This window comes from Dipodomys merriami, unplaced genomic scaffold (genome assembly GCF_024711535.1).
Source record: "Dipodomys merriami isolate MVZ:Mamm:240054 unplaced genomic scaffold, mDipMer1.0.p SCAF_356, whole genome shotgun sequence".
Classification (NCBI taxonomy): domain Eukaryota; kingdom Metazoa; phylum Chordata; class Mammalia; order Rodentia; family Heteromyidae; genus Dipodomys; species Dipodomys merriami.
Window position 1 is genome coordinate 155,142 of NW_027205115.1, and position 72,089 is coordinate 227,230.

The window sequence follows — 72,089 nt, forward strand, 5'->3', positions numbered from 1 at the left end:
GAGTTGAGAAAAGCAGTGAATAAGAAACTCAGTCTGAAGGGCAAAGCGCACCAAAAATTCTTATTCCCATTACAGCATGTCTCTGTGAATTAAGAATTCTAAACATAAGAATTCTAAACCTAGGAAGCCCAAGAAAATTGGAGCTAAGAATGCTCCATCAGACATTCTTAATATTGTCGTCTTTTAGGGAGAATGTGGAGAAAGATATGAAAATATGCGTTAAGCCTGATTTTTATTTTTGTGATCTAATTTTAATGTGCGTTTGGTAAACTGAATCCTCTATATGCCTGTTTATGTGTAAATATCTTCAGAAGGATCTGTTACAGACATTCAGTAATTAACCGACTTAGTAGCAAAAGGCTATTGAAATTTGTTTATTTACAATGTTCCAGCTCTAAAAAGTTCTTTTTATGACTATTGATAAAAAAAAAACTTCATATAGGATTATTTTCCTGAATATTTTATTTAAAAGGATGTTATTTAAGTTTGAAGGTTTTAAAGACCAGCAAATAGGGGAAACATAGGAATGATGAGTACATGCTTTTGGAATAGTTATGTAATAATAGTTATGTAATAAACAATCTTATATAAACAATATAAGATTGTTTCAAGGGCTGGGAAGGTAGCTCAGTGGTAGTGTTTGCCATGCATACATAAGGTCCTGGGTCCGATTCCTCAACACCACATAAGCAGAAAAAGCAGAAATGGTGTTGTGGCTCAAGTGGTAGAGTGCTAATCTTGAGCTGAAGGGCTGAGGGGTAGTGACCAGGCCCAGAATTCAGGCCCCACGACTGAAAAAAAATGTTTCAAACAGCCTTGGGTGAGGAATGCGGGTGGTGGGAGGGATGATTTACCATCTAAGCAATTGTGTAAAGCCAACAAAAATTTTAATGGGAGAGCTGATGTCATATTTTATCAAGCATGACTGTCAAACTTAGAGAGCGAGAAAAGTTCAGCCTGGACATGTGAGAACCTTCCTTTTGATAAAGATAAACTCTCTGTTTATACCCTGGATCTTCCAGGGTAATTGAAGAGGTGAGAACCACATGACCTCAGTTGACCCAGTCCCACAACTTAATCAGGGAGCTCAAAACCACCAACTATTATGAGCAATGTTTGTTCATTAAAGGACAAATAGAATCCAAAAGCAACTTTATTATTTAAGTCCTAGAAAGATGCCTGGTATTGCAGAGGATTAGTGTTGAAGACATTACTGGCCAACTGGGTTGGAAACTGCATTTTGGTTCAACGTACACCCATTGCATTCAAGCTGTTTGGGCTGGCCAGGTTAATAAAATCCTAACACCAGGTAAGGAGAAAGATCTTATCCCCAGAGGGTTTCCAATCCTCATATTTACATAGATGCTATTGGGGTCTTCCAAAGAGTTCCTAATCATAACCTGCTATTTGATTTCTAGCTTTAAATTGGTAATACCTATAAAATGTAGGTTTTGTTACACATAAATAGATTGGATTCGATTTCTTATCACCAGAGACTTGATAATTATACATAATCAAGGCAATAACAGAACAACTAAATGCCACTAGTAGGATGGCATGGAAAGGCTAGATCTAGGTATATTAGCTGGAAAGGGAATTGTGTCTGTGGTGATTAGAAACCAATACTGCGCAAAGGTCTTACAAAGATTGAAGACTGGCAATAGGTAAAACAATTACTAGCTTGTTGATTAATACTTTGAAAGACAAAGGAATCCTGCAGTCCATATTTGCCTCTAGTACTTGTTTTCATAGTAATGCCTGTGTTTGTTTTGTAAACTGCCCTCATTCATACAGCAAACAACACCCATTTCTTAAATATTCTCCCTTTGGATACTGCTGAATCGGAATGTCTATTAAAGCTGACCAGGTTTGAAGAAAAGATAAAAGAAGGGAGAACTGTAGGAGTTAGAATCTGCCAAAGTGCTTGACATATTCACTGCCTTTTAAAGGATAGCTGCTCTCTTACAAGAAGTTAAGATTGCTTTTCTGACAAACGTTGGCCAGATATACTGGTTTTGTCTAGTTTGAAAGTTTGAGCAAGAAAGATTATGATCCCGAGGTTGTGAGAGCCAATGGTTGACTGCCTACTCAACATGCTTGTTTGGCTTCCAGCCAGTAGCACATTCTTCTGCAGAAGTAACTTATGCCTTGCTGGGTTCCTTTCGAGTTGGGATATGAGATGTCATATAGGAGAAGAAAACACCAAGATATTTCCAACAACTGCTCTGATGCATTTAACTCCTTATTTGGGATAGCTTTGGAAAAGCACAAGCTAATAATATACAAAGTGTACTTTTAAAACAGAATTTGTTCACTCTTCCCATTCTTTATGGCCACTCTCACACTTTATATAATGCATTTCAATCATCTTCATCTCCATCACTTTCACTTTTCCTGTTCTCCATCTAGCTGCTTCTTGCTCCAGAGTGTACTTGTTTGCCTTTTTCTTTTGCATAAATGATCGTAAGCAAAATACGTACACAAAATAGAATATAGACTGTGCTAACAAGGTTCAAAAGTCTTAAAAAGCAAGAAGCACGATGTTAACTCAGTGCCTATCTTCTAACTTTTCTGTTTTCATTCTTTTTCATGATGGGCCTGCTTTTAATTCTCAAGTGTTTTTGTTTTTGTTTTTGTTTTTTAATTTTCTGTTTAAGCATTGAATCATAAGCATCTCCCATTACTTATTCTGAAAATGTAGGCACCCATTCGTGGTGAGCCTGCTGGTTAGTGAGCAAGGGCAGGATTTTTTTGTTTGTTTGTTTGTTTTTGGTTTATTTTGGTCAGTGGTGGGGCTTGAACTCTGGGCCTGGGCGATGTCCTTCAGTTCTTCATCTCAAGGCTAAAACTCTATCACTTGAGTCACAGAACTACTTTTGGTTTTCTTGTGGTTTTTTTTATTGGAGATAAGGAAGGGTCGGTCTCATGGAGTTTCCTGCCTTGGCTGGTTTTGAACCCGATCCTCAAAATCTCAGCCTCCTGAGTAACTAGGATTACCCATGTGAGCCACCAGTACTCAGAGGTAGTTTTTATTTCATTGGAGCTTTCGTTCAGGTTATCAGCTTTTTATCTGATTCTCCCTCTGCAATCTGCTTTTCCCTCTGCAATCCTTTCTGGAATACAGCTAAGCAGTGGCAGAGAAAATAGTCAAATGCCATGTACGCTCAGTCAGGCAGACGGATTTGCTGCACTTAACCTCTTTGCTGCACTTAATTCTGGCTCAAATCCTAGCCTATTTCTTAGCTTGGTGTGCTTAATCCCAGCTACTCAGGAGCTGGACCTCTGCTTCTGGACCTCTGCTTCTGGACCTCTGCCTTTAGTTCAAGAAACCATGCACTGGCCATGGTCAGCCCTGCCAGTGTATTGGCAAAGGTGACTTCGCCAAGATTTGTCGTAGGCCTGTCCAGTCCTTATGTCAGAGGTCTACATAAGCACATATTTCCCACTATTTACTTTTTTTACTTTGATCTCTGTTTTGTTTTGCTTTGTGCCACTGCAGGAGCTTGAACTCAGAGCACAGTCCTTTCCCTTTCTCCTAAAAGCCAGTACTTTACTATTGAACCACAGCTTCACTTCAGGCCTTTTGGTAGTTCATGGAGGTAAGTGTCTCATGAACTATCCTAATGGTGATCCTAAGCTCTCCTACCCCACCCGTGAAGAGCTAAAATGACAGGTAAAAGCCCCTGGGGCCAGGCGCTGGTGGTTCACACCTGTAATCCTAGCTACTCAGGAGGCTGAGTTCTGAGGATCGCAGTTCAAAGCCAGCCTGGACAAGAAAGTCTGCGGGATTCTCATCTCCAGGTAACTACCAGAAAACCGGAAGTGGCTCAAGTGGTTGAGCACTAGCCTGGAGCTGAAGAGCTGAGAGACAGCACCCAGGCCCAGAGTTCAAGCCTCATGACCGACAAAAAAGATAAAAAAGCCCCTGGGCCTGGCTATCTTTTCTATGTTCATCAATATGTCTGTCTCTTCACATAACCATTAACCCAGGTAACTTTCAAATTCATCTTTACAAATTTCATTTCATAAATATTTGGTAGAATCCATCAAGAAGTCAAATGTGTGCCACACTTCTTCTGTTTTTAAAAGGATGTCATGCATTATTAATTAAAGCCACCCAGATGTTCTGAAATTTCTGAAGTCAGTTTTTGTAACCTCTAGATATTTTTCCATGGTGTTTAATATTTGGAGCTATTGGTGTTGTTTGTAGGATACTCAATGATGGTATGTCGTTCTTCATTCCCATTCTTCGTACTAGTTTTTCTTAATCTCTTTCGCGTTTTTGATAATGAGCTTATCTTAGGCCTTGCTAACTATTTACACCACCTTTCGATCCCTACCACCTGCCTAACTAGGGCTTGAACTTATGACCTGAGTGCTGTCCCTCAGCTTCTTCATTCAAGGATAACACTCTACCACTTGGTCCAGAGCTCCACTTCAAGCTTTCTGTGGTTAATTAGATATGAGTCTCATTGATTTTCCTGCTCAGTCTGGTGTCAAACATGTCATATCTTAGCCTCCTGAGTATCTAGGATTGCAGGCACGAGCCACTGCCGCCCAGCTACAAAGTCCTATTTATGACAGTGCCCATATAGAGATGTTGTTTAAACAACTGCAGATGGGAGACTTTAAGTCTGAAACTTCAGGTGTTCATTGGGTATCATCCCTCATGCAGTGGGCATAGGGGTCTAGCCCTACTCATTGCCTCAAATCCCAGACCCAATGGGCAGCGAGAGGCTTGGGAGGTTACCACTGAAGTCACAAGTGTCTGTGTGAGAGGCCCTATGTATTCCTGGTTTGTGCAGTTCCTGAGGTGTGAAGGGGAAGTAGACCCAGAATGTGGAAAGTAGTTGACCGTGCTGTGACCAGGCATGTGTTCCTAGGATGGACACAGGATCAGTAGGTCCAGCAGACACAACCTGAATGTCCTTAGCATGGCTGATGTGCTTGGTCTGTGGTACTCAACTGACAGCTGACAGCACTGTCCCCTCAGAAGGGTGGCCCAAGGAAGACAACACAAGAAGAGTGGGGATGGAATGCAGCTATTTCCAAGAAACCAGGTGGTATCTTGGAGGCTGAGGTGTGTCCACTCAGCTGCACACAGGCATGCCTTAGAAAAGCACTTGCCACTATCCCTCCCACCACTATTACTTCCTCTTTCCCTTTCCCATTTGAAGGTGTTATACCCAAGTCCCAGAGACCCTCTGACGACTACCGAGAGACCAGGCAACCCGAACTGCAAAATGCAAGGTTTATTCAACAAGCCAAGGCTCAGGCCTCGTCCTGTACCCCCGGACGCAGCAGAGGAAGGGAGGGGGGCCCGAGCAACAGTACAGCTGGGCCTATAAAGGCAAAAACCACAAAATTACAGCAATGCTATGGTTTAGGGACAAGTTCGATTCTGATTGGTCAGGACCAGGTGTCTGCTTGAGCCGTCAAGGCAGACAACTCTTGTGGTTAATCTTCTGCTGACTGGGTCATAAAACCATCCTGTTCTCGGGTGTTCTGTAATCTTTAAATAACAGTTCTCAAAAATTTTGCGCAAACATGTTATTGTTCATCTCATTTTTGCAACCTTTGCAACATTAACTTGGAACAGGAATTAAAGACTGACACAAGTCAACTTTTGAAGCTATCACAATATGGCTTTAGTTTGGTTCTGATATTCCCCCCTTGAGTTTTGACACAGTTATCAATCTTGATGAAATTACATCTCAGTTTCAACATCAGATATGTTTACAGGACTATAGGTGTGTTGTACCATTAATTCTACAGTCTCCAAACTTTCCCTTATATATTGTAACAATCTGTTTAGCAAGCAAGGCCCAACAGTATGCAATAGCAGTAATATAAGCAAGGGTCCAATTAACATAGAAATTAAGGTAGTTGTCCAAGGAGAAAAATTAAACTATCTCTGTCCAGACTCTCATTTTTTCTTTCGTTCTTCTAATCCTTCCTTAACTTTTGTTATGTTATTTTTCACTACCCCTGAGTGATTTACATAAAACAGCATTCTTCTCCCAATGCAGCTCATAGTCCACCTTGTTGTAAAAATAGAAGTCTAGTCCTCTTCTGTGCTGTAAGGCCACCTCTGTTAAAGAAGTTAAGGAATCTTGCAAGTGGGAAATCGAGCTTTCTATTCTTTTAATATCTTCATCTATTGATTCCCTCAAGGCTGAATAATGCTGTTCATGTCTTGTTAAAGCCGCTATTCCTGTTCCTAACCCTCCAATGCTTGCACCTAACAGCAGGCTAATTGTAAGAGCTGTGAAAGGCTCTCTTTTATATCTATCTTTCTTAAATTTTGGAGCTTCATATAAATATTAAAATTCCTCATTACATTATAATTTTTATATGCACACAACTAGTTAGTCCAGATTGATTACACACCCACCATATATTGCTAGGAGGAATCAAATATTTCATCTGTTCAGTCCCCTTCTCAGGCAGTTTTATGGTTTTGTTGCAAATCTAATTCATATCCTGAGGTACTTCACCTATGCAGATCCCTTGACCTGTAACTCGGCCCATTGTTAATCCAACTTGACTAGTCCATCTGCACTCCTTTTGGTTCACAGTCCTGGTTACATTACCTACCACTGCTATCCCCTCATAATAAGGTGGTACAGTGTCATAGCATAGCCAACAAGAGATAGTTAATTCTGAGTTAGAGGCATTTAATAATGCAAAGGAACCTATAACCAATTCTATTAGTGGATTTTTAGGCAATGCTAGTACTAGGTTCACTGGTTCTACTTTTCTGGGGGTTGCTGCCCTAATAATGTAGGGTGTTACTCTGTAACTATAGGGCTAGTTAGTTTTCTGGTTGGGGTGGTACAGGTGGGGCTTTCTTGGGCCAAATAGGCTGAATAACCTGGTTAGGGCCCACCGGGGCTATTCTAATGACTTCTTGTCTAAGGTTTATTCTGAAAATTAATCTATGGTCATAATCATCCTTATGTAACCTCAGTCCCCATGTCCTCCATTGGGCCCAAACAGGAAATTGTTTCCCTTTCTCAGTAAACATAATAGTTAGAGGATTACACCGGAATTTTTTGCACGGTCCATCTAGAATTGCTCCACAAATTTTTTCACCCTGATAGGTCCATTTTCTAGCCATAGTAATAAGGTCCCAGTTAGAGGATGGCTTCCAATGTCCATCTCCTGTGGTTTCACAACCCCATTCTTTGCAAAAATAGTCTCATTCATAACCGCACCTTTTGCAAGATCTGGGCTCCTCCCATCCCTAGGACACACATAGATAGGCCATCTCCCTAAGTAATATCTTCTGGCTTGGGTGGCACATCCTCCTGGCCTATTGTCTAGCCCATGTGAGTTACAATGTCTTTTTGTTGCTGTACAAGTTGTTTGGCCATTGTATTCATGCAGTTTGCTAGGGTCATAATGGTGGGAATATCCCAACTCCCAATTGCTAAATCACATAAGTCTATTGTTAAGTCTGGCCACCAGGTATTAAGTGGGGCTTCTGTTGTTGCCACAGGGATAGGTTTGCCCCATTTAGGAGTCACCAGCCGAGTTAGTTGGTAAGGGGCATGAGGGTTAATTCCCTTTACCACAGTACTTATCAATAGTAGAAACAGTCCTTGGACAATCTTCTGATCTTGTTGTTGGGTGATCTGATCTTGTTGTTGGTTGTTTGGGTGAGGCACACCCTCCCATGCTGACACTGAAGATGCTTCTGGCTCCTCCTCCTCAGGATTGAAGAGATCAGGTGGCTTGGTGTGGGTGTGGTGGATCCACGCAGTTACTCCATGCACCTTTAAAGCTGTGGGAGTGGTCAGAATCACCATATATGGCCCTTTCAACCTAGAATCCAGTGCCTTGGGTGATGCCTTCTGACCAGGACCCAAGTCTCCAGGCCTGAAAGAGTGAGGATTGGGTATAGAAGCAGATTCGTAAATGGCTTTTATCTTAGGCCAGATTTCTCCATGCACCTTCTGCAAGAATGGAACAGTTGTTATTAAGTCTCCATCACCCAGCTCCTCCAATAATTCCGATTGGAGGCTAAGGATCATTGGGGGTGGATTGCCATACATGATCTCAAAGGGAGTCAATCCTAACTGGTAAGGAGAGTTCCTAACTCGGAAGAGGGCCAAGGGGAGAAGGGTCACCCAGTCTGGGCCAGTCTCCAAGGCTAATTTAGTCAAGGTGTCTTTTAGTGTCTGATTCATTCTTTCAACCTGTCCTGAACCCTGGGGTCTACAAGCACAGTGCAATTCCATTCTGTCCCCAGTGCAGTGGCTATTCCCTGACTTACCTTGGATACAAAGGCTGGCCCATTGTCCAACCCTATTACTGCAGGAAACCCATATCTTGGGAGAATTTCCTGTATAATCTTCTTGGCCACTATTCCCAAAGTCTCTTGCTTGGTTGGGAAAACCTCAGTTCATCCTGAAAAGATGTCTACAAACACTAGTAAATACTTGTCACCAAACTTTCCTTTCTTAAGTTCAGTGAAAGCCTCCTCCCAGTACGTTCCTGGCCTAGTCACCCTTATTCGACTTCCATTAACTTTTTTTCCCCTTCTGGCATTAGTTAGCTGGCATGCTCTACATTTTTTAACAATGTCTTCTATTAGTTCATTTCCTTCTCTTATCTTGATCTTCGAGCCTCTTAGCAAGTCCTGCATCCTCCTGGTTCCCATGTGTGAGGCACGGTGAATTCTTTTTAACATCTGTAGTCCTAGAACTCAGGGAATTAAATTTTTTGAGTTAGCTAGGCACCATCATCCATCTAGTTTTTGGGCCATAGGAAGTTTTGATTCCCATTCCTCTTCTTCTTTAGTGTAGTCTGCCTGTACTGGTAGCATTCTAGGTCCAGAATGTATGTGTCTGGCCACCAAGGCGATTAATTTTCCTGCTGCTGCTTGTCTAGCAGTCTGATCGGCCAATCTGTTGCCTTTCACTGTCTTGGTGTCCCCTTTTTGATGCCCTGTACAGTGCATGATGGCCAACCGTGCCGGGTCCCACACAACTCTAAGCAGTCCCAAAAATCTGTTCCTTATTTTTAATAGTTTTCCCTCTGCTGTTAGCAGGACTCTTTCTTCATATATAGCTTCATGTTTATGGGCTGTTGCAAAAGGGTACCTACTGTCTGTATAGACATTCATTCTTTTCCCTCCAGCCATGTTTAAGGCTTTTGTTAATGCCACTAGCTCCACTCACTGGGCTGAGGTCCCTCTGGGCAATGCTTCTGCCCAAACTGCCTGATCTTCCTGGTCACTGCAGCTCCCACATACCTGTGTCCATCCCTGATGAAACTTCTTCCATTGTTGTACAGTGTCAGATCAGGATTCTGCAGTGGTTGGTCTTGCAGGTCTGCTCTGGTCCCATGGACATGAGCTAGTATTTCCTGACATTGATGTAGCAGCTTCTCATAGTCAGGATCTGACAGAAGAGTAGCTGGGTTGAGGGAAGTTGGCATGCAAAAGGTTACGTGTCCTGGGTTGAGCTGGAGAGTCTGATAATGGGTCATCCTGGCATTGCTCATCCATCTATCAGGTGGTTGCTTAAGAACTCCTTCCAGAGCATGGGGAGTGGCCACAGTCAAGGGCTCTCTCAGCGTTATCTTAGTGGCATCTTTAACCAGGAGAGCCACTGCTGTTATTATTCATAAGCACAGTGGCCATCCGGTTGCCACAGAGTCCAGCCTTTTTGATAAATAGGCTACAGGCCTTTTCCATGGTCCTAGCTTCTGGGTTAGCACCCCCTTAGCCACTCCCTCCTCATCCACAAAAAAGGGTAAAAGGTTTAGATACACCTGGAAAGTCCAATGCTGGAGCCTGCAAGAGGAGTCACTACAGAAGTTCAAAGGCCTGCTGTTGTGTTAGTTTTGTGGCCTCATACAGGGGAGGGGCTATTTCTGCAAAGCCTGGTATCCACACTCTGCAGAATCCTGCAGTCCCCAGAAACTCCTTCACTTGCTTTGGAATTTTTGTAGTTGGTATCTTTAACACAGTCTCTTTTCTTGCCTCAGTCAGCCACCTCTGCCCATCTCTGAGGATATATCCCAAATACTGTACTTCTGGTTTACAAAGCTGGGCCTTCTTGGCCGATGCCTGATACCCAAGCTCTCCCAGAGTTTGTAACAGATTGGCAATTCCTTCTCTGCATTCTAATTCGGTCTTAGTGGCTATCAGTAGATCATCAACATACTGCAACAGACTCACACCTGGGTTCATTTCCTGATACTCACGTAGGTCTTCGTGAAGTGTTTCATCAAACAGAGTAGGGAAATTTTTGAATCTCTGGAGAAGTCTAGTCCATGTTAGCTGTCTGCTGACGCCTCCCTCAGGATCATACCACTCAAATGCAAACAATACCTGACTTTTAAGGGCCAGGGGAAAGCTGAAAAAAGCATCTTTTAAGTCCAAGACTGAATACCATTTCCTGTCCAGAGGTAAGGAACTCAACAAAGCATAAGGGGTTGGCACGGTTGAATGAATGTCCATTACTCTTTTATTTACTTCTCTCAGATCCTGAACTGGCCTATAATCAAAGCTGTTGGGCTTCTGAATGCGCAGTAAAGGTGTTCCATGCTGATTGAGTCTGTATGAGGAGTCCTTTTATCAACCTCCGTATATGTGGAATTATGCCTTTTCAGGTATCAATGGACATAGGATATTGTTTTATTTAAACTGCATCTGCTCCTGATTTCAGCTCCACAAAGATAGGAGGCATATGCTGTGCCCACCCCATTCCTGCTGTTTCTGTCCTGGCTTTCAGGTATTCTCTCAACCATAATTCAACCTCAGACTCAATTTTCTTGGGGGATTCAGTCTGATGAAATCTATATTCCTCTGGGCACAAGTCACTAACACTTTCATTGGTTCTCCTGCTTCATTTAGATCCTTCATTCCTCCTCCAGTAAATTGGATTTGGGCTGTCATTTTTGACAAGAGGTCTTTTCCTAGAAGAGGATATGGGCACTCTGAGATAACTAGGAAGGAATGTGTCACTTGGCCATTTCCTAAGTCCACTGTCCTGTTTGTAGTCCAATCATAAGTTTTGATACCAGTGGCACCTTATATTATAGCTTTCTTATTTTTTATTTTTCCCTTGTTGGCCCTTAATACTGAGTTTTATGCCCTGTATCAACCAGGAACGTCACAAGTTTCCCTTCCACTCTTAAGGTTATCCTAGGCTCAGGGAAGGGTTCCAAGCCCCGTCCCCCTTAGTCACTGTCTTAGTCTAATTCTCTGGCTGCTAGGACTTGGGGACTTTTGGGTGGAAAGGACTTTCCGTTCCTGGTTTTCTTGTCTTCTTCTTTCTTAAAGGGACACTCATGGGCCCTTATTCCTTACAATATGCACACTGGTTTCGCCCCAGTCTCAGCCTGGGTTTTTGGAAATCATTTCCATTCCTTCTGGGTCTCCAGGGTCCCCTATCCCCGACATGAGTCACAGCCAGAATCTCCTTCAATTCCTTCCTATGTAATGCCTGTTGTTGCTGCAGGACCCAGGTCAGATTCTTTTCTTGTTCATTTTCTCTCTCTTTTCTTTCCACTTCTCTTTCCCTTTCTTCCTTTCCTCTTTCTGCTCTGAAGTTTCTCTCTTATTGTACACCTTCTCTGCCATGTCAACTAATTCCCTCACATTTCTTTCTCCTAATCTCTGTAATGACTGTAATTTTCTCGTTATGTCCAGGGCAGCCTGATTTATGTATGAAAACATAAGCATTTGAGTAGATTCGGGAGTGTTCAAATCATAAGGGTTATATTGTGAAAAAGCTCCCTGTAATTTCTCTGGGTATGCCGCCGGACTTTCTTCTAGTCCTTATCTTAACATCATAGACTTTAGCCATATTAGTAGGTCGGTGTGCAGCCGCCTTGAGACCTGCAAACAGAACCTGGTGATAGACTAGGAGACGCTCCCTACCTTTGGCTACATTAAAGAAAAACTAACAGAAGTATAACCTCAGGGAATAAAATAGCTCAATATCCAGTTCAAAAATACATACTATGTTGTCCTCCACCAGCTATTGAAATAACCAAACTTCTGCTATTACTAACCACTAGCACTTGTACAGTTTATAAAGTCATAGAATGAGATGCTTTCAGAGATGGAAGGGAATTTTTTGTTTGCTTTTGTTTTGGATATGTGTTCATGAGATAACTTACTAGGGGCAACAATAAACACGTATCCTCAGAAGAAAAGTTATTATAGCTGTTAGTCTCTGAATCTACCCCATGCATCTACCTTCACCTCTTCCTCTTCTTCCCTGAAATATCTGAGTACTGTTCTAGACACTGGCCATACAAGTGATGAAAGTAGGCAAAGTCTTGACATTTTGGTGGAAAGTTAGGCAAATATAAAGAAGAAATTTGCTGTTTGGGGTGTGCACTTCCTGTCATGTGCACTCAATCTGAGCCCACGCTACTAGTTCCCTTTTCAAAGAAACCACAACAAAAGCTCCCCTAATTGGTCTGGATTTACTTTTTCCATCCAGACTATGAGTTTCTAGAGGGCAGAAATATTGCAAAGATTTCTGCAATGCTTATCAGGCTATATAACCGCAGGAGAAAGCACAAAATCTCTAAGGCTCATGGCTACTTGTTTGGTCCTGAAACTCCTATTATCATCAAAAGCCATTCTGCAGGTATGTTTGATGATATAAACATTAGTTAATTGATATGCAGGAAAAACTTGTTGCAGGGTGGGTATGAAATAGTAAATGTCTATAATCCCAATCAGCAGAAAGTCATGAGTTCAAGGCCACTCGGGACTCCTTAGAAGTCAAACTTGGCTTATACAGGGAGACCTTATGCTCAAGAACACAAAGGAAAGAAAAAATAGAATAAAACAAGAGCAATTGCAAATGGGCTTTCTTGGGGAAAGAACAGTCACACAAATAGAATTTGGAGCCAGACATTTGAGATCAATGGGAGGATAAAGAAGATTGTTAATAACAGAGTACAAGAGGGTAGAGTCAATGCCTGACTTCATTTTTAAAAATGTTTAGACCTCAGGTATGACACAGACTAAAAGGCCCTTTCAACTTGACAACTCAATGATTAAAAGATTGACCATTTGATTAATAGGACTTGAGTGATTTATGGCAATCCTTCAACAAATAACTGAAGACCCTACTAAATATCGGGCACTCTGAGGGACTCTGTATAACATCTGGATGAGGACTAAATATAGAACTCATTTGAGCAAACCTGTTCTGATTCTGAAGGTTTCCAGAGGTCAGACAACAGATGAATGCACGCCATTATGAATATCCGTGTTAACCCCATTATCATTGGACTGCAAATATAATATCCAGTGCCTCAGGCAAATAGAAATCTCTTGGAGGAGTGGTCAGTTGGAGCCTCCTATTTTCCCCCCAAAACTCATCAGTTTGGTCATCCGAACATGTGAGAATAAATGTGCTTGTTTATTGTACAATTGGATCTGAAATAGCTATTACCTGCCAGAATCCAGAAGTAGAAAACTGGGACTCCATTCCTGGTTCCTCCTCCTTGCCTCCATGACATGAATCTCTTCTTGTGTAAAACTGCCTCTCTGTGCCTGTATGGAAATTGGAGATTGCAAGGGTTTATGTATAAAACCTAAAAGGGTGAAAGGATCCAAGAGTTGTCATATAAAACACAATTGTTAGGCATTGGTGGCTAACATCTGTAATCCTAGCTATGCAGGAGGCAGAGATATTGAGGGTCATGGTTCAAAGCCAGTCTAAGCCAAAAATTAGAGAGAATCTTATCTCCAATGCACCAACACAAAGATAGAAGTAGAGGTCTGGCTTAAGTGGTAGAACACCAGCTTTGAGCAAAAGACCTAAAGGACAGCAAGCAGACCCTGAGTTCAAGCTCCAGGATCAGCAAAAAAAACAAAGGTTGAAAATTTTCATAATAAAAAAAAACTTGGAGAAAAAAAAGAAGAAAAACCATTCCACACCTGCTCCGTAACTTAGGGGAGTTGTACCCCAAACCATGCTGACAATTGATTCTGAAGCATGAATAAAACCAAGATCTCAGAGTAGATAAGGAAGCCTGAGGTTGCTGAGACTCTAGCATTTCCTTCCTTCTGTCTTTTTTTTTTTTTGTCAGTCGTGGGGTTTCAACTCTGAACCTAGGCGCTGTCCCTCAGCTTTTCAGCTCAAGGCAAGCACTCTACCACTTGAGCCACAGCACCACTTCTGGTTTTCTGAGTAGTTTATTGGAGATAAAAGCCTCAAGGACTTTCCTGCCTGGGCTGCTTTGAACTGAGATCCTCAGATCTCAACCACCTGAGTAGCTAGGATTACAGGCATGAGCCACCAGCGCTGGGCTTAGCATTTATTTCCAATTGGAATACGAAAGCAGAGATAGCCACATTTTCTCAGCAAGATATGAGAAATTGTTTTCTGCAGAACCCAAACATCTCACGGAGAAACGACCTCAAGAAGAAAATACCCCTCAGAATTCTCCTAAGTCATCACAACCAATCTTCTTAAAATGCAAACATACATGCACAGAAAAAGCTCTGGATGAACCCTATCAGTGGTATCCATGCTTAAATATAAGCAGATAACCAAAGAAGATTGATGTATGAGAAAAGACTTGAACAACAACAGAAAAAGACAAGACAGGAAAAATATACTTTGGAGGGGTCAGAGGTGAGAGGAGACAGGAACATACACTATTCAGGAAGATGAAAAACTGAAAGAGAAAAACAAAATTTGTCCTTAGTAGCCTGTGAGAGAGAGCAGCCAGAGACCCTGAATCCATAAAGTTAAAATATGATTCTATTAAAGGAGTCATAACAAAACTGAAAGAACTCTTGGAAAATAAGGATGTGATTGGAGAAATAAAAACCTAAGGATTAGGGGATGGTAGGGGGAAAAAAAAAACCTAAGGATCATAAGACAGAGTAGAAGATAATCTAGCAAATATAAATACATAAAAGAGTAAACAATGGATAACAAGGAAGAAAATACTAGAAAGACAGGTAATCCATCCAGAAATTCCAGCACCTGTGTAATAGGAAGTCTGATACAGAAATGGGGGAAGAATAGAAAGGCAGTAATCACAGAATACTTTCTAATTCTTTCCTACCTAAGTTTCCACAGTGAGAGGCTCAGCCCAAGCTGAGTTGTAATTACATGCTCACACCTGTAATCCTAGGTACTCAGGAGGCTGAGATGTGAGGATCATTGTTCAAAGCCAACCTGGTCAGCAAAGTCCCTGTGAGCCTCTTATCTCTAAAACTCAAAAACTCAGAAGTGGTGCCGTGGCTCAAGTGGTAGAGCAGTAGCTGTGAGCATAAAAACGTTCTGGGACAGTGTCCAGGCCCTGAGCTCAAGCCCCACAACAGACAACAACAACAAAAAGATCAGTACAGGATAAAACAGACATAAGTCAAGGCTAGTGCTCAACAATCAATGACCAAAGAAATTTCCGATTTCTCCAGATGAAGAGCAAAATATACAAATGTTGTTTTTGGTGGTGATGGTATTTTTGATTTTTTCTTCTTCTGTGAGATGAGTAAAGAAAGGGCCCAGAAAGGGAGGAAGGGAGAATAAACAAATGAACTCATGTTATTCAGCAGACACTATGTGGAAAATGACTTACATAACTTGTGGGCAGGGATGGGAAGGGGAAACAGAGAAAGTAAAGGAAGGGGTGAGACTTTCCAAAAGAAGAAATGTACTCATTACTTGACTTATGAAATGGTAGGCCCTCTGTACAACACATTAAAATTATATTAAAATATATTAACAATAAATTACATTAAAATTATATTTAGATTTTTAATTAAAATTTAAATTATATTAATATTAAAATAATAGTTAAAAAGCTAAAAATTCCCTTATAGAAAAAAAAACCACGTGAATACATACCAATGCTGACTCAATAGAACTTCATGAAACTTTAAAAATGAAACCAGGCCTTTTAAATGAGAAGAGAAAATAATTTCTAACCCAGAGTCCTCTTCCCAAGTCAAAGGTCAATGAAGTGCAGAGATTAAACCAGTAAAATTTCAGAAAACAATTTTCTTTACAATGTTTGTTCCTGTGTGTCTATTCTTAGAAAACTCCCCAAAGAAGCTCTTCACTATGGTCAATAGACACATGAAGAAATGCTCAATTTCTCTAGCCATAAAAGAAGAGCTAATCAAAACAACATTGAGATTCCACCTCACCCCACTTAGAATGGCTAGAATCAAGAAAGCTAATAACAACAGATGCTGGAGGGGATGTGGACAGAAGGGAAGCCTACTGCATTATTGGTGAGAGTGGAAACTTGTTCAACCACTTTTGGAAAGTAATATGGAGGTTCCTCAAAAGACTCCACATAGAGCTCCCCTATTACCCAGCAATCCCACTTTTGGGGCCCAAATGATCACAAACAAGACTACACTAAAGCTACCAGTACAATTATTTTTATCTCAGCTAAGGTATGGAACCAACTGAGATGCCCTTGGTAGATGAACGGATCAAGAAAACGTGGTATATATATACAATGAAATTCTATGCCTCCATCAGAAAGAATGATATTGCCCCATTTGTTGGGAAATGGAAAGACTTGGAAAAAATTATTAAGTGAAATAAGCCAGGCCCAAAGAAACATAGGTCCCATAGTTTCTCTTATTTGCAATAACTGGTATGTGTCTAGGACATGCAGCAATGGTCAAAAGCTCTGTACATATGACCATAAGATGATGTTAAGCAAAATGAACCCCAAGATAGACAGTGTTTTTTTTTCTTTCTAGCTATTGTTTTTAACATATTTATAATGTAGTATGTGGGTTTTTTGGTTTCTTTGGTATGTTCCTTTCCCATGGTATAACCCCTGTTTTCACTGTATTTGATTCTAGTGTCCTGATTCTTGTATATACATTTTTCTTATTTGGGGAGGGGAAGGGAAAAAACAAGATGCTTAAATAGGGATAGAGGTTGGCTCATTGTAACAATGAGATGTACAAGACAGTATGTTGAAAACAAACTTTACAACTTCAGGCACGGAGGAGGGCAGTGGGGAGAGGAGTTAGGGAGGTGGGGAGGAAAGGAACCATAGGGGAAAAACAAAGGGGGGATAACAATGATCGATAAGAAATGTACTCATTACCCTACTCAAGCAACTGTAACCTCTGTACAATAACCCCTCTGTACAGTATCTTTACAATAATAATATATATTTAAAAAACAAAACAAGCTCTTCACCAAGATGACAAGAGCAAAAAAGCAAGGTGATGGACATGAGGTTCAGTTGGGGAAAAGAAGAGAAGGAATTCACAAAGATGACAACAGGAGAGACCCCTATAGGAGAGCAGACAGAAAACACAGAGAGAAACAGGGGCATATACAGGTTCAAACAAGTCAGAAACTCAAAAGGTCATAGCTCCAAAAATATGTTCTAGAACATTTCCAGAAAGTATTTTCTTGAATGGGTTCTAGAATAGGCACTGGAATAGTCTCCAGGATTGGGTCTGGAACATATTCTAGAATCTATTGTACAATGTTTTCTACAATCGGTTGTACACTCAATATGTCTGAAAATAGTGAAGAGAAATTAGAACACATAAGGACAGTATGGCTGATGGAGGCATACTTTAATTTTTAATTTAAATTTTTTAATTATATTTAATTTTAAATCACATATGTATATAATTTATACATAAATTTTATGTATACATTTACTTACAAATTTATATAATTTTATATAATTTATGTATGCATATACATTAGCATATATTATATTATACATTATATTATACCTATATTGCATTATAATTACATTAAATCATATACACATATATGTATTTATGCACAAATTATATACATATATGTATATATGTATATATATGCATATATACATATATACATATGTATATATGCACATATGCAAGTCCACAGAAAATAAAATTAGAATCATGTCTTTGTGGCTTAGCAAAGAATGACATTCACCTAAAGTAAGCTTCCAATATTCATGCAATCACCTATGTAGTACTCACAGGAAGGATTCAAATGATGAAGATGGGATTTGTGCATTAAAGGGGTATTGGGGATGATCAATAACTACTATTTCTCTTTAGTGGAGCATGTGTGCCAGAACTGATCCTTGAACTCGGGGCTTGGACCCTGACCCTGAGGTTTTGTGCTCAAGGCTAGCACTCTACGACTTGAGCCACAGCTACACTTCTAGCTTTTTGGTGTTTAAGAGGAGATAAGAATTTCAAGGACTTCTTTTCTGCCTGAGTTGGCATCGAACCATGATCCTCAGATCTCCAGCCTCCTGAGTAGCAAGGACTGATAGATGTGAGTCACCAGTGCCTAGCTGACACACCCTTTTAAAGGTACAAAATTCAAATTGTTGATTACTATATATACTCAATTATCCTTGAAAGAAGTATTTGATTCTGTAAACTTTTATTCAAAATGAAAAACTATCCAGGCACCGGTGGCTCATATATTTAATCCTAGAGACTCAGAAGGCTGAGATCTGAGGATCTTAATCTGAAGCAAAAAGAAGCTGGAAGCGGAGCTGTATCTCAAGTGGTCAAACCAGCCTTGAGCAAAAGAAGCTCAGGGACAGCACCCAGGCCCTAAATTCAAGCTCCAGGACAGGCACAAAAATATTTAAAACCATATTTAGATGAATGGAACTGAATGCCCTAAATTTAAGCCCAAGGACAGGCACAAAATATATTTAAAAATACATTTAGATGCATGGAACTGAATATGGAGCTTATATATAAACCCCACTATCTAGAGCCAAGTGATTTTTGACCATGCCCAGAAAAGACAGGAAGGTACTGGAAAAGGGACAATCTTTTCAATACATGAGACTGGAGAAATTAGATATCTTGCCTGCAGATGAATAAAATCAGATCCCTACCTCAAGCAGTTTTAAAAGAAGAAATCAACTCAAATGGGTCCATGATTTAAATAAAGATTTGAAACTGTGTGATTAGGATGTTTATATGTAATATTTCAATCAGGTAATACTTTATTTTCCTCACACATTTTCTTTTGAGACTGGGACTCAAATTGGGTATGTGATGTTTTTGCTCATTGGCTGGTGCTCTGTCACCTGAGCCATGCCTCCAACCCCAAACACCATTGCTCTATGACAATTGCAAATTAGGCACAAGTACTAGGAAAAGCAGACTAGTACATTACTTACAGGAACTCACAAAGGATCAAGGCCATCACAGGCTAAGTCCCTATAGAATAATGAGGTGGGATTGTTTTTACAATCAAATGATTCTCACACTCTTACCTTTCCTTCTGGCCTCCTCAATTAGAGCCAAGCAGCTTTTGGTTACATTCATATAGGTGGACTTTCTCTCTAAAACCTTTTTCTTATTAGACAACTTAAAAAATAAAAATAATCCAGGTGCTGGTAGCTCACACCTGTAATCCTAGCTATTCAGGAGGCTGAGATATGAGGATTGAGGTCCAAAGCCAGCCCATGAATGAATGTTTCCATGTTTCCGAGACTCTTATCTCCAATAAATCATCAGAAAACTGGAAGGGGTACTGTGGCTCAAAGTGATAGATAGCTAACCTTGAACTGAATAGCTCAGGGACAGTGCCCAGGCCCTGAGTTCAAGCCCCACGACTCACCAAAAAAAAAAAGCAAAAATACCTTTATGAATACACAGATGAACAATAACACTTTCACTAAACTCCCTTCCAAAAAAGGACAGAATACAAACATATATAGTAGCACAAAAGAATTTTTTAAATGAAGTTGTAAGTCATTTTTAGAGATAACAGGATATTCCTTCCACATACTAGAAAATGGGTTTTGCAAGATTGGCCAAAAGAAGGAAAATCATAAGGAAAAAATAGTCTCATACAATAGTAGGATGCTTCAGAAGACAATACGGAAACAGCTATAACAAATTAAATCACATTTCTGAATCAGCAGTTTCTTCACTAAGCATTTAGCCTAAAGTATGCCAAGGAAATTGTAGAGCTGTATATAAAACAACCAGAAAAGAAAAAAAAAAAAAAAACCGACAAGCATCTGTCAATATCAAACGGGGCTAGACACCTGTGGCTCATACCTGTAATTCCAGCTACTCTGGAAGCTGAGATCAGAAGATCAAAATTTGAAGCTAACCCAGTCAGGAAAGTCTGTGAGATATTATATCCAATTAACCAACAAAAAGTAGAAGTGGAGCTATGGCTCAAGTGGTAGTGCTAGACAACAGTACTGACACACACACACACAGATCCATTGAGTTGCATCATTAAGTATTGCACATCCCTACAATATAATCCTGCACAATCTTTAAAAAGAATAAATTCAACATATCACACTGGCACAGAAAGGCTTCTAAGATAAATGGTTTAGCTAAGAAAATCAAGGTTCTACACAGAACACCCTCATATTTTTTTACGTGTCCCCAAACGGCTTTCCAGAAAGGAAAAGCTGTCACTTTGGAGAGAGGCTAGAGCTCAGGAGGAAGAATTTTGGTTGGCTGCTATTTGGTTTTGTGCTTTTGGATGAACTCCGGGCCTCATATACATTAGACAAATGCTTTACCATCAAGCTATACTTCCAGCCTTTGCTTGGTTTCTAAGCCTTTTGAAATGTATCTTTTTTGCGGGAGGGGGGTGTCCGGTCTGGGGCCTGAACTCTGGGCCTGAGTGCTATCCCTCAGCTCTTCAGTTCGAAGCTAGCACTCTACCACTTGAGCCACAGCACCACTTCCGGCTTTTTTCTTTTTGCTTATGTGGTGCTGAGGAATCGAACCCAGGGCCTCATGCATGCAAGGCAAGCACTCTACCACTGAGCCACATTCCCAGTCCCCTTCTAAGCCTTTTGAAAGGTTTAGTGGCCCACCATAACTAAAGATCATTTTTTTATTTTTTTATTTTTTTTGGGGGGAGGTCCAGTCAAGGGGCCTGAACTCTGGGGCCTGGGCGCTGTCCCTCAGCTCTTCAGCTCTACAACTTGAGACACAGCGCCACTTCTGACTTTTTTCTTTTTGCTTATGTGGTGCTGAGTAATCGAACCCAGGGCCTCAGGCATGCAAGGCAAGCGCTCTACCACTGAGCCACCTTCCCAGCCCTCATTTATTTATTTTTAAATCAGCAATTGTAAAGAGAGAGATCATGCATGAAAAGCAACGGATTAGTTCTGGCTCCAAGGATGAAAATGGCTTTCTGAACTTTTATTCAAAAATTAGCAACAAGCTGTGTGCCGACATTGATGCCTATAATCCTAGCTACTCATGAGGCTGAGACCTGAGAATCCTGGGCAGACAAATCTGGGAAGCTGTTATTTCCAATTAACCAGCACAAGAAAGTACAGGTATGGATAAAGTGGTAGAACAACAGCCATGAGCAACGAAGTTGAACAAGAGCAAGCAGAAGCTTCTAAGTTCAAGCTTCAGTACTGGCAAGTGTGTGCGCGTGCACGCACGCACGCACGCGCACGCGCGCGCGCGCACACACACACACACACACACACACACACACGGTTAGCAGCAATATCGGAACTAAACTTTCAGACTCTTGCTGACTACCCTGGAGGAATGGTAGCACTTGTTTCATCTCATCTTTTAGAAAAGTTCAGAGACTACTGGCTGCTACCAGTAGCTAGGCATCAGCAACTTGCTCAATACATGCATTAACAAATGTGAGTTGAATGAGGAAATGCCTGCCAAACGTGCCAGAAGGAGGTGACCGCCCTTCCCCGAGGGAGCTAAGGTCCTCTGTCCCCCAGAGACGTGACACCTCAACCCTGAATCCTCATCTGGGACGAAGGTGACTGTTACACTGATTCCATTGTCTGGCATGATGGATGAGGAGGATCGGAACATAAACAGACAGCTTCTGCAGTGGTGGCTTCTATTGGCTTTCTGAACACATCGTGCAACTGGCTGGCTGTCAGGTGCAGGGCCCAGCAATTTGTGATAATCCCTAAGCAGAAGCAGCCTCTACAAGGCAGGTTTGGCAATAGCCCAGGAACCAGAGACAAATTCTCACTTTCCTTGAAGCTGTAACTCCTCCTGCACAAAATCAGAAGAAGGAAGAGGCCCTGGTGTCTCTCTCTCTCATATATCACTGTTGTTGAGACAATGTCCACCTGGGCTACCCAGATAGCTTCACCAGGCTCAGCTCTGCCAAGTGATGCACAGGAATTTGCCACCCATCTCAAGATGCCATAATTCATGTTGCCAACAACCAGGCAGAGCTCTGCAGCTGATATGGCAGTCCAGGAAGAACAAGTGTGACTGATGGAGCCCATGAGGCATGAGTCTATTCCCTAGCTTTGCTGTTTGTCAGTGAGTTAATCTTGGACAAGCTGCTTAACCTGTGTCTCCATTTCTTAACTATAAAATGACAAGTGTGTGTGTGTGTGTGTGTGTGTGTGTGTGTGTGTGTGTGTATGTGCATGTATGTGTATGTGCATGTGCATCTGACAGTCTTAGAGCTTGAACTCAGGACCTAGGCACTGCTCCTGAGCTTTTTTGCAGCTCAAGGTTGGTGCTGTACATAAAGCTCTTTATTTTTGGTGGTTAATTGAAGATAAGAGGCTCTCAGATTTGTCTGCCCAAGCTGGCTTCAAACCATGATCCTCGGATCTCAGCTAGAATTGTAAGTATAAGCCACTGACCCACAGTTTGGCAATTTTTATAAAAGACAACTGCTTTGATCATAGGCTTATTGTGAGAACGGAAGGAGATAGGCCATTTGTTGAGGCCACTGTGTAACAGGCAGTTCAGGAAGTAAAATGGGATCCCATTTATGATCAAAGAGATTGCATCTGGTGATCATATCACACATGGATTCTTGAAAAGGTAAGGGATTGAAAAGAAGATGGCTAAAACATTCTTCACCAAATGGAGGTGGCCAGGAATGAACAAAAGGAACCACAGAAACAGGAGAAAAGGAAGAAGAGGTAACCATAGTCGGGCACCAGTGGCACATGTCTGTAATCCTAGCTACATGGGAAGCTGAGATCTGAGGAGAGGTCTGAGATCTGAGATCTTATCATTCAAGCTCAGCCTAGGCAGGAAAATGTATGAAACTCTTTTTGTCAATTAAGCACCAAACACATACACACACACACACACACACACACACACACACACACACACACACACACAAACACACAACAGAGGTAGAGCTGTGGATCAAGTTATAGACAGCACTCTGAGACAACACTCTCGCCCTGAGTTCAAGCCCCAAAACCAGCACCAAGAAGAAAAAAGAGAGAGAGAGAAACAGAACCATGCCCAGAGATGATGTGTGGTTTATGGGTCAGCAGGAAAACTATTGAATAGAGGACTGAAGAAGATGCTTGTCTGAGAGTCTCTGAGTACCAGCAGAGCAATCCAACACTGCACTTCTGAAAAAGTCACTTGACAATACCTTGCTTAGCACAGGGGACAGAAGACGCTAACAGAGCTAAAAACAAGAAACCAACATCCCTGCTCTTTCTCCCTCCTTTCTTTTCCAACCCTGTACTTCTTAGCTAAACCACCAGCTGCCCACAGAGGCTGATTCTCTAGAGAGATGTGTGCATTCTATGGCTGTATCTAAAAAATTGTCCCCGGGTGTATTCATTTCTCCTGTCTCTGCATGGTGAGTGGGGAGCCAGACAGTTCTTTGCTTCCCAAAATAACTTGCGCTGCTACACTAGATTTGGCCACCAGGGGCGCTGTTCGCTGAGAGCCCTGCCCACAGAAATTCCACAGGCCAGTCAAGTCCCCTCCCTGGGCCTTTGGCTTCCCTACGCCAAAAACTCAGCATGAAGGAATGATTGTCAGTCCACATTCTCTACAACCACATGCTTTCACCATTATTCACCATATTCCACCCACCTCATCTATTAGGATCCCGTCCACCTTTCTACCATTTCTCTCACATTTCTTTATTTCTTTTTTGGCCAGTTCGTGGGGCCTGAACTCTGGGCCTGGGCGCTGTCCCTCAGCGCTTCAGCTCAAGGCTAGCACTCTAGCACTTGAGCCACAGTGCCACTTCTGGCTTTTTCTTTTTGCTTATGTGGTGGTGAGGAATCGAACCCAGGGCCTCAGGCATGCAAGGCAAGCACTCTACCACTGAGTCACCTTCCCAGCCCCTCACATTTCTATGACCTTTTTAATTACAAAGAAATCAATAGAAGAAAAATAAAGCCAAAACAAAGCATTACGAAACTCTGAATCCTTTCCATTTCTTTTCCACTTGGAGAAGAAACTGGTGGTGTTCAGGAGAAAGGAATTGAGGTTCTCATGAAACTACAAGAAGGAAAAAGGGCTGACAAGAGAAAGAAAACCATTCTCAAACATGAATGCAGGGCTTGAAATGCAGGGCTTAGTGGTAAAGTGCTTGCCTAGCATTCATGAAGCCCTGAGTTTGATTCCTCAGGACCATATACACAGAAAAAGCTGGATATGGGGCTGTGGCTCAAGTGGTAGAGTGTTAGCCTTTAGCAAAAGGATCTCAGGGACAGTGCCCAGGTCCTGAGTTCAACCCCCAGGTCTGACAAAAAAAAAAATCCAGCCAGGTGTCAGTGACACACACCTTGTAATCCTAGCTACTCAGGAGGCTGAGATCTGAGAATCGCTGTGCAAAGTTTGATTCCTTTTGCCCAGAGACACTGACACCCATTTATCTCAAAGAAAAGCAACAAATACCTTTCAGTAATGCGGTAGGTCTCTAAGTTTGAAGCCTCCCCGCCCCTACCTCTGAGGGACATGAAGGAGACACAAAGCTACTGTGCAGATGGCATTATCTCTGAAGAATATCTGGCTATTGTGGGAAGGAGAGGCACAGGGGGTCAGGGATGGAGATGCTCTACAAAGCGTGTTCTGTTGGAGATCAAAGAAGGATCGCTTCAGAGCAACTTCACATGTGGAGAATCCAAAACGGAAACTTATGTCAAGAAGGAGGAAATCCAGACTTTCCCTTTGTGGCCATCAAAGAGATGTCAGGGTCTCTGCTGTGTGCTTTCCCATTTTATCACATACAGCCTGGGTCCTATAATAGCCCACACTATGTAATCCTCACCACTAAATGCCCATGAGAATTCACCTCATGTGAAGATAAACTTTACTTTGTACTGTGTGGGCTATGGCCCTAAGCAGGATATAAATCCATCCAAGACATGCTTACAATCTGGATCAGAATCAAAAACAAAAACAAAAAAACCAAACAAAAAAACATGGCATGAATCTGGATGCTGGTGGCTCGTGCCTATAATCCTAGCTCTTTAGAAGGCTGAGATCTAAGTACCTCGGTTTGAAGCCAGCCTAGGCAGGAAAGTCTGTGAGAGCCTGATCTCCAATCAACCAGCAAAAAATTGGGAACAGGTGCTGGGAAGGTGGCTTAGTGGTAGAGTGTTTGCCTAGCATGGCTAAAGCCCTGGGTTCAATTCCTCAGTGCCACATACACAGAAAAACCAGAAGTAGCACTGTAGCTCAAGTGGTAGAACGCTAGCCTTGAGCAAAAAAAGCTTAGGAACAGTGCCCAGGCCCTGAGATCAAGCCCCACGACTGGCAAAAAAAGGTTGGAAATGGAGCTGTGGTCGATATGGTAAAGTAAGTCTTAAGCAATAAAAGCCAAATGAGAGCTCCAGGCCCTGAGTCCAAGCCCTAGTACTAGCACAATTATAAATGTGCGTGCACGCGCGCGTGCACACACACACACACACACACACTCACACACAAAGTTTAGAGGGAGGAAGAAATGAATTAGAAAAGGTTCAGAGACGGTTGAGATGATATGATTTCCTGCTGCTCTTGTCACCCCAGTGAGTCAGGCAAAAGTTCTATTTCCTTTCCAGCTATGCTGCCTCACTCCTCTAGAGGTAGAGATAGGAGAACCATAGTTGAAGGCTAGCCAAGACAAAATTTAGTGAGACCCTACCTAAAAAGGAGGAGGAAGAGGAGGAGGAGGACGAGGAGGAGGAGGAGGACAAGGAGGAGGAGGAGGACGACGAGGAAGAGGAGGAAGAGGAGGGGAGGAGGAAGAGGAGAAGAAGAAAAAGAGGATCAGGAGGAGGAGAGGAGGAGGAGAAGGAGGAGGAGGAGGAGGAGAAGGAGAAGGAGGAGTAGGAGTGGGAGGAGGAGGAGGAAGGAAGGAAGGAAGGAAAAGACACTGGTGGCCCACATCTGCACTCCTAGCTATTCAGGAGGCTGAGATCTGAAGATCAAATTCTCAGCCAGCCAAGACAGAAAATCCTCTGGGTCTTATATCCAACCACCCAGCAAAAGGCAAGAAGTAGAGGTGTGGCCCAAGGGGTAGAACACCAGCCTTGAGCCTCAAAGCCCTGAATTCAAACTTTAATACAAATACTTTTTAAAAAATCCAGACATGATAATGCATGACTATAATCCCAGCTACTCTGGAGGCAAAGGTAGAATGACTGTGGTCCAAGGTCAGTAGGAGTAAAAACATGAGACCCCTATCTGAGGGAAACAAAGAAAGAAAGAAAGAAACTCTAAAAGTAAACAGGACTGAGGGTATAGCTAACATAGTAGAGTACTTGCATGGTAAATGTGAGACTTTAAATTCAATCCTAAGGGCCACAAAATAATCAAGTTCTGTTTCTGGTTTCTTAGGTATCTTTGGAATGGTACGTGGAAAAGAGATTTCCCGAATAGAAAAGAGAACCCTCTGGACACTGGTGGCTCATGCCTGTAATCCTAGCTACTCAGAAGGCTGAGATCTGAGGATCACAGTTCAAAGCCAGCCAATGCAGGAATATCTGTGAGACTCATCTCCAATTAACCACCAGAAAACCAGAAGTGTGCTGTATCTCAAGTGGTAGGGCACTGAAGAGCTCAAGATCAGTACCCAGGCCCAGAGCTCAAGTCCCATGACTGACAAAAAAAAAGATAGAAAAAGAAAGAAAAGGGAACCCTAAGATTTTCCATGACCCACTGTGACCCCTGAGGAACTCAGATTAACAATACAAGGTTGAAATCATCCACAAAACCTCACACAAGTTAGCTGACAGTATCTTGCCAGTTGCCAGGACTGGGAAAATTTGACGGCTTTTGACAAACAGAGAATTAGGACCTTCGTAGATGACTTCATGTCTCTATGTGGGTTGGAGCCCCTTATTCACAAACTGGTCACCTGGATGAAGGGTTGCCTAACAACTTCTCAATTATCCTTTGGTTGTTTTTCTTCATTTTGCTACTATTATGCAAGACTGGCACGGTGGATCTGGATTGGCAAAGGGGTTTTGTGACATGGAAGTCTGCTCCTCATGATCGTATTTAAGATATTCTTTCTGGTCATAGATTTACCAAAAAATGGCACTTTTTATTCCCACACCTATTTACTTCTCTGGAGCAGAAATCTTTACTCTACATATGGAAAAAAGAAAAAAAAAACGAAAGTGTTAGAAAGAAGGCAGGTCTGTGGGTTCTTGAAACAGTTTTTGATTCAACTTCTTGTGGTTCTAATGATTTTTCCACCGATTATTATTTGTTGTTGTTGTTGATGATGTGGGGCTTGAACTCTGGTCCTGGGCGCTGTCCCTCAGCTCTTCAGCTCAAGCCGAGCACTCTACCAGTTGAGCCATTGTGCCACTTCCAGTTTTGGTTTATTGGAGATAAGAGTCTCATGCACTTTCCTGCCCAGGCTGGCTTTGAAGCAGGATCCTCAGATCTCAAGCCTCCTGAGTCGCTAGGATTAAAGATGTGAGTCACCAGCACCCAGCCAGACTGTTTATTTTTTTAGCCTGATTATACCCTCACTCCTAATTCCAGCTTAATTTTTTGAATATATTTTCTAGCTTCCCTATCACCTTACCCTCCCTATATTATCCCAACTATGGATTCTTTTTTTATTGTAATAGATGGCAGAAAATGACAACCATTTAGTAGAAATCATATCTTGAATTTGTGGGTAAGGGGTTTGAAGGGTAAGTTCATGCACACGTTTGCCAGTCCTGGAGCTTGAACTCAGGACCTGAGCACTGTCCCTTGATCAAGGCTAACACTCTACCACTTGAGTCATAGCTTCATTTCTGGATTTTTGGTGGTTCATTGGAGATAAAAGTTTCATGGGCTTTCCTGCCTGGGTTGGCTTTGAACCACAATCCTCATATCTCAACCTCCTGAGCAGCTAGGTTGACAGGCATGAGCCACCAGTACTTGGCTCATATCTTGAATTTTCAATGTGAAAATTTTCTCAGGCTGATGAATGGGATTTTCTCCTGCAAAGCTGACCAGAGATGGTACCTACAGTTCAGATCAGCCCAGCAATTCTGAGAGTTAATAAATAACCACTCTAGCACATTGTTGCTAGGCAAAGATATCCAGTAGCCAGGGTGAATTAAACACATTTTCCAACACACAATATTTTTTGCTTATAATCATCTTTTCACATACATCTCCATCACACATTAGGGAGCACCTGAGAAAACTCAAACAAGGCTGGGGAAAAGAAAAAAGAAAAAAAAAACAATTACAATTCGGGCACTGATGGCTCACAACAGTCATCCTAGCTACTCAGGAGACTAAGATTTGAGGATCATGGTTCAAAGCCAGCCTAGTCTGGAGTGTCCCTATGACTTTTACCTCCAATGAACCACCAAAACGCCAGAAATGGAACTGTGGCACAAGTGGTAGAATACTAGCCTTGAGCAGAAAAATTCAGAAACAGTGCCCAGGTCCTGAGTTCAAGCCTCAGGACCAGAACATGCACCCATGCATGCACACAGACGTGTACACACACACACACACACACACACACACACACACACACACACATACACACACAATGGCTCACCATTTCCTTCCCAAGATACCTGGCTCCAGAAAGCACCACAGCATCACTGTTTGCAGTGCCCATGAGACAATCGGCATCCAATAAAAGACAAGTGATGTGTTTTGATCAAATGTTTGCTCTAGTATGTAAAGCATGGTTACCTTGACAATGAAGGCCACCCGTAAGCACTGTCCTGTATGAAAAGTTTGCCATGTATGTCAATTCACTTCATCCTATCAGTAATTAGCTTGAAAGGAATGCTATGATACCCTTATTTAAGAGCAGAATGTTGAGAATGAAGGAATACAGTAGCTCACTCATAAACAGTCCTTAAGATGGCGGCAAGCCTGTAGCCTGGGTAACCTAGTTCTGAAATCAAGTTCCAAAAAGAATGACCTCATCATAATGACTTCACATTTCTAGTTGACCAAGAACTCAGGGAGGGGCAACGATATGTGCCGGGGCAGGCAGCCAATGTGATGATCTTGGTGATGGTCTGGACGTAATTGGTTGTGAAATAACCAAAAAACAACTTGGAACACATAGGAGTGAATTCAGCAGGAGCATCTGCTCCATGTCTCAGCAGGAAACAAAATGCCACATGGAAAGCCCAGTACTAGTAGCACATGCCTGTCATCCTAGCTATTCAGGCAGCTGAAGTTTGAAGATCAAGATTTGAAGCCAGCCTGGGCAGAAATGTCTGTGAAACTCTGATATCCAATTGACCAAAAAGCAGGAAGTAGAGCTGTGGCTCAAGGGGTAGAACACAAGTCTTGAGTGGACTCAAAACAAGCAAAGAGACCCAAGTCTAAGTACTTACATACACACACACACACACACACACACACACACACACACACACACACACACATATACACACACATAAATTCAGTTCACTTGTGTGAACCAACTGGATGAAAGAAGTGATGGGTAGGAGGTTAAAGAATAAACAAGGGCCACTGAGCCACATGGAGATTGGCAGCAAAAGAGAGCTGTGGATTCCCCAAGGCCAAAGGAGATGAAAGCTCAGAAGAAGTGTTATAAGAGTCCACAGAGAGTCAGATTTGTGCACAAGGGACCGTCCATTAGGGACCACACAGATGGAAGCCATGATGATCACCAATGTCACACTGAATCAAGAAAGCAATAGAGAATGGCCTAGGCCTCCTTCCTGCCTCCCACTGACCCACCCCATCAAAACACATCCAAGTGTAATAGTTCACTGGCTCCTTTCCATGTGAGACCAACCAGCAAAACTCATCCAGGTGAAGTGTCCTAGAAGGACCAATCTCCCAGGAGACAAATATTTGGCGAGAGCTGAAAACTCAATCACATAGAACAGCTTTGGCCGAGGAATGGTAACCAGTGGGAATAGAAACTTCAACGTACAACGTGAATGGTTGACACCCGCAGAGAAAGGAGGGTTCCCCTCTGCTCCACTGAGCAGCATCAAGCAGAGTTCTCATCATTTCAATGAAGGTCAAGCACATCTCTACCAAATCTGTAGAAGAGTGTGCTGTAGCATATTGCTTTATTTTGTTGTTGTCTTCTCTGGAGGCTGGCACTGGGACATCAACTCAGGGTCTGGGAGTTGTCCCTGAATCTTTTTTGCTTTTTTTTGTTTTGTTTTGCTCAGGGCTACCACTTTCCCACTTGGGCCACAACTCCATTTCTAGCTTTCTGGGGAGATTAATTGGAGATAAAAATCTCATGATGGGGCTGGGAAGGTGGCTCAGTGGTAGAGGGCTTGTCTTGTATGCCTGAGGCCCTGGGTTCAATTCCTCAGCACCACATAAGCAAAAGGAGCCGGAAGTGGCACTGTGACTCAAGTGGTAGAGTGCTAGCCTTGAGCTGAAGAGCTGAGGGACAGAGCCCAGGCCCAGAGTTCAGGCAGCACAACCGCTCCCTCCCCCCAAAAAAAATCTCATGATAGACTTTCCTCCTAGGCTAGCTTTGAACCATGATCCTCAGATCTCAGTTTCTTAAATACTAGGATGACAGGTGTGAGCCACCAGTGCCCAGCTACAGGTGGAGGTTTTTGCAGGGTTAATTAAAGTTAACGGTGTCATGGACCTTCTTTTGCAGGTTGGCTTTGAACTTTGATCCTCAGATCACAGTCTTCTGATTAGCCAGGATTACAGGTGTGAGCCACCAGCACCAGGCTATGCTGAGTTTCTCAGCCCACTGCTGAGCTTTTATAAGAAAATCTTCCCTATATCTATGGGTCCAGATGATCTTTATAACATCTCCTAGTTTTGTAACTGTGCAATGTTTGCACAGGCCCAGCTGGTCTAATCTTACCAGAGATTGCTGAGCCAAATGTTGCCCAGCTCACCAGCCTCAGGTCTCTGCCAGTGTCACGGAGCTGAGCTCTTTTCTCACCTCTCCCTGACTTTGGAAGCAATGTTTTACTTCCTGGCTACATTCAGCCTGACAGCTAGTATCTCATCACAATGCCAAACTTTGACCTCTCTGGAGGACACTGTCTCCTCCCAAACCCACAGATGGTATATTCAGAGGGCTGAGGATTCTTTCCTATGACTTGTGAAATGAGAAATCTATCCCAGATGGAAACTTCCTGCTTTGAAAACTCGCCTTATTGGTGTTATTTAATTGGATGAGCAGTTGGCCCTATCTCTGCTGTTGGATGATTCTAGTGGTTCCAGGGCAGGGGGTTGTGTTTTGTCAGTCAATCTGCATCAGAGGTTGGCCCGGTAAATTCCTTAGCTTCTTTGAACCTCTGTTTCCTCTTCTACCAAGTGGGAGATGTTAATGCGTACAACTCAAAAGAATCCATTGAGAGATGGTGTTGAAATCATCCTAAATTCTACTAAATAATGGCTGTTATGATCAATAAAGTTAATGATACACATTCTTTCTGGGAGAGGGGGTGAAATGTCAGACAGACAGAAAAATATCAATCTGCCTTTATTTCCCCTTTTGGCTGGAAGAAGGGAGCAAGCCTTGCTGTAGGTAGAACCCTCAGGAGAATCTGGATCATGCTAACCAGATGATCTGCTAAGGGATGCAGGCAGGAAACTCCACTGAGCCATCTGGGTGAGTGGAGATGAAGTTCCAGGAAATGTAGCACCCCCTTTCCCCTGCGCCCCCCCCCCAAATCACCTTTTTGGCCTTTCAAATGTTGCGAAGTTGGAGGCATAGAAATGGAGGGACAAAGGGTGAACCAATGCTGTAACGGTACTCAAAGGACACTTTTAAATGAACTATCCAACTTACTGGTGGAGATGGGAGGGTAGGGAACACTGCAGAAGAGCAAGGGAAGGGGTGACCACTGGCCAAGAACAACTGTCCTCATGACTTGACTTATGGAACTGTAACCCCTCTGTGCATCATCTTTATAATAACAAGGATTTTTTTTTCTTTTTTTGTCAGTCATGGGACTTGAACTGTGGGCCTGGGCGCTGTCCCTCAACTCTTCAGCTCAAGTCTAGCGCTCTACCACTTGAGCTACAGCACCACTTCTGGTTTTCTGGTGGTTTATTGGAGATAGGAGTCTCACAGATTTTCCTGCCCGGGCTTTCTTTGAACCGAGATCCTCAGATCTCAGCCCCCTGAGTAGCTAGGATTACAGGCCTGAGCCACCAGCCCCCGGCTACAATGACATTTTTTAATGGTAGCAATTTTCAACTCCAGCTATCTGTTCCTCCAGATGCAGAATGAAACCATCTATTCTTTAAATGATGACAACTAATTTGTGTGTGGTAGTGGGCACTCAAACTTGAACTCAGGGTTTCATGCTCTGATTTAGCTTTGTCTTTAAAAAAATCAAGATTGGTGCTCTACCAACTTGAGCCACACCTCTTCTTCTGGATTTTTTGCTGATTAATTGGAGATAAGAGCCTCTCCAATTGGTCTGCTCAGGCTGGCTTTGAACCTTGATCCTCAGATCTCAGCCTCTTGAGTAGCTGGGATGACATGTGTGAGCCAGAGGCACCAGAGCTGACAAACTAATTTGAAAGTCTAAAATCTTCTGTGGGTCAAGCAAAACCATCTGTGGCTAACAATCTGGGGGATCTATAGCACAATATAATATCATCATAATATTGTCTCTTTTAAACACACACACACACACACACACACACACACACACACACACACACACACACACACACACACACACACACACAAGAGAAGGCAGAGAGACCCATCTACCCAAACTTCCACAACCAGTTGGTATTTCTTTGGATGAAATAATCATGGAATTTTCTCCTTGATCTCTTTGCTACTCTACATTTGTCAATGGTCAAGGCTCCTAGTCTAGTTGTCTATGTTCTGCATTTGTGTATATTCTGTCCTGCTGAACTCTTCAAGAATCATTTCCAATGCAGTCATCTGCCCAATGTTTACTGGCAGTAATCATAGTTCAAAGTGATGCATGCAGCTCAATTCTAACATGTTGAGGGAGCGACAGGCATGGGGTGACCAAACAACTCCAGCCCCCAGGCAGGACAGAGACCCAGTCTGAGCAACAACCTTTTGCTGATGACCTCCTTCTAAACAGCAACAGCATATGATCATGCTTCTCTGCTTATGAAAATAGTACTGTTTGGGACTAAAATACACTTTCAGGTAGGTAAAAGAATACACTGTATTGAGCACTGTTAGAGGCAGGGCCTAGACCAGAGACTTCCCATGAGTTATCTTTGCAATCACCCAGTGAGGTAAACATTATTTTTGTTCCCATTAGGTAGACCAGAAAACTGAAGAACAGGAGTAGAGAAGGAAGGAATAAGTCTGCCTGATGCAGAAACCAATGTGGTTCCCCATCCCACGTGTCTGCCATCTTTGGAGCAGTGAAAGAGACGTGTGGTCACACGATCACATGATCTTCTGGTCATGCAATCATGTGGTTTCCTTTCTGAAGATGTGGAGGAGAGATCAACAGAAAGCATCAGCTGACCTGTGCCATCTTTGTCTGTGAAACAAGATTAGGCAGGTGACCTATTCCAGGATTCAGGCAGCATGGATCCTGGAGCAAAATTCCATGGAAGGAATTTGGGGACTATATTTCTCAGTACTTGCCTAAGTCCTTGGTATTTCTTCATTTGACTCTCCTGGGAGTCTGGCCTCAAAGGGCATACCCAAATCCTCCCTATGGCAAGAAAGAAGGGCCAGCATTGGACTTGTGCTTATGATATTACAGGATTATGAAAGAATGAATGCATTAGGGAATGAATGAAATGATATAAACACTTGGTAAATTGGTTCCAACTCTCCAGTGACATTTGATATACATAAGCAAAGATTTCAAAGAGAATCTTTTCCATTTTAAACTTAAAATAAAATCAGCAGAGCCAGGTGCCTGTAGCTCACCCCTGTCATCCTAACCACTCAGGAGGCTGAGATCTGAGGATCGCAGTTCAAAGACAGCTTGGGTAGGGAAGCCTGTGAGACCCTTCTTTTTAATTAACTACCAAAAGAAACCACAAGGGCAGGGAAGGTAGCTCAGTGGTAGAGTGCTTGCCTTGCATGCCTGAGGCCCTGGGTTCAATTCCTAAGCACAACATAAGCAAAAAGAAAAAAGCTGGAAAGTGGCGCTTTGGCTCAAGTGGTAGAGCGCTAGCCTTGAGCTGAAGAGCTGAGGACATCACCCGGGCCCAGAGTTCAGACTCCACGACCGGACCCTCCAAAAGAAATTAAACAAAAGAAACTACCAGAAGTGGAGATGTGACTCAAGTGGTAGAGTGCAGGCTTGAACAAGAAATAATTCAGGGACAATGTCCAGGACTGGTAAAAAAAGAAAAAGCAAGAAAACAAACAAAAAAACAACCAATAATAAGCAAAAAGCCCACAAGGGTGAAAACAAAGATGGGGTGAATAAATCTTTCCAATACTAACAAAGCAAATGTTCCCAGAGAAGGATAAATGAGTAGATAAACCTATTGGGAGCTTCTATTCTGGATACTTGGGTCTCTGCAGAAAACAGAAATTTTAGAAAAAGAAAAAGCAAAGAAAGATGGAAAAGGAAGTAGGAGGCGGGCTTCACTCTGAAGCTTCACCTCTTCCTCTTCCTCTCTGTCACTCTAATGCCTTCCTCCAAGTCCATTCATCCCCAGGACCTAGGTTTACTCAGATAAGGGATTTGCAGAGAAAGAACTCTTCCTATCTCTCCCCTGAAGAAGAAAAGTTCTTCCCACTTTCCTTTCTGCCAGTGTCCTATATGTGATCTGCTTGACAAACAAAAATACACTGAATTTTTAAAAAGGGCAGTGGCAGCCCAAACAGCTATCTGTTCAACCCCAGAGAATTTTTCTCCGCCAGGGCTGGTTTTCTAAATCCCTCTTATCAATGATTGGCTCAGCAATTGGCCAGGTGGCCGAGTTCTGGCCAATGAGGGAATGCATGTCAAGGGTGTAAGGGAGGAGGGGAGAAGTTTCCCGTCTCTGTGAAGCAGCGGCAGGCAATGTCTCCTAGAGAAAGGCCACCCATCTTATTCCCAAAGATGGACTTAATATGTTGAATAGATATGCCAAAATAAACCATGTTGCATCCCCACCCAGCTACTCTCTGCGTCTTACCTTGACACATCCCTCCTTCTGTACCTGCACATGGTATATACCTGATGTGGTATATGTTCTTTATTTAAATTCATTTGTGCCAGGGGGTTCTGTTCATGGTAGCCAGAAGCCTCCAAAGTGATGAAACAACTCCTTTCCCCTCCTGACCACATGGATTCACTCACTGGCCCTAAAAGTGTGGGCAGCAGGGCTATCACCAAAGACTGTGAACAACAGAAGTGGGACCAATAAAGAAAAGGAGGAAAGAGATAAAGCAGCATTTGGGGGAGGGGTGCGGCTATTCTCTGAGCCTCCCTCTCAAGTTGAGAAAAAGATGAGTCTTTCCAATTCTGTATTCCAAGACAAGTTCCAAGTAAGCCTCTAGCAGGGGACGAATCTTCAGCACAATGGACAGAGCTCTCTGAAGGAATGACTGAAGAGCTTCCAGCAGCTCTGCTGTACCCACTGAATAGCCTGGAGTCTGTGAATCACTGTCTCCACATGATTTCTTCTCTTACTCAGAGATGCAAAGGTTGAGGCAAGACTGGTCATGATTTTGCTTGAAATGTGCCCCCAAAGTGTCTGGTAGATACATATTGTTTTTTCTACCTTAGGCCTGAGTAAATGAGCTGTGATTCGAGACCAGAGGTAGTAGCCGCATCAGACTGTTGGTGTGTGCTAGTGATAATCCTTGCATTGTTAAAGCAGTTTTCAAAAGAAGAGGAAGGAAGAAGAGTGGGTACAGACATCCTAGGATCCACAAAGTCTACGATGTTTCTTGTCTGTGCTTTTTGGTGGATTAACATTGTTGGTCCTGAGTAATAGCCTAAAGTTCATCTGTCATAAGCAGCCATCAAAGATAAATAAAGCCAGGAGCCAGTGCCTCACACCTGTAATCCTAGCTACTCAGGAAGCTGAGATCTGAGGGTCGCAGAGCCAGCATAGGCAGGAAAGTCCATGAGATTCTTTTATTCCATAAACCACCAGAAAAACAGAAGTGGTGCTGTGGCTCAAGTGGTAGAGCACTTGCCTTGAGCTGAAATGCTGAGAGACAGTGTTCAGGCCCAGAGTTCAAGCCCCACAACCGGCCAATCAAAGAGATAAATAAGAGTCCTGTGTGCTGAAATGAAAGCAGAAATGTTAAGCAAAAATGGAGGAGGTCTGCACATAGCATGAGTGGCCTAATTACTGTTGTGTTAAAATACTGGGGAGAAAGAATTTAGTAGATTCATCCAAATAAAATGTTGAAGTAAGCACTCAGGAATCTTAACAATGATCATCTCTGAGGTAAATGAGATGCCATGACATAGAGATGCAGAGAAAGCCTTGTCTTTTGTGCCAGTACTAGGATTTGAACTCAGGACCCTGCACTTGCTCTTGGCTTTTTTGTTTCCTTTGCTCAAAGTTTGCACTCTACCACTTGAGCCACAGGGCAACTTCATATTATGTAAACAATGCCTACTTTGTTTGTGGTGGAGGCTGTGTGACTCTGATAAAGTCACACACCTTATCTGGGCCTCATGTACTTACTTCTAAGGTAAAATGATTGCCTGGATCAGGTGTCATAAATGATTGGGCCATCAAGTATTAAAATGGCTAGACAGGTCAAGAGTTATGGAACTAAAGAGCTCTGGGCAAGTGCAAAGCAAGGTGTATACTCATTCATATGTACACACACATATGCACACGCATGCATGCACACACACACACACACACACACACATACACACACACACACCAATTTCTCATAGTATACTACTGAAGACGTATAAGGATCAATATTGGCTGGATGTGACTTAATGGTAGAGTCCTCGTCTATCATGCATGAAGTCCTGGGTTCAATTCCTCAGTAGCACATAAATAGAAAAAGCCAGAAGTGGTGCCATGGCTCAAGTGATAGCATGCTAGCCTTGATCAAAAGAAGCTCAGGGACAGTGCCCTAAATTCAAGCCCCAGGAATGGCAAAAAAGACCAATGTTATTAAAAAATCTGGTGTCCCAGAGGAGCCAGAAACACATATGAATTGCATGTGAATATATCTCATTTCAAAGTCAGGCACCAGTGGCTCATGCCTGTAATCCTAGCTACTCAGGAGGCTGAGATCTGAGGATCATGATTCAAAGCCATCCTGAAAATTCATGAGACTCTAATCTCCAATTAACCAAAAGGCTGGAAGTGGACTTGAGGCTCAAGTGATAGAGCAGCAGCCCTGAGCACAAAAACTCAGGGACAGCACCCAAGCTCCAAGCTTAAGTTCCAGGAACAATTTGCTGGTACTAAACCAAACCCATCTAACAAGTCAGCTACCTACAGGCTGCCTATAGCTACCTCTCGTTAAAAAGTCATTGTAAGCTGGGCACTGGTGGCTCAGGTCTGTAATCCAAGCTACTCAGGAAACTGAGATCTGAGGCTGAAGGTTCAGAGCTAGCCTAGGCAAGAAAATCTATGACTCTTATCTCCAATTTACACCAAAATGATGAGAGTGGAGCTATGGATCATGTAGTAGAGTGCTAGCCTAAAGATCAACATGCAGGCCCTGAGTTCAAGCCCCACTTATAGCACAAAAAAAAGTGATTGTGGATACTGGAAGTCCAAAGCATTGAAGCCCTGATGGTGATACAGAACTCCATCTTCCAGAAAGTTCTACTGAGCTTCCACTAGCCCCCTCCACCAAAAGCTCACATTTCCTTTTCCCACTGGTGTCTCTTCCTCCCCCAGCCAAATGAGAGCTGGCAGAAGACCCTTGGGATAAAAATTCTGAGCAAAGCCAAGCATGGGTAGCTCACATCTTTAATCTGAGCGGAGATCTGATGATCGTAGTTCAAAGCCCAGGTTATAAAAAAGCCTGTCGCGACTGGGAAGGTGGCTCAGTGGTAGAGCGCTTGCCTTGCATGCCTGAGGCGCTTGGTTCGATTCCTCAGCACCACATAAGCAAAAGGAAAAAAGCCGGAAGTGGCGCTGCAGCTCAAGTGGTAGAGCGTTAGCCTTGAGCTGAAGAGCTGAGGGACAGCGCCCAGGCCCAGAGTTCAAGCCCTATGACCGGACCCCCCCCCAAAAAAAGCCTGTCATATGACCATATAAGATGATGCTAAATGAAATGAACTCCCCCCACCCCAAGATGGGGAAACAAGGGTTTTATCTTTCTTGCTGTTATTTTAATGTATGTATAATGTACTATGTGATTTTTTTGTTTCTTTTGTCTGTTCTTTCCCCATGGTATAACCCCTGGTTCACTGATTGTAGTGCCCTGCATCTTGGATATACAATTTTCTAATTTGGGGAAGGGAAGAGAAATAACAAAATGCTGAAATAAAGATACAGGTTGACACATTGTAACAATGAGATGTACAAGAAATTTGTTGAAAATGAAGTTTACAACTTCTGGTGGAGGGTGGGGAGGGAGGAGTGGGGAGGTAGGGAGGGAATGGATGGTATGGGAAAAACAGAGGAGGAGGTAACAATGCTTCCATGGGAAATGTACTCATTACCTTACTCATGTAACTGTAACCCTCTGTACGATATATTTACAAAAAATATATTAAATAAATAAAGGTTTCATAATATATATTTCAATATATATCTGTATATATACATAGCATGTATATATACAGATATACAGATATATATATATATATATATATATATATATATATATATATATATATATATCTCTGAAAGCGGAGCTTTGGCTCAAATGGTAACCCACCAGCTGCAGATTTCCACCCTAGAGGAGCTGTGCATGGTGCAGGCCCTCTGTCTCACTGCTTCAGACTCAGCCTGAGTGTTTTTAATTCCCATATGTTTACCTTCCCATAGGGTCAATGTGCTGGTGGAGGTGGTTTTGCAGGGCTGTGGAAACACCATTTTTACTTCACATGATTATAGAGATGAGGAGACCTCCTAAGAGCATGCACACTACCATTATTACCTGAAGAACTCAATGAATGCTTTGCACCCCTGAGAGGGAAGGCAAGGACTATAAAACTCACCCCACAGCTCAGCCATCAAGGTTATGGAACTGAGTGTTGGGTCACACAAAAACGTTGAGAATGGCCTGAATTCTGTACTCCTCACCTCCTCTCAGTGTCCCCTAATAGCTCGATCCCTTCATAAAGAGAATTCCAACAAGTAAGAGCTAATTCAGACATTAGAACCATGATTGCATCTATTTTTATTATTATTTTGTGCTTGTCCTGGGGCTTGAACTAGTATCGTGTGGCCTGGATAGTATCCATGGTCTTGTTTTCTTTTTGATCTATTGTGGAGCTTGAACTCAGGGACTGGATGCTGTCTCTGAGCTCTTTTTGCTCAAGGCTAGCACTCCACCACTTTGTGCCACAGCACCACTTCCAGTTTTGTGGTGGTTCATGAGTCTCATTGACTTTCTTACCAGGGCTGGCTTTGAACTACAATCCTCAGATCTCAGACTTGCTAGGATTACAAGCATAAGCCCACAGGGCCTGCCTGACCAACAGAATTTTGAAGTCTCGAATTCTGTCCATTTCATTTCCATATAGCTCACCTTAGTCTGGTGTCTAATTCCATGTGATTCCTGAATGAAATACAAATTAGAATTCATAAACGTGCTTATGCTGTTTGAATGGGCATCACCAAATATAGCTCCATGCTATATATTTGGAAAGATAACTTCATGAATCTTTTTATCCCAGTACTCAGAAATCACAATGGTGGCCTGGAAATAATACCAAGATACAGAGGACAAACTGACACTTTTGTTCACAGTGTGTTTAATTCTATTCAGGAGAAAGGGATAAAAAAATCCTAGAAAAATCAGGCGCTGGTGGCTCACTTCTGTAAACCTAGCTACTCAGGAGGCTGAGATCTGAGGATCATGATTCAAAACCAGCTCAGGCTGGAAAGACTGTGAGACTCTTGTCTCCAATAAACTACTAGAGAAACAGGAAGTGGTGCTGTGGCTCAAGTGGTATAGCGCTAGCCTTGAGCTGAAAAGTACAAGAACAGCGCCCAAGCCCAGAGTTCAGGCCCCATGACTGGCAAAAAAAAAATCCTAGCCATCATGCCTTCTCCCTCTATCTAATGTTCGTGGCATGTTTCCTGGTGCTCATATGATTTCACATGGAACTCCTTAATATACCTGTTTAGCACTCAGAATGTTTTATAGCAGAGATGCGGAAAGTGAGATCACTGTGGTCTGAGTGCACATACACACACACACACACACACACACACACACACACACACACACACACACACACACACACGAGTTCACACGCTGAACATTTAATCCCCATCCTCTCAGTGTTAGAAGGTGGTGACTTGGGGAGGTGTTTAAGACAAGAGGGCTCTGACCTTGTGGAGAGATTAATGCTATCAGAAAGGAATCTAAGGGGAGTCTGACTGCTGGTGTCCATGTTCAGCAAGTGTCCGTCCCCATCCAAAGATGCTGTGTTCCAAGCACCATGTTGGAAGCCAACTGTAGCATCATCTGACAATTGAGCCTCTGACAGCTGGGCCATGAACTTGTCTCCATTTTCAAGGCAATAAAACACAAGTTTCTCTTGTTAATAAAGTGTCTAGCCTCTGGTATTTTGTTATAGTCATACCAATGGACTAAGATGACAAAGATGAGTCCCAGAGCCATGTGGTACACTATGGTGGCTCTCCTAAATATCTAACAACGTGGAAGTGGGTTTGGAGCTGGATACAGGGCCCAAGCTAGAAGGGTTTGGAGATGAATGCCATGAGGAGTCTTGCTTTTTTGTAAAGGAAGCATTAGGCAATAGGTTCTGTGAGAATAAAGTGGTAGGGAGGGAAAACAACTGTGTTCTCAGCAGTTGCAGTCAGGACTTAGAATCAGCTGAAATTAGACATGCTGAGCAAAGTGTGAGAAAGAAACAAGAGGAAAGGCCAGCGTTGCTGTGACGTTGCAAAGATGCTGGGTGAATTCTGTCCCTCTCCTCAGATGCTATAGAATGCAGAATGTGTGGGGTGATGCTCTGGAATCAGGCAGGAGAAATCTCTCCAGGCAGCAAAGGTTCGGGAACCTATGTGGCTTCTCTGAACAGCTTCTTGTAAAATGCAAGAAGAGAGGAATTATCAAATGATCTGAAGCCCAGAATTTACACTAAGGACGGAATGAGCATAGAAAGATCTGGAAAGTTCTGAGACTGTCCATGTAAAGAGTCAAAAAAGCATGTCCAAGCTGAGCACTAGTGGCTCATACCTGTAATCCTAGTTACTCAAGGAGGCTGAGATCTTAGGATCACGGTTCACTAGTGGCTCATACCTGTAATCCTAGCTACTCAGGGAGCCTGAGATCTGATGATCATGGTTCAAACCAAGACTGGGTATACAACTCTATGAGACTCTTATCTTCATCTAACCAACCAAAAAGCAAAGCCAAAAATGGAGATGTGGCCCAAGTGTTAGAGCACCAGCCCTGAGCATAAAAGCTAAGCAAGAGCTCAAAGTCCTCAGTTCAAGGCCTAGTACCCATGCAAAGAGCCAAAAATGAGAGCACCAGCCTTGAGCAAAATAGCTAAGTGAGAGCACAAAGTCTTGAGTTCAAACCCCAAGACCAGCATGCACACATGCATGCATACAAGTGTGCTCATACACACACACGCATACACACACATAAAAAAGTGTGCTGAGGACAGAAAAGCAAAGTTGTGACCAAGTAATCATATGGAGATTAGCAAAGGATAGAAAGAAGCTTCTAGAAGGCATTTCAGAGATTTCTAGGGTTACCCATCCCCTCACAGGCCCAGAGTACGTGTGGGACCTACGGGGATCCTTGCCCAGAGTTGTTCTAGTTTCTGATCCCTACATTCTGCCACAGCACTTCTCTGCCACACCCCCAGGTGTGGCACTGAGGGCCAAGATGTGCCTCAGGCCACCACAATGCAAGCCTTGTTTGTATACTGTCCACAAACAGTGAATTCCACAGGCAATCTGAAGGTGGGAGCTATGGGGGCATGGCTTCCTCCGGCCAGATTTCAAAGGATGCTTGCAAAAGCCTTGAAGACCAGGCAGGGTCCGACTTCAGGGACAGAGCTGCTATAGAGAGCAGGTTGTGACACTGGAGTCTTATCAAGATCTCTGCTAGGAAAATATTGAGAGGACTGATGAAAGACCTGGCTACACACACACACACACACACACACACACACACACACACACACACAAACACTGAGCTACAATGTACAGCATCAGCCTAAAGAAGTCATAGGCATGAAATTTCAGCATGAGCGGAACCTTGAACATCACCTAGGAAAGTCTTCCTGAGGCCTTGAGTGTCCACGAAATGGAATATCATTAAGATGACCCATCTCCAGCCTTGAGATTTAATGTTGCTTACTCTGTTGGATTTTGGAGACTTAATGGCTATTCCTTTCTTCTGTTCTATGTAGCCCTCTAGAAATGAGGATGTGCAATTTTTTGGGGGAGGGTCCAATCATGGGGCCTGAACTTTGGGCCTGTGTGCTGTCCCTCAGCTCTTCAGCTAAAGGCTAGTGCTCTACCACTTGAGCCACAGTGCCACTTCTGGCTTTTTTCTTTTTGCTTATGTTGTGCTGAGGAATCAAACCCAGGGCCTCAGGCATGCAAGGCAAGCGCTCTAACACTGAGCCACCTTCCGAGCCCGAGGATGTTCATTCTATGCCAGTCTGCCATTGTATTTAAAACTATACATTAGGTTCTGCTGGCATACAGCCTCAGAAGGAAGCATGATTTAAAGCTGGTCTGTATGTGACTTAGGTCATACTGGGGATTTTAGACAAACTTGATGCTGGAATAAGTGGCAACGTTTACATTTTTGAGGGTGCAGAGATGGGGAATACTAGGATGAAGTTAATGTGTCTATTTTGTTTTCTTGGGGGTTTTTTTTGGTCATGGGCCTTGAACTCTAGGTCCAGACACTGTCCCTCAGGACTTAAGCTCAAGGCAAGCGCTTTATCACAGAGCTACTATAGAGAGCAGGCTGTGACAATGGAGTCTTATCAAGATCTCTGCTAGGACAATATTGAGAGGACTGATTGAAGACCAGGCTACACACACACACACACACACACACACACAAGCACAAAGCTACAATGTACAGCCTCAACCTAAAGAAATCATAGGCATGAAATTTCAGCATGAGCAGAAACTTGAGCGTCACCTAGGAAAGTCTTCCTGAGGCCTTAAGTGTCCACGAAATGGAATTTCATTAAGATGACCCATCTCCATCCTTGAGATTTAATGTTGCTTACTCTGTTGGATTTGGGAGACTTAATGGCTAGTCCTTTCTTTTGTTCTATGTAGCCCTCTAGAAATGGGGATGTCCATTCTATGCCAATCCACCCTTGTGTTTTAGAACTATACATTGGGTTCCACTGGCATACAAACTCAGAAGGAAGTGTGATTTAAAGCTGGTCTGTATGTGACTTAGGTCATACTAGGGATTTTAGACTTTAAAGTTAATGCTGGAATAAGTGACGAAGGTTACTTTTTTTGTGGATGGAGGGATGGGGAATACTAGGATGAAGTTAATGTGTCTATTTTGTTTTCTTGGGGGGTTTTTGGTCATGGAACATGAACTCTAGGTCCAGACACTGTCCCTCAGCTCTTCAGCTCAAGGCAAGCACTTTATCACTTAAGCCACAGCACCACTCCTGGTTTTCTGGTGGTTAATTGGAGATAAGAGTGTCATGGACTTTCCTGCCTGGGCTGGCTTTGAACCATGAACCTCAGATCTCATTCTGAGCAGCTAGGATTACAAGTGTGAGCCACTGGTGCCAGGTGAGTTAAGGTGTTTTGCAAGTAGAAAAGACATGAGTTTAGGGGCATGAATGAGTGCCATTGTCTGAATGTCTGCCTTACAAAAGATGTGTCTCCCTCGAATCCCTCCCTGGTGTGGGGGAGGGGGCTCTGACCTGTTAGGAACCATTTGGCCATAAGGGCTGCCATTATTAAGGGACTTGACAGAGTAGAAAGTTATATGCTTGACAAAGAGACAGTCTAATATGGAGGATTCGTTATAGCACTTTATTGTCCAACATTGAAATTAATATTTTATGTATGTTTCACTTAATTTAGAGATATAATTGATTCCTGGGCACTAATATCTCATATATGTTATCCTAGATACTCAGGAGGCTGAGACCTGAGGCTTGCTATCCAAAGCCAGTCTGGACAGAAAAGACTGTGCAATTCTTATCTCCAATTAATGGGTAAAAAAAAGGCCAGAAGTGAGGCTGTAGCTCAAGTGGTAGAGCACCAGCTTTGTGAGTAAAAAATAAACGACATTGCCCAGGTCCTGAGTTCAAGCCCCATAACTGGCACCAGGAATAAACAAACTTAAAAAATGTCTTAAATATATAGGAGAGAAGGAGCCTGGGAAAAGCAAGAGGACAAGGCCAACGGGACTGGAGAAGAACATAGAGATTGCTAAGCATGAACTCTATTGTTTGAATGGGCAAATGAACAGCCAGGAGATAGAGACAAGGTCACAGAGCTGATGGAGATTCTAGTCTAGCCCATGCTGTCTCCTGTCTCAGTACAAGTGCATTATGGTCAGTTATAGAGCAACCCTGCTGTGCTCAGGACAGGCAGCTAGCCCTAACTCTTCTGTGTACATGCAGATTTCCAGGTTGTGTAGGTTAAGGATCTGGACAGTAGGGTGGATTTTCAGTTCCTGGGTATCTCAAAAGGAACTCACCAAGGCTAAGTTTATTTCTACAGAAGAATCCACCATCAGTCAAAAAGTTGGCAAGCAACCACACAGAGCAGGCAGGCTGGCTGGCTGTTCCCTTTCTATCCCTGATCCAGCAGGCACCACTCCTCTGCTCCCATTGGCTGAGCTCAGGCTCACAATGTGAAAGGGAAGTAGATGTAATTAAAATTCAAGGAGCTTCTCAGGTGCTCAGGAAAAGGAAGTTTGTAAGTAAAGTGTATTTAACAAGGGCCGAGCCACCTGGCCAAAGCAGGAACCCTTCAGAAAAACAATTCTCACCAGGCACCGGTGGCTCACACCTGTAATCTTAGCTACTCAGGAGGCTGAGATCTGAGGATCACAGTTCAAAGCCAGCCTGGGCAGGAAAGTCCATGAGACTCTTTATCTCCAATAAACCACCAGAAAACCAGAAGTGGCGCTGTGGCTCAAGTGGTAGAGCTCTCACCTTGAGCTGAAGAGCTCAGAGACAGTGCCCAGGCTCAGTGTTAAAGACCCATAGTGGACAAAATGGAAAAAGAAAAGAAAATCTCTCAATATTAACAGAAATGAAGAAAACTCCTTTTATAGAAAAGACTTTTTCTCACATTAGTGCTAATAGCTCATGTCTCTAATCCTAGCCACTGAAGAGGCTGAGACCTGGGGCTCAGGGTTGAAAACCAGCCAGGGCAGACAAATCCATGGAAAATTTCTCTCCAATTAACCAGAAAAAGGTCAAAATTGGAGGGGTCAGTCGAATGGCGGGTAAAGCACTAGTCTGGAGCAAAACAAGCTAAGCAAGTGCATGAGGTCCAGAGTTCAAGCCTCATTGCCAGCATAAACATATTTCTGTGTCTGCACATTTAATAGATCTTTGGAGGAGAGAAGGGTGAAGGGCAAAGTCTGAGTTGCAAGTTGCCTGCTTCATGCTTTAACAAAGCCTGATCCTTGGTCCTATATGTGTGGATATCCTTGAGCTGCAGGATGACGTGGGCCACAGTGGTGACCTGTGTGTACAGACATGTGGTGCATGTCATAGGAACTGCATTGTTTCTGCACTTCTATGTGATGCCTCCGCATTTCCAAAGATCAGAAACAAAGGGAAGATGACTAGGAGCAGAGAGAGAGAGAGACAGAGAGACAGAGAGTGGGGGAGTGGGAGAGGGAGAGGGAGAGGGAGAGGGAGAAAGAGAAAGAGAGAGCACTGCAGAAACAATGCCTGAGATGCAGAACATTAAACGTCAAGTCATATAAACCGGCAAACCTGCACCACCACAGCCATAAAACACCCACGCCTGCTATCATCCACAGCCATGCGCCCCGCCTGGCCGCATTGCTCCAAATTCTGCACCAGGCTGTTCTAGAGCCCATGTTATAGTTTCCTGGAGAGTGTGAACCCATCCTTAGCCAGAACCTGATTGCCTTCCTCCTCCTCCTCCTCCTTCCCTCTTTCCCTCGGCCACCCAGAGTGGGCCGCACCTGCTGAGATGGGAAGGAAAGAGGAAAGCAGCCTTGGTCTGTCACCTATATGGGTTTTCCAGACAGCAGGACAACAGCACTTGGAATTCCCTACCATCCATCTGTCCTCTCTACCAACCCCACCTCCTACCAGGGCCACATCCCTTCTCACATGGCCCACAAGCTGCTCCTCCCAGGTGCACTGCTATTTCTTAGGTGCTGACCCTCCTACAGCTCCTTTCACCTGCAGCCACCACAACCAAGCAGCACCCAGAAAACCTGGTTTTACTTAGTACTTAGGGACTCTTGTGAGCACCTTGCTGAGGGCTACATCTGCACTGCCTTCAGTAACGTATGACAGGTACTATGGCTCCAGTGCTGTAGCATTGACAATCGGGAAACCAATAAAGCTAGAAGGAGATAGAGGCGTGTAAGCAAATGGTCAGACTCTGTGCCCTTTTGTGCAGGTTTGCATTTTAACCAGAATTACAATGATCTTCTTTGGGGAAAAATAAATAAATCAGTAAATAAATCTTATGATGGAATTTTTAATTTATACTAGTGAACTGACAAGGATCTATTGACCAAAGGGTGTTACCTGGGCTCCATGAAAGCAATGCTAGAACCATCTGACCCCCAGAAATTATCTACTTCATGCTGAATGGAGCCCCTGAACATCATCCTACAAAAGTTAATTGGCCAAGATCCACTTGCTCTTACAGAAACCGTTCTGGCTCCATTCATGGGGGTTGCAAGATCAGGTACCATTGTGGATCTAGAAGGGTCTAGAAGGTCTCTGTCACAGGAATGTTATAAGTGAGGAGTGGACATGAGGTGGTGGAATGGAGGAGTGTGGAACAGGTGACATGAAGGGCAGGCAGACTCAGCAACTGGCTGGTGGTGTGTGTCACACTAAGCGAATGGCTTCACTCAATGAAACCTCTTTGCATTCTCTGAAAAGTTGGGATTCATAATGGTCTCCTCTCTCTGGGGGAGTCATGAGCATTGAACGAACTAGTGACAGAGTATGAGAACACCCTTTTGAAATTGTAAGTGATATGTATATGTGTGTGTTTCTGAAGAGTATAGAATTATTAATTTTTTTGTCGGTCATGGGGCTTGAACTCTAGGCCTGGGTGCTGTCCCTCAGCTCTTCAGTTCAAGGCTAGCACTCTACCACTTGAGCCACAGAGCCATCCGGGTTTTCTGGTGGTTAATTGGAGACAAGCATCACAGACATTCTTGCTTTGGCTGGCTTCAAACTGTGATCCTCAGATCTCAGCCTCCTGAGTAGCTAGGATTATAGTGGTGCCTGGCAGAAAATAAGTTTGTTTGTTTGTTTAAGAAAAGCATTTGCTCCTTTAGCCTAGAAATTCTACCACTAAGAAATCACCCTATAGAAAGAATCGCATGTACTTTCATTACTGATTTACAACTGTGCTGTTTCAGATCCTTTTTAAAAGGCAAAAAAATAAAACAACAAAAACTAACCTGGAAACATCATAAACTGTCCAACCAGATAAATATATCATGGAGCTAGCTGGGTGCCTGTGGCTCATGCCTGTTTTCTGAGCTACTCTAAAGGGTAAGAAGTAAGACTCGTAGCTCCAAGCTAGCCAGGGCAGAAAATTCCTTGAGACTTTTATCTCCAATTAATCACCAAAAAGCCAGAAGTAGAGCTCTGGCTTGATTTGTGCTATGCCATCCTTGAACAGAAAATTCAAAGCAAAAACTCATTCTCTTAGTTCAAGTCCTATTACCAGCACACACACACATGCACACACATACACGAAAGAAAGACCAATGACCAGCAAAAAAAAAAAAAAAAAAAGAAGAATCTCAGATTTGTCTGCCAGGGCTGGTTTTGAACCTTGATCCTCAGACCTCAGCTTCCTAAGTAGCTGGGATTACAGGTGTGAGCCAACAGCACCTGGCCTAAACATCCATCTTTCTTTTTCTTTCTTTTTTGTAAGCCATAGCTGCACTTCCAGTTTTCTAGTGGTTAATTGGAGATAAGAGTCTCATAGATTTTCCTGCCTGGGCTGGTTTCCAACCACAATCCTCAGATCCTTAGTCTTCTGAGTAACTAGGATTATAGGTGGGAGCCACCATTGCCTAGCCTAAACGTGTTTTTGTTGTTGGTGGTAGTCATGGGGCTTGAACTCTGGGCCTGGACTCTGTCCCTGCGCTCTTCAGCTCAAGGCAATTTTTCTACCACTTGGGCCACAGCGCCACTTCTGGCTTTTTGCTGATTAATTGGAGATAAGAGTCTCTTGGACTTTCCTTGCCTGGGGTGGCTTTGAATCATGATCCTCAGATCTCAGACTCCTGAGCAGCTAAGATTACAGGTGTGTCCCCGGCCTAACCATTTCTTAATATGGGTCTTGGTAAAAAATATTCAAAGCCAAGTATGGTGGTATGTGCTGGCAATCGGGAGAATCAGAAGTTCCAGGCCAGTCTGGGTTATATAGTGAGACACTGTTTCAAAATCAAAACAAACTAAGGAAAAGTATGTAGGTGAAACTATTCTTGTAGCCATCTTTGGAAAATACACCCAGCCACTTAGCAATGTGCGTTTCAGAGAAAGCACTAGTGATGGCAGCTTCATTTTGCTGTCTGAAGTGTCTGCCTGGTGAGAGGCTTGGATGGTGGCGATCATGGTGGTGGTGGAGGTGGTGGTGGTGGTGGTGGTGGTGGTGGTGGTGTGTGTGTGTATGTGTGCATGCAAGCGTACATGCGCACACTCATGCCTGTTCTGGGGCTTGAACAGAGTCTGGGTGCTGTCCCTGAGTTTTTTCACTCAAGGCTGTTACTCTACCACTTGAGCTCCATTTTGGCTTTTTAGTTAATTGGAAATGAGTGTCACAGACTTTTCTTCCTTGGCTGGCTTTGAACTGTGATCCTCAGATCTCAGTCTCCTGAGTAGCAAGGATTATAGATGGGAGCCACCAGGACTTGGCTTCCTCTCCTGTTCTTTGAAACAGGGTTTTGCTATGGAGTTCCAGGTGGCCTGGAACTTATAATTCTCTTGCCTCTGCCTTCTGATTGCTGGGATTACAGACACACACCACCTTGCCTGGCTCTCTGTTCAGGAAGACATTTGATAAGCCTTCCTTCCTTCCTTCTTCCTTCATTCCTTCGTTCCTTTGTTCCTTAGTTCCTTCCTTCCTTCCTTCCTTCCTTCTTTCCGTCTTTCTTTCCTTCCTACCTTTCTTCCTTCCCTCCATCTCCTTTAACTTGGGGCCTTGTGCTCTTACTGAGCCTTTTTGCTCAAGGCTGGTGCTCTACCACTTGATCCACAGCTCTGCTTCCAGTAGTTTGCTCATTAATTGTGGATAAGTGTCTTTCAGGGTTTTTTTTTCCTAAGCTGGCTTTGAACTGCGATCCTCAGATCTCAACCTCCTGAGTAGTTAGGATTACAGGCATGAGCCACCAGCATCTGGCCAAGATTTTCCAATAATTCTCCATGGACTTGGTTTGGAGGGCATTCTTGATAAATGTCCTATCTCCGTCCCATGACCACAGTAGGATAATGGTTGAAATATGTGGATTTTGAAAATTATTATTCTTTTTTATTCTTTTGCTTTTTTTGTCTGCCCTCAGGCTTGGAGACAAGGACTGGGTGCTGTCTCCTTCAGGTGTCTTTTGTTCAAGGTGAGCATTCTACCACTTGAGCCACAGTGCCACTTCTGGCTTTTTTTGTGTTGTTCAGTTTTAGGGCCCGAACTCTGGGTCTGGGCACTGTCCTTTGAGCTCTTCAGCTCAAGACTGGCACTCTACCACTTGAGCCATAGCACCACTACCAGATTTTTCTGCTTATGTGGTGCTGAAGAATTGAACCCAGGGCCTCAAGCACACAAGGCAAAGCACTCTATCACTGAGCCACCGTCTCAGCCCTATAAGGAGTCTAGAAGTGGATTTTTTGTTGTTGTTGGTGGTGGTTGTGGGGCTTGAACTCTGGGCCTGGGCACTATTGCTCAGCTCAAGCTCAAGGCTAGCGTTCTTCCACTTCTAGCTTTTTTTGAGTAGTTTATCAGAGATAAGGGTCTCACAGATTTTCCTGTCCAGGCTGCTTCGAACTGCAATTCTGAGTTCTTAGCCTCCTGAATAGCTAGGATTACATGTATGAGCCATGGTGCCTATAAATGGTTTTATTATTATAAAGGTGATGTACAGAAGGGTCACAGTTATGTAAGTCAGGTAATGACTATATTTCTTTTTGGACACTGGTACCCAAGGAATATTTGTTTAAAAAATTCAACAATTTTCTGAATCTAAATTCTCCTTCCTTTCATCTTTGCAGGCAAATCTTTATCCTGCTCTTCATGCATTAGAAGTTAGTCAATTAGAAATAAATGCACAGCTGTGTGGCTGTAGGGACAGAGGAAGTTCAGAAGAGAAGATAACAGGTCATCGAAACATCTGCTTAATCATCATCAACAACAACAGTAACCAAGCTTATACAATTGGATCAGTGATCTTAAAATGGATCACAGAATTAAAGGCAAACTGAAAATAAAATATAACCGCGTGCTGGTAGCTCACTCCTGTAATCCTAGCCGCTGAGAAGGCTGAGAGCTGAGGATTGCAGTTCAAAGCCAGCCTGGGCTTTGGAGATAAGACTCTTATCTCCAATTTATCACAGTAAATGCTGGAGGTGGCACTGTGGCTCAAGTGTAGAGTGTTAGCCTTGCACAAAAGGAGCTCAGGGACAGCATTCAGGTCCAGTTCATGCCCTAGGATCAAATACATATATCCAGAGAGAAACATAAGGGAAAATCCTTGTAACTCTAGGAAAAACTTTTTTTACGATTCTTTTATTAATCTTATGTGGTACCAAGGAATCGAACCTAGGGCCTCATGCATGCGAGGCAAGCACTTTACCACTGAGCCACATTCCCTGCCCCTAGGAAAAAATTTTGTTTTGGGGGGGTGGTCTTCGTGGGGCTTGAACTCTTGGGCCTGGGTGCTGTCCCTCAGATCTTCAGCTCAAGGCAAGTGCTCTACCACTTGAGCCACAGAGCCACTTTGGGTTTCTGGTGGTTAATTGGAGAGAGGAGCCTCACAGACTTTCCTGCCCAGGCTGGCTTTGAACCATGATCATCAGATCTCAGCCTCCTGAGTAGCTAGGATTACAGGCCCAGCTTGTGGTTATTTTTTTCAGTTATTAAGATGTTATACAAAGGGGTTACTATTTCATAAGTCAGACAATGAATACATTTCACTCCTTTCTTTGCTTTTCCTCAGTTTCTCCCTCCCAGCCTGCCTGCAAGTTACACAGTTCATTTTCCACAGTGTATACTGACTTTTGCTATAGTTATTTTTGAGATAGGATCATGATTTCTGGGAGCCTAGACCACTTTTTTATATATACTGGTGCTTGAACTCAGGGCCTGTAACTCTGTTTTTTTCTGCTTGAGGATGGAGCTCTATTGTTAAGATAATGGGACATAAGAAACTCTTGAGTTTCCTGCCTCAGGTGGCTTCCAACCTCTATCCTTAGATTTCAGTCTCCGGAGTAGCTGGAATTACAGATGAAACCCACAACCCTGGAGCCTGAGATTTCTTTAAGAAGGGCTCAGTGATGGGAGAGACAGATGGAGATATTGATCAAGATGCGCTGTAGACCTGTGGAAATGTCACAACGAAACTTGCAGTGATGTAGGTGCTAATTTGAAAAGTCATTGGTTAAGAGGAACAGGGGTGGGGCTTAAACCTGGGGGTAGGGCTTGATTCCCAGGGCCCTGTACCTTTGTGCTCCAGGGGGCTAGAATACTGGATCAAGACCCTAGGAAAACATCTGCCACTTGATAGACTACTGCCTCTCTGGAATGGCAGCTCAAGTCCCCTTCAGTCCATTCCAGCACGTGTGGCTAAGTCCAGACTATGGCCCAGCCTGCTGGCACAGCTGGTGGCCCCCAAAACGCTGAAGAGGGGCTGCCAGAGCCCTCCATATGTAAAGAAGATGCGAGCTGGTGTTGGACTGTGATCTGCCTTTGCTTTGCACTCCCCTAGCTCTGGGTTCCTGCTCATGTGGCTTCCTGGTGCTAAATGCTGAGGAGGGAGCCAGGCAGGTGCTGGTGGCTCATGCCTGCCCAGAATCCTAGCTACTCAGGAGGCTGAGATCTGAGGGTTTCCAAGAGACTCTTATCTCCAAGTAACCCCCAGAGAGTCAAAGTGGAGCTGGGGCTGGGGATACATGGGACACCACATCTCCTGGAAAATTGAATTGGCTCAAAATGGTAGAGTGCTAGCCTTGCACAAAAAGACCTCAGGGACAGTGGCCTGGCCCTGGGTTCAAGACCCAGGACTGAAAAAAACAAACAACCCCTCCCCCCCAAAAAAAAACTGATGAGTGACAATGTCAAGCAGATTTGCAATCCCTGACCATGGATGTGTTTGGCACATAGGAGCCTTTTCCCCTCCACCCCAGGCACAGGGAGGGCCTGTCCCAAAGTGGCAGCCCTGGAGGGCAGCCTGGCCTTGTCTGCCTCCCACTCCAGGGTCTGCTGCTCTTGGGGGCCCAGGTCACTTTTGGAGCTCTTGTGATAGATTCTTTTATTCTCTTTTCTTGGGGGGGGCAAGTCTTGGGGCTTGAACTCAGGGCCTGAGTGCTGTCCTTGAGCTTGTTTGCTCAAAGCTGGTGTTCTACCACTTGAGCCACAGCTCTACTTCTGGCTTTATGCTGGTTGATTGAAGATAAGAAGAGCCCATAGCTCTGTTTCCCCCCTCACTGTGAGATCCTTCTGGGTCATGTTACCCTCTGCCTGCCCTCCCCCACAATGGATTCTGGGAGAAGCACTACCCCATGTGATGGGGTCTCTTAGCTGGGGCTCCTGTCACAAGGTCAGAGGTTGGCTTAGCACTGAACACATTAGCTTCTCATGGCTCCTAACTCTGCGGAGTCCAGGGTCAACACAGCTGCCATTGGAACATCCTTGAACCAAGCCCTCTTCCCCTCAGCCATAACAAGGTTTTGTTTCTCTTTCTTTCTTTCTTTCTTTCTTTCTTTCTTTCTTTCTTTCTTTCTTTCTTTCTTTCTTTCTTTCTTTCTTTCTTTCTTTTTTATTTTTTTTATTTTTTTTATTTTTTTTTGGGTCTGGTCGTGGGGCCTGAACTCTGGGCCTGGGCGCTGTCCCTCAGCTCTTCAGCTCAAGGCTAGCGCTCTACCACTTGAGCCACAGCGCCACTTCCGGCTTTTTTCTTTTTGCTTAATATGGTGCTGAGGAATCGAACCCAGGGCCTCAGGCATGCAAGGCAAGCACTCTACCACTGAGCCACCTTCCCAGCCCCGTTTCTTTCTTTCTTTCTTTCTTCCTTCTTTCCTTCCTTCCTTCCTTCCTTCCTTCCTTCCTTCCTTCCTTCCTTCCTTCCTTCCTTCCTTCTTTCCTTCCTTCCTTCTTTCCTTCCTCCTTTCCTTTCTTACTTTCTTTCCGGTAGGGTTTCACCCTTCTGCTTGATTGAGATCTTCCAAACCTACACTTCTCACACAGCTGTGATTACAGATACTAGCCACCATGCCTGAACTGTGTCTCTATTTCTAAGGTCACTGACCCCACATTTGCAGCCCAACCCTTTCCTTCCTCCTATCAGCTCCCTTCATGCAACTCAGTCCTTCTGTTCTACCTTCTTTTCTTCTCTCCCTTTCGCTGCCCCTTTACATTCTTCCCTTCTTTTCCTCCCTTCTCCTCTCCTATAACCCTTCTTTCTCCCCTTCCCTTTTCTTCCTTCTTCCCCTTCTTTCCTCCCCCTCTCTTTTCCTTTCTTCTCCCCTCTCCTCCTCTCCCTTCTTTCCCCTCCTCTCCTTTCTCCCTCACTTCCCCTCCCTCCCCTCCCCTCTCCTTCCCTCCTGGGACAGGCTTCACAGAATTCTCTGGCTGCCTCTGGCCTCCAAGGCCTGCCCTTTGTGGTCAGCATGATGCATTTGCCCCTGTCCCGCAGAGCTGCAGCTTCCCTTCCCTTTCCTTCTCTTCCCTCCCCCCTCCTCCCTTCCCCCCTCCCCTCCCCTCCCCTTCCTTCTCCCTCTTCCTTTTACACCTTCTTGTCAGTCCTAGAGCTTGAACTAAGGGCCTGGGCACTGTCTCTTAGCTTTTTCTTTGGTATTCTATTGGTATTCTACCACTTGAGTCACATCCCTTACTTCCATTTTTTTTTTGTTGGTTCATTGGAGATATGAGTCTCATGGACTTTCCTGCCTTGGCTGGCTTCAGACTTTGATCCTCAGATCTTAGCCTCCTTAGTTGCAGCTAGTATGACAGGCATGAGCCACTAGTGCCTGGCTCTTATTTTTATTCTCTTTGTGTTTAACTGGTTCTCTCTCTCTCTCTCTCTCTCTCTCTCTCTCTCTCTCTCTCTCTCTCTCTCTCTCTCTCTCTCTCTCTCTCTCTCTCTCTCTCTCTGAGTCACATGATCCCATGATCCATAATGATATAAAAGGTTCTAGAATTTTACAGAGGCAAACTCCTGCCTTGCTTGTGACCCTGAGAAGGTCAAGTTTAATTACTGAGGGAACTCAAAGAGAGCATCATTGCTCGCATAGATTAGCCCCAAACATGAGCAGTGGAACCCCAATGTACTTGTGTGGGCCAGGATCCCAGAGGTGCTTATTCACGTAGTTCTGCCACCTGCTTCAGGCCCCAAGAGGCTGGAACTGGCTGGGGGTGGAGGTGGAGGCATGTGGAACGGCTGGAGCCATCTGCCATGCTGTGCTGGCTCAGGTCATATGCAGGGTGTGTGTGTGTATGTGTGTGTGTGTGTGTGTGTGTGTGTGTGTGTGTGTGTGTGTGTGTGTGTGTGTATTTCTTTCCAGCACATGGTCTTCAAGGCAGCACAGGACTACAGTATGCATGTTCTGAGGAGAAGTGGAGTTAGCAGTGCATCGCAGCATGGCTTTGCCCTGCACAGACCTGGTGCTGCAGCTAGCCTAGGATCAAAAGGATGGGACATAGCTGGGTATGGGTGGCTCACACCTGTAATCCTCAGAAGTCTGAGATCTGAAGATCACAGTTCAAAGCCAGACTGGACAAGAAAGTCCCTTTGTTTCCAATAAACCACCAGAAAAGTGTAAGTGGAGCTGGTGGCTCAAAATGGCCGAGTGCTAGCCTTGAGCAAGAGGTCAGGGACAGTGCCCAGGCCCTGAGTTCAAGCCACATGACCAACGAGAGAGAGAGAGAAAGAGAGAGAGAGAGAGAGACAGAGAGACAGAGAGACAGAGAGACAGAGAGACAGAGAGACAGAGAGACAGAGAGACAGAGAGACAGAGAGACAGAGACAGAGAGACAGAGACGGAGACAGAGAGACAGAGACAGAGACAGAGACAGAAACAGAGACAGAAACAGAGACAGAGAGAGAGAGAGAGAGAGAGAAGAGGAGGGGCCTTATCTCACTACATGTTGAGGGGAGAGGAACATCAAAGGATTTATAGCCCTCACAGGCCATTTTGTGTTCCTCAAGTCTTAGGTGCCTGGTGTAGGAAACAGAGTAGACATTCCTTGTCTTGGGGTGAAGGAGTACACGGGGCCTCTGCCTCTTGCATAGGCCCATCTCTGCAGTGGAAAAGGATCCATCTATGTGTGGCCTGGTGGGTTGCCTGTGGGCCTGGGGTGGTCCAAATGCTACAATGCCAGTCTTGAGCAAGAAAGCCAAGCAGCTGAGTGGGTCCCTGAGTTCAAGCTTCTGGAACCAGTGTGTGTGCATGTACCAATCACACACACACACACACACACACACACACACACACACACACACACACACACACACACACACACACACACACACACACACCAATAATAAAAGCACAGGTCTTCGGCTATAAGCTGTCCCTCAAATATAAACAGCAAGTAGCACTAGGACACCTCCATCCAGCCCTGCCTTCCTGGTGTCTGCAGATCCACCTTGACCTCAGTGTGCAGAGCCACCGGCTAGTGTGACAGGCACAGGCAGGGTCTCCAGATTCTCTTTTCCCCAATTTATCTGTTGACATTGAATCCAAAATGGTGATATTAGGGAGTGAACAACTGAGAGGAGCCTTAAGGAATGGCATGGGCCTCTGTTCCAGGGGCTCACAAGCTCTCATTTGCCTCTGTCCCCATGACCTGGCTCAGCCACAGCCATCCTCCTGGGGAGCAGAGAAGGCCCTCTCCCTGCTGTAGCAGTTGTGTTTGTTGTTTAGATGAGATCTATGTCATCTTCCTTGGCGATGCAAAGGATGGATCTGTAGGTGAGTGGACAGTCCTTGATTTATGATGGCTGAACTCTCAATGGCACTATCCCACCATGGGACAAAGACAAGAGCAGTTCACTTTCACCAGGTCTTGCTTGGTCCCCTGGCTAGTGATGTCCAGGACATTGCGTGGTGACAGTGAGCTTACACATCCCCGGGGAAATCAGTGGACCCACTGTGGTGTGCTGTGTTGCTAAGCAACAATGCCTGGGAGGAGGTGGATGAAAGGCATCTTTGACTTACAGTCTGTCAAAATGTTTGATGGGAGACTTGGGATGTAACCCTATGGGAAGTCGGGGTGTAGGCTGTGCATGGAGCATCTGTTTATAGTAAGAGTTATCGTCAGCAATTTGTTCCTGAGTTATGGAAATCTAGTATGCTATCTGTCAGTTGGAGACCTGAGAAAGGCAGAGGGTGAATTCCAGCCTGAGTTCAGATTCTCTGATACTTGTAGGAGCCAGAGGTGCCAGTCCCAGTCCAAGGGGATAAGAGCTAGGTGTCAGCTCCAGCTGGCAGGCTGAGAGAATCAAGCTTCTTCCACCTTTGTGCTCTATTCTTGGGTTGGATGACGTCCACCTGCATAGCCCAACCTGGCTGTACTCTGCCCACCAAGTTAAATGCCAATGCCATCCAGAAACTCGTAGGGAGGCCAGAAACCACATATCTGCGCACCCTGTGGCCCAGTCAAGGTGACACAGAGAATCAACAAGGCATGACACCCGAGGAGAGGGAGACGGTAGGGGATAGTAGTACTTTTCTAGCCTGCCACAGCCAATTCTCATGGGCTTGGTGACTTTAAATAACAGAGATTTATTCTTTGTTCAAACCAGGTGTCAGCAGGCCTTGCTTGCTCTGAAAGCTTACCTCTTTCTAGAGGCAGGATCTTACTAGGTTACCCAATACTTCCTTAGTCTGTGTGCTGGGATTACAGGTGTACAAAAACAAACCAGCTCTGTGGCTTCTTAATTTGATGCAATCCCAATTGTTAGTCCTTGCTTTTTTGGAGGGAGGGTGTGTGTGTAGGTGGTGGGGCTTCAATACTGGGCCTGAACACAGTCCCTGAGCTTTTCAGCTTAAGGCATGCATTCTACCACTTGAGCCACAGCATCACTTCTGGTTTTCTGGTGATTAGTTGGAGGTAAGAGTCTCATGAACTTTCCTGCCTGGGCTGGCTTTGAACCATGATCCTCAGATCTCAGCCTCCTGAGTAGCTAGGATTACAGGTGTGAGCCACCGGGTACCCGGTTAGTTCTTGCTTTTATTTCCTGAGCTATGAGAGTCCTTAGGAAATTATTGCCTGTGCCTACATTTGCCCCCTCCTCTGTGCTTGTGTTTGAGCTCAGAGATCCATACTTACTAAGCTGGCATAATACTGCTGAGCTACACCTCCATCTTTATTTTTTCCTTATTGTTTATAGGGCAGGCTTTCCATTCCCCATGTCCTGGCGGCTTTAGGTGCTTAGTTGTTGTTGGAACCACAGGAACAGGCTGCCCCATTCCACTTCCCTCTGTACAGATGGAGTTTTGAGGGCATTTATTTATTTATTTATTTATTTATTTATTTATTTATTTATTTATTTATTTATTTATTTATTTATGCCTTGACTGGCCTGGAACCATGATCCTCCCAATCTCAGCCTCTCATGTAGCTTGAGATGACAGGCATATGCCACTGTACCCTGCTATGGGTTAAGGTAGGATATCTTGAACTTTTCTGTCTAGTCTTCCTGTTCTTAGCCTCCAAGTAGCCAGGATTCCAGGCAGAAGTCACCACACCTACCTGGTGGTCTTGAAGTGTTTCCTCTAATATTTTCAAAGCTTCAGGTCAAACCAATTTTTGAGGAAGAGACGGGAAAAGACTGAATTCCCAGCCTGGGAATTGGGTCTTGGTCAAGGTAAATAAAAAGCAAAGCCAGGTGCCATCAAGTCCTGAAGGGAAAGCAGTGGTCTGTGTCTTAAGTGTGGCATGGGTCTGTAAAGCTGCAGACAGTTCTGAGCGGACAGCAACCCCACAGCCACTTTTGGAGAGGAACGATGGCTGTGGTCATCTTTCCAAAGTGTGGATTTGGATGAGCACCTGGCAGCTGGCCTTGAACACAGCCAGTGTCTTTGTGTCTGCTCTGGGTGCTGAAGCAGTGTTCTTGAACTGCAGAACTATATGGGTGCATCAGGAAAGGGTTGACAGGGTAAGAAGAGGGTGGAACCAGGAGATCATGTGTGACAGACTTTTTTTTTGCTTTGTTGGTTTGAACTGAGGATGTCTTGCTTGTTAGGCAGTTGCTCTGCCACTTGAGCCATTCTTCCAGCCATTTTTTATTTGAGATTCTTTCTCAGATAGGGTCTCCTGCTTTGTCCTGGGGAGCATTAGTACCCTTTTCCTCAATGGTAACTGGGATTAAAGGCATGTGCTACCAAGCTTGGCCCAGGAATTCCACCCCCCCACAAACACACTTCTAATAGCAGATAGCCATCTAGTTGTCCCGGACTGGGAGAAGTGTCTCGTGCCCTTGGCTTGATGGGAAGAGGTTTTCAAGAGGGGCTTTGACGTGGACCTTCTTTCTCCACTGCCCCTGTTCCGGTGGTCCTGGTTCTGCTTGTCACTGCCTCACTTGCTCATCCCAGGTCGAGGGCATGGTGGGAGTCCAGGCCCCCGACTTCTGCCTCTGGAACCGCAGCAAAGTCCCCCTCTTCTTCCTCTCCCCTGCCTGGCCTCCCTGGCTGAGCTTCCCCGCTGGGCCTCCCAAAAAGCCTCACTCCAACCTGGGCCAAGCAGGAAGGGAGGCGCCTCCTTCCCCCCACATCCAGACCCTTGCTCAACCAAAAGGAGACAGCCAGGAGGAGGTGCTGCATCCTGCGGAATTGGCTGGATTCTTGGTGATTGCATCCAGGACTCTGGGGCAGGGCTGGGCCTCCCAGTTTCTTTGTCAGTCACCCTTATGAGCCCTGCCTTAGGGGAGGGGAGGGCGGTGGGCAGACAGACAGGGCTGGGGCCAATCAGAGACTGTTGCTAGGAAAACGGACACCTATGCAAATTACAGCGAGAGGGGCTGGGTTCCCAGCTGGCCTGGCTCAGAGCTCAGCTTTCTAGGGACTCAAGTCCTCTTCCTCTCTCTTCCTCCCTCTCTCCTCTCCCTCTCCCTCTCCCTCTCTCCGTCTCTTTTCCTCTTCTCCCTCCCTCTTTCCGTCCCTCCCTCCCTTGCTCCCTCTCTCTTCCTCTCTTCTCTCCCTTTGTGCCTACTCCCTCCTCCTCTCCCTCTGTCTCCCTTTCTCTCCTTCCCTCCCTCTACTTCCCTCCCTCCCTCCCTCCCTTTCTCTCCCTTCCTCTCTCTCCCTCCCTCTCTCCCTCCCTCCCTTTTCCTCTCTCCCTGTCTTCTTTCTTCCTCTCTCTCTTTCCCTTTCTCTCTTCTTTCTCCCTCCCTCCCTCTTTCCCTTTCTCTTCTCTACCTCTCCTCTATCTCCCTCTCCCTCTCTCTGTTTCTCTTTTAACTCCCTCCCTCTTGTTTTTCTCACTCCCTCTTTTCCCTCTCCCTCCTCTGCCTCTCTCCCCTGTCTCCCTCTTCCTTTTTCCCCTCTTCCTCTCCCTCTTTTCCTCTCTTCCTCTCCTCTCCCTTCCCTTCCTTCTCCTTTCTCCTCCTTCCTTCCACTTCTCCACCTTTCTCCCCCCTCCTCTCTCTCCCTCTCCCTCCCCTTCCCTGTAGATACATCTGACATGAAGTTGCATGTGCATGGGGGGAAGGGATGTGTGCCAGCACGAGTTTATGCCAGAATGGCAACAAGGCAGACTTTTATGACTCAAACCCCACTGGGGGTGAACTCACCTTCACCCATCTTACGTGGGGAGGTGGCTCAGTCCAGCTTGTCCAGTACTTTTGCCAGAGCTGCGTGCCAGCCTTCTGAGGGCCAGATGCCAGCAGCCCATTAGCCACGAGCCACCAGCCTGTGTGCACCTGTTCAGCCTGTCCCCTGGGCTTGGCGGCCCTGCCTCCTGAACCCGCTCTGTTCTTGCAATTGCAACATCTTCCCTTAATAAAACCAGGATGGAGGTTAATTGCCTACATCGTTCTGCAATTGAACAGCTCCATAAAATATTTATGAGGCGCATACAGGGGGAGGAATGGGGTTTGCTTGTTTGGTTTGGGGCTACAGCTAACATCTGGCAAGGGAGTCCCCCAGGAGAGGAAGTGTCTTAAGAATTGCTGATGCTCAGTCTGGAGCTGCCAGGTCACTCCTGGAATTCCAGCTACTTTGGAGGCTGAGATCTGAGGATCATGGCCTGAAGCCAGCTGGGGAACCAAAGTGAGACTCTTCTCTTCAATCAACCACCATAAAGCCAGAAGTGGTAGAGCACCAGCCAAAACATAAGAAAAAAAAAACGTTCAGAGACAGCACTCAGGCACTGAGTTCAAGCCCCAAGATTGGCACAAAAAAGGACTTTCTGATGTTGAGCATTTGGAACTCCTCTTTGGGTGCTATCCTAAAGTATTTAGGAGTCTAAGTTGGTCCCTTGCTGCTAGACATGCTGTTAGTGATGTCAGGAGCATTTGAGTTTAGCTAATGCATTTCAGGATGAAATGAAGGGGAAGGGGCACTGAGTCTAGAAGAGTAGACATACACCATCCATGTAGCTCACCAGCCTGGCTCATTCCATACCCAGTGTCAGACATGGGTACACCCTGAAGCTCTTTCTTTTGAGAAGGGATCTTCCTATGATGTCTAGGCTAGGCCATAGAATTCTTGAGTTTAAATATTACTATACCTTGGTCCCCTGAGTTGCTGATACTTCAGGCATGTACTACCACTCTTGATATTATGCAATCTCATTGAACAAAACGAAAAATCCTTGAAGCCAAGCGCCAGTTGCCCACGCCTGTAATCCTACCTACTCTAGGAGGCTGAAATCTGAGGATCATGTTTGGAAGCCAGCTTGGGCAGGAAAGTCCTTCAGAGTCTTATCTCTAATAAGCCACTAAGGAAAAGCCAGAAGTGGTGTTGTGGCTCAAGTGGTAGAGTGCTAGCCTTGAGCACAGAGAGGCTCATGGATAGAACCCAGGTCCAGAGTTCCAGCCCCAGGACTGGTAAAGACAAATGAACAAAGAAAACAAACAAAACAACAACAAACCTTTTGGTCCCAACTGGGGTATAGAAACTGGATTGAAATGTTCAGTTAGTCCAAGCTGGCTTGATTTGTTTTTATTTATTTTTTATTTATTTTTAGTCAGTTGTGGGGCTTGAACTTGGGGCCTGGTGCTGTCCCTGAGCTTTTGTGCTCAAAGCTAGCACTTTACAACTTTAAGACACATTCTACTTGCAAACACTTAGATCTCTTTTTTATCTTTTTTGTTGTAGTGCTGGAAATTGAACCCAGAACTCCAGGCATGCTAGGCAGGTGCTCTCCTACTGAGCTACATTACCAGCCCCAGGCTGGCTTTAAATTCCTCCACCACCTCTGGGTTCCTGGGATTATAGGCATGCTCCACCATGCCTGACTTCATATTTTGTGAAACCACCAAACAAACCCAAATCAAGAGACCTCCTTCTAAACCACTGGCTTGTCCTGCCTAGGAATATCTGGGGAGCTAGGTGTGAACACGTCTGAAATTCTAACACTTGGGAGGTTGAGGCAGGAGGATCATGAGTTTGAGGTCTGCCTGGGCTACATAACAAAACATCCTCTCAAAATACAAAATGAAAACAAGAACAAGGTTTGCATTTTTAAAAGACTTTGCTTGGGTCTTTAAAGAAATGTAACATATTACAACTTACAAGTACAGCAGAAACTTCCTGGATAAAGTCCCAGGGGCACAACAGAGAGGAGAGAGACTTGATAAGTGGGATTACATCAAGATAAAAGAGTTTCTGCACATGGTTATTCACCTAGAAAGACAGCTAGCAGACTGAGAGAAGATCTTTACCAGAAATACATCAGACAAAGGCTTAATAGCCAAAAAAATACAAGGAGATCAAGAAACCAACCTCTGTTAAACCTAATATACTAATCACTAAATGGGCAAGGAAGCAAAAGAGGAAATTTCAGATGAGGTAAGAATAGCAAAGAAATACAGGAAGAAATGCTCATCATCCCTGTCCATAGATAAAATGCTCATCACCTCCTGCCATAAAGGAAATGCAAATCAAAACCGCCCTATGGGCTGGGAAGGTGGATCAGTGGTAGAGTACTTGAATGGCATGCATGAGGCCTTGGGTTCGATTCCTCAGCACCACTTAAGCAGAAAAAGGCAGAAGTGGCACTGTGGCTTGAACTGAAGAGCTGAGGTACAGTGCTCAAGCCCAGAGTTCAAGCCAATGACTGGCCAAAAACAAAAACAAAAAAAAAACACCAAGATATCATCTCACCCCTGGTTATTCTGGCCAATATTCTGAATTTGGACAACAAATAATGCTGAGGCGGGGGGGGGGGGGGCGGGGAATGTGGGGAAAAGGAACCTTACAGTACTTCTGGTGGGAATGTAAATTAATACAACCACTCTGGAAAGCAATCTGGAGGTTCCTCAAAAAACTAAATGTAGACCTTCCCTATGACCCAGCCATACCCAGCATCTACCCTGAACATCATGATTAGGACACCTGCACATCCATGTTTAATGCCACACTATTCACAATAGCTAAGATATGGGAACAGCCCAGATGCTCCACAATAGATGAATGGATCAAAAAAATGTGGTGCTGGGTGCTGGTGGCTCATGCCTGTAATCCTAGCTATGCAGGAGGCTGAAATCTGAGGATCACAGTTCAATGCCTGCCGCGGACCGGGTTCTGTCGGGACGACGGAGGATACCAAGGGAGGAACCTGGAATAGGACGGGGAGATGGCAAACAGACAACTCACACACATTAGGAGTGGATGCTGAGTGCTGAGTGCGATTTAATGCAGAGGATAACAAACTTTTATAGCAAAAGTCTCCATAAGAAAGGGCAAAAGGTTACATAATCTTGCTGCAGGGCTTCATTCTTGGGCGGTCACCAGCTGGTCGCCTGAAAGGGCAAAAGGTTACACAACCTTGCTGCAGGGCTTCGTCCTTGGGTGGTCACCAACTGGTCGCCTGATAGGCACTTGTTTCCAGCTTTACCTCTATTTTTAAGAAATACAATGGGTTTCGATGATTGTCACCAATTAACCACTACTTTTTTCTATAGAGGCCTTAACTGTCCCATTAAGATCTTTCCTGTTTCTTCTTTAATAGTAAGCACCAAGGAGACTTAGATTTAGCAAGTCTCTTAGTAAATGAGGAAGTTCTTTCTCCTAAGTAGTTATCTCAGCAATTGCCATACATTCTTTCTGTTCTAGCCGCACCTACAACTTTTTGTAAATTTCTTACAATTCCTTCTGCTGGAGTGACTTTGTGAAACCCCCAATACTTTTATATTTACTTATAACTTGTCTACTAGCCTCCATAAGAGGGGTTTCAGGGTAGCACTTAACTCTGGTGAGTTAGTCATATTTTTAAGACACTCATCAGATATTGGAGTCGTCAACACTCTTAAAGAGCTTTGAATAAGGGAACGTTGACAATGAGTAAGTACAATGAGCAGTAGAAACAGTAAAAGATTAATAGGCACTCTTATGAGGAAAAGATAGGCAGAAACACATCTTTTCCAGGGGTTTTTGCCAGCCTTTTCCCAGGAGTAGGCCTCTTAGAAGCCCTATTCTCCGAGGTAGACTTCGGTGAAGTCCCAAAACTTGGAGATAGGTTTCTGTAAAGCCCCATTCTCTGAGGTAGACTTCGGTGAAGTCCCAAAACTCAGAGATAGGTCTCGAGGCCCCTATCATGGTCTGATAGATGGTTTCCCATGCTAAGCAGACTCTACTGGGGTCGGCGTGGCAAATGCCAGCCCAGGCAGTAAAGTCCATGAGACTCTTATCTCAAATAAACCACCAGAAAGCTGGAAGTAGCTCAAGTGGTAAGAGTACTAGCCTTGAGCTGAACAGCATCTAGCCCCAGAGTTCAAGCCCCATGACCACCACCACCACCAACAACAACAGCAACAACAACGAAAGTGGTACTTGTTTACAATGGAATTTTACATAACCATCAGAAAGAAGAAAATAATATCATTTGCAGGGAAATGGATGGAACTAGAACAAATTATGTTAAGTGAGGTAAGCCAAGATTACAGAGACAAATAGCTCATATTCTCCCTGATATGTGGGTTAGATCTGAAACACACTGGTATATGACAAATTATACAGAATTCTAGATACTCACATACAGTGAGACCAAAAGAGGATCGCCTTAGGAGAGAATCACAAAGGTGTATTACCCAAGCACCTCTTTTTATTTATATAATACACATACTGCAATGAACTCCAAAGAGATGGAAAACTAACTTTTTTCTTAGTTTTTTTATTTATATGATGACTCTGTGTTCTTTACCTTATAGATAGTGTATTCACATGAACATCTGTGGAAAGGGAGGGGAGGGCATAGAATCTGAGGAAAAAGGGTGAAAAAGTGCAGCAGTGGAGTGTACTAAACATGGATGAAAGCAAACTATGCAACTCGTGGGTGCAGATAGAAGGGAGGGAATGGAAGAGGATGAGGGAAACAGATGATACTCTGTGAAAGGAAATGCACTTATTACCTGGCGTATGTAAATGTAATCTCACTGTATATCACCTCTAAGTTAACAAAGTAAAAAAAATGTAACCAGTTGCAAATATTAAAAGGTGGCAAAAGCAAGGCATTGATGGTTCATTCCTGTCATCTTTGCTACTCAGGATGCCGAGATCTGAGGATCACGGTTCAAAGCCAGCCTGCGCAGGAACACCTGTGAGACTCTTCTCCAATTAGCCACTCAAAGAAGCTGAAAGTGGAGCTGTGGCCTGAATGATAGAGCACTAGTCTGGAACACAAAAGCTCAGGAAGAGCACCTATGCTCTGAGTTCAAGTCTCAGAACACACAAACACACACACACACACACACACACACACACACACACACACACACACACACACACACACACACACACACACACACACACACACACACCCCAAAAACATGGCAAGAAGTGTTTCATTGGATTTTTTTTTAAATTTTATTTTATTTTATTTGTGAACATACTGTACAGAGGAGTTACAATTACATGGGCAGGATAATGCGTACATTTCTTACCAAGCATTGCAGCCTCCTCCTTTGTTTACCCTTCACATCCCTTCCCAGCCTCCCCCTTCCTCCTCAATCCCAATCCTTCTCCTTCCCCCCCTTCCACCCCCCCTGGACCAACATTGTAAAACTCATTTTGGACATGACAATTTGTACTTTTCATTGTTGCAACAGGTCCACCTGTATCATTAAACAACTGGTTTTCCCCCATCTCCTCCACAAGTTATACTGACATCAAATATAGTGAAAGCAGGGGTTATACTGTGGGGGAGGGACATACAAAAAAACAAAGAGATAATCTTATAAATGCATTAGAAACACATGCATGAAAGAAAAAAAAATTAAAATACATATCTAAGGGTTCATTTTCCTGACATCACATTATCTGACCTTTTCCGCTTGACTCATACATATACTAGATATTACAAATAAGGGAAACATGGGTCCTATGTTTATTTGGGCCTGGCTTACTTCACTTAATATATTTTTTCCAAGTTTTTCCATTTCCTAACAAATGGGGCAATGTCATTCTTTCTGATGGAGGCATAGAATTCCATTGTGTATATATACCACATTTTCTTGATCCATTCATCTACTGAGGGGCATCTGCGTTGGTTCCATATCTTAGCTATGGTAAATAATGTTGCAATAAACATAGTTGTGCTGGTAGCTTTAGTGTGGTATTGTTTGTAAACATTTGGGTAAATGCCCAAAAGTGGGATTGCTTGGTCATAGGGGAGTTCTATGTGAAGTCTTTTGAGGAACCTCCATACTGCTTTCCAAAGTGGTTGAACAAGTTTACACTCCCACCAACAATGAAATAAGGTTCCTTTCTGTCCACATCCCCTCCAGCATCTGTTGTTGTTAGAGTTCTTGATTTTTGCCGTTCTAACTGGAGTGAGGTGATATCTCAATGTTGTTTTGATTTGCATTTCTTTTATGGCTAGGGATGTTGAACATTTCTTCATGTGTCTATTGGCCATCCTTCTTTCTTCTTCAGAGAAGTTTCTCTTCAAGTCTTTTGCCCAACTATTTATTGGGCAGTTGTTTCTTTGAGGATTTGTTGTTGGGGGGTTTAATTTTTTGAGTTCCAAGTATATTTTAGATATGAGACCCTTGTCCGTTGTATGTCTAGTAAAGGCCTTCTCTCAATCTGTTGGCTTTCTATTGATCTTGTTAGCTATGTCATTTGCCCTGCAGAAGCTCTGCAACTTTATGCAATCCCATTTGTCCAACCTTTCTTTGATTTGTTGTGTTTCCGGGTCACTATTCAGAAAGTTTCGGCCTGAGCCAAGGAGACCTAGGGTTTCTCCTATTCCATCCTGTAATGTTTTCAGAGTGTCTGCTTTGAGTTCAAGGTCTTTGATCCATTTGGAGTTGATTCTGGTACAGGGTGATATATAAGGATCTAGCTTTAGTTTTCTACATATAGTTAACCAATTTTGCCAGCACCATTTACTGAAGAGGCTGTCTTTCTTCCATTCTATTGTTTTAGCTCCCTTTTCGAAGATTAGATGGCTATAGGTCTGTAGGTTCATTTCTGGGTTTTCAATTCTATTCCATTGGTCCTGAGGTCTGTTCTTATGCCAATACCAAGCTGTTTTGATTACTATGGCTTTATAGTAGAGCTTGAAATTTGGTATTGATATTCCTCCAGCAGTGTTCTTTCCATTGAGGAGCGTTTTTGCTATTCGGGGTCTTTTATTGTTCCATATGAATTTGTGGATTGCCTCTTCTATTTCCTTGAAGAATGAATTTGGAATTTTGATAGGTATTGCGTTGAATTTGTAGATCGCCTTGGGAAGTATTGCCAATTTCACGATGTTAATCTTTCCAATCCTGGAGCATGGGAGGCTTTGCCATTTTTTTAGTTCTGCGTTGATTTCCTTTTTCAAGATTTTAAAGTTTTCATCATAGAGGTCCTTCACTTCTTTAGTTAAGTTAATTCCTAGGTATTTTATTTTTTGTGGGGCTATTACAAATGGAGTTGCTTTCCTAATTTCAGCCACACTTTTTTTTATTTTTGGCATACAGAAAAGCCATTGATCTTTGGGGGTTAATTTTATAACCTGCTACTTTGCCAAAGTTTTGGATAAGCTTGAGTAATTTGTGAGTGGAGTCTATGGGATTCTTTAAATACAAGATCATGTCATCTGCAAAGAGGGAGAGTTTTATTTCTTCTTTCTATATTTGGATCCCCTTTATGTCTGCATCTTGTCTTATTGCTGTAGCTAGGCATTCTAATACAAGATTGAAGAGAATTGGAGAGAGTGGGCATTCTTGTCTTCTTCCTGAGTTAAGAGGAAATGGCTTTAGTTTTTCAATACTGAGTATAATGCTGGGTGTAGGTTTGTCATATACAGCCTTTATTGTATTAAGGAATGTTCCATGGATTCCTAATTTTTCCAAAACCTTCATCATCAAGGGGTGTTGGAGCTTGTCGAATGCTTTTTCTGCATCTTTTGCGATAAGCATGTGGTTCTTATTCTTGCTGCTGTTGATGTGATGAATAATATTAATTGATTTGCGTATATTGAACCAGCTTTGCATCCCTGAAATGAATCCTGTTTGATAGTGGTGTATGATTTTTTGGATGAGTTGTTGAAGTCGATTGGCCAAAATTTTGTTGAGAAGTTTTACATCAATGTTCATCAAACAAATGGGTCTATAGTTCTCTTTCTTTGATGAGTCCCTGCCTGGTTTTGGAATGAGGGTTATGATGGCTTCATAGAATATGTTCGGTAGTGAGCTTTCTCTTTCCATTTCATTGAAGAGTTAGGAGTATTGGTGTGAGCTCTGCTTTGAAGGCCTTGTAAAATTCCGCTGTCAAACCATCTGGTCCTGGACTTTTCTTAGCTGGGAGGTCTCTTATTGCTGTTTCTATTTCAATGCTTGATATGGGCCTGTTAAGATAGTTTAACTCATCTTGGTTTAGTTTTGCCATGTCAATATTTGCTAGGAAAAGGTCCATTTCTGTCAAGTCTCAAACTTATTAGCATAAATTTTGGAGAAGTATTCCCTTATTATGTTCTGAATCTTGGTTGTTTCCGTGGTGATGTTTCCATTCTCATCTCTGAGTTTATTAATTTGTGTGTGTTCTCTAATTTTTCTGATAAGGTTTGCTAAGGGTCTGTCAATTTTGTTAAGTTTTTGGAAGAACCAACTCTTTGTTTTGTTGATTCTTTCTATAGTTTTTTTGGATTCTAATTCATTTAATTCTGATTTTATTTTGATTATTTCTTTCCATCTACTGGATTGGGGTTTATCTTGCTGCTCTTTTTCAAGGAGGTTTAGATGTGGCATTAAATTGCTAGTTTCAGATTTCTCCAATTTGTTGATGTAGGAGCTCAGAGCTATAAACTTTCCTCTGAGTACTACCTTTGCTGTGTCCCAGAGGAGCTGGTAATTTGTGTGTTCATTTTTGTTGAATAGCATGAACATTTGAATTTCCTTTCTAATCTCTTCCATGACCCACTCATGATTCAGCAGTGTGTTGTTCAGTGATCCTGGACTTTCTTTGGTGGCTTTTGGTGTTGAGTTCTAATTTTATTCCCTTGTGGTCAGAGAGTATGCAAGGTATAACTTCTATGTTTCTGAATTTAGACAAGTTTGCTTTGTGGCCTAAAATGTGGTCTATTTTAGAAAACGTTCCATGTGCTGCTGAGAAAAATGTGTATTCTGATGCTGCTGGGTGAAATGTTCGGTAGAAGTCTGTTAAGTCTAGTTGATCTATGCAGCTGTTTTGATCTGTGGTTTCTCTGTTGAGTTTTTGCATTTTGGCAACCACCCTCCTTTGACCATTTCATGGTCTCTTCAGGCTCCTGCTGTTCACCTCTGTTGACACTAGGTGGCAGTGCTCCCCCATAATAACCCAATGGCACCAAAGTTTAGGGGCTTTTCTGAAGTCTCTCCAGGTAGCTCGCTCATCCTTACATCACCTAGATTTAGCAAGAATCCTGTCAAGATAGCTTAGCAAGAATCTCATCCTGAAAATATGATTCACTTTACTATCTTCTTGAAGAAGATTTTTGAAGTTCTGTGCTAGGAGGAGCAAAGACCAAATATATTTCCATCTACCTCCCGTCAATTCATCCATTATCCATATATCTAACCATCCATTCCTCATCCATCTCTCCACCATCTGTCCATCCGCCCATGCATTCATCATTAATCCAATCCCCTTTACTGGTCAGTCATCCATAATCCATTCACCCATCCACTATCTACACATCATCCATCCACCCACCCATAATCTATCCATCATCCATCTCATCCATCCACAATCCACCCATCCATACATTCACCCACTCATCAATTCATCTATCATCCATCTTTCTATCCTCCATCCCTTATCCCCCTCTTTACTATCTGTTCATCCATCCATTCATTCTCCATCTGTACACAATCCATCCATCCATCGATTCAAACTTGGGGCATTTCTTTTTCTCAGAAAAGTGCTATATGAATTTATTTTTTAGGTATAATATGTTAAAGATTCATGTCATTTAGGAGAGAGCATGTTGAACACTTCACATCCTCCTTGGGAGATAATTGGTATCTCTCTAGGGACTGGTGGGCTGAAGTCTGGGGATGGTGGCGAGAAGCACTGGAACACCAGCAACAGTTTTCATTAAGTTTTTTTGTTTTTTGTATTGTCAGTTGTGGGGCTTGAATTCTGGGCCTGGGGACTGTCCCTCAGCTATTCAGCTCAAGTTGAGCAGTCTACCACTTGAGCCACAGCACCACTTCTGGCTTCCTAGTGGTTCATTGGAGTTAAGAGCTCATGGACTTTCCTGCCCGGGCTGGCTTTGAAACATGATCCTCAGATCTCAGCTTCCTGATTAGCTAGAATGAAATGCTTGAACCACCAGTGCCCAGCTGCTATAAATACTTTTTCAGAAAGTCCTTGAAATTTTGCCCAGTGTCAGCCTCCGACTGAGATCCTTCTACCTATGTCTTCTCTGTAAACGGGATAACAGGAGTTCCCTGATGTGCTCAGCTCCTCTCCCGTTTTGCAGATGGGTTTCAGGAAGGAATCTAGTCTCACTGCAGTCATGTCCTTGGCATGACCTTAACTAAGCTCTGCTTATCTTGCACCTCTGAAATTGGGTTCACCATCCAGCCTTCTCTTCCCAGAGAGGTCATTCTGTGAGGCTAGGTGAACCCTCAGGGGTTTGTTCATCCATGAGGACTGCTGAGCTCCAGGTCACAGCACTGATCTCTAGGTGGATAGGTCCTTGCTGAAGTTGGAGTAACGCCATCTTGTAGCAAGCCATTACATAGCTGTTGGACCAGGTGAACTGCAGCACACAAGACCTCCTTCCCTTGGCTGGATCCTGGGTGACAGCTAGCAGGGTGCAAGAAGGCCATCCAGTATTTCACCTGCAGCTACTCTGCGGGCATGACACTAGGTGGTGCTCTGACCTAGATTTCTGTTAAAGACAGAGTGACAGGAGAATTTGGGGGTGGTAGTATATGGGTGTCTGTCTTCCAGGGTCCTGGTAATGAGTCTCTGGATGGCACAGGCCAGGGGCTCATAGCTGTCTCCTGCTCTGTAAGTAACCCCTAGTAAGACGTCCAGTCTGCCCCTTTCAACCCAGCTCACAGGCCCCCAGCTCTGTGGAGAGCTTCCCAGGAAAGTTCACACCACAGTCTGCCCTTCCACTGGCAATGCATGCAGGACCTTGGGCTTAACTGGATGGACTTCCACATGGCTCTGTCCCGGGGCATCCTGGGGATCTGCTGAAGGTCACAGACCACTGCCCAAGCTCAGGGCTACTCTCTGGCTCACCAGGATACCTGGGAAAGAGACTGGCTGCCTCAGACCAGGCAGGCCCCAGGTTGTGGCCATGGCAGGGGAAAGGAACCTGCCACAGGGCAGAGGCCTGTGCTTCCTTCTTCACTGATGCTCCGAGCACCTGGGTTGGCCATTGCCTCAGGACGAGCCCCATTTCCTCTGAGTGTTGTCCTGTCCCATTTCTTCACCTTTGTGGTGGTACAAAACCATTCTTCCCATCACCAGCATCACCAGTGAGGGGCATGTGACATAAGCCCAGACAATCACAGCACTCCAGCCCCTCTCAAGAGTGATTGGGGTGATGAACATTGATGCAAAACTTCTCAATATAATTTTGGCCAATGGACTTCAACAATTCATCCAAAAAATCATAAACCACGATCAAACAGGATTCATTTCAGGGATGCAAAGCTGGTTCAATATACAAAAATCAATTAATATTATTCATCACATCAACAGCAGCAAGAATAAGAACCACATGGTTATCTCAATAGATGCAGAAAAAGCATTTGACAAGATCCAACACTCATTTATGATGAAGGTTTTGGAAATATTAGTAATCCATGGAACATTCCTCAATACAATAAAGGCTGTATATGAAAAACCTA